Below are 72,089 nucleotides of genomic sequence, written 5' to 3' on the forward strand. Positions count from 1 at the left end.
TTTGTGCTGCAGAGGAGTTGCTGCTGGTGCCTCTCAATATATTATTGATAATGTGACGTACATGGTACATAAGTGAATTTTGCTAGAAACTGTCATAACCATAATGTTAATATCAGTAACAAATTGAAACTTATTATCATACTAGCCGTGACGTCGTCCGTGTGGACTTTCATCTCTTATTCCATCTCCAAATAGATGAATGTTTGCTTCTTATCAAATACCTAGTTTCATGGTTTATCTCCGAAAATGACAAATTTCTATAAAAACTGTTATCCATTATTTAAACCTCTTCAGGCCCTTTTTAAGAACAAAGGGTACCTTATGCGTCTATTTTTGAAAAAAATATAATCACAATTGAATTCGGAGTTAGGCGAGAAAGCATCACATTGTTTGGACTTCCATTCGAACTTTCATCCACACATATGTCGAAATTTCTAAAACGCTTGGAAAAATATTTATTTATATCTAATCATGTGCCTACTACAAAGTTACATTTCATTTTTCGTTTCACATGGATTTCATCTTCCATACAAACTTCCATCCCCTATTTCAACCCCTCCAAGCCCTTTTTTGCGATTAATATGTCCTTTCCCAAGCCCTCTATCTATGTATTGAATTTCATCAAAATTGGTTCATTGGAGTAGGCGTGAAAGCGTTACATACAAACTTACATTCACATTAATAGTATTAGAAGGGATGATGCCTACTACTCGGCTTAGTGGAGTTAGTATCTTTTTTGTCGGGCGAGTGGGGCTTTTACAACAAGACCCCAGAAAATGTTCAGAAAAAATGTATTACGAAATTCAAAAGAATTGTTAAAAAACGTTTCTGTGGTAAAGGTACTATAATTAACGATGAAATAAATTTTAATGTATGATGTTTTTTGAAATTTTTATAATTTATTTTTATTTAACTAACCGCACATTTCTGTTTGTAAATAATAATAATATGTTAGTTGATATTCATACAAACTACACTGGCCTGCAAAAGTAAGTATCACACATTTCAATTTTTTTTTTCTGAACTATAGAAGGTAGAGATTTAAGATTAAAAACGTTTTGTTGCAAATTTTATAGGCTTTAATTCTTAGAAACTAAAATTATACACTAGTAACATTTTTAACTTAAAAAAGATAAAACAATGAAAATAGACATTTTTAGTTTAGTGTAAAAAAATTCAAGTAAAATGTATTACATGTTATATAATTTTTAATAACTGGTATTGTCTCCTCGAGCTCTGATTACAGCTTCGAGCCGGTTTAGCATACTTAACACTAAGTTTCGGAGCCGATGTTGGGGAATATTCTCCCATTCTTCTACCAATGCCTGCTTTAGTGCCCTGAGGGTAGTAGGTGGTGGTCTGCGATTTCTGACTAGCCTCCCAAGCTCATCCCAGGCGTGTTCAATCGGGTTGAGATCAGGACTTCTTGATGGCCAAGCCATCACGCTGATACCGACCTCCTGAATATACTCTTGTACGATATGAGCCGTCCATTATCATGCATCAGCATCGATCCATCACCCATATTTGCTAAATACGGCCGTGCATACTCATTGAGAATCTCTTGAGCATCTTTGCCCAGTGAGGGTGCCATTTTCTATGGCTACTAGCTTAAAATCCTTGTTAAATTTGTAGGTCAAACTGTATTTTGTATTTAAATTAATGTCTTGCAATGAGAGTGGTGTATGCATCAGTAACTGGCATTTAAAACAGATTATAAACCTATAAGACCAAAATTATTTTTAATGTTTTGTATGTAATGCTGTTGGTGTGTCAATAAATAAATAAATAAATAAATAAATGTAAAAATAAATAAGAAGCTCTCTCAGTTTCTTGCGCCCATTCTGCTCAGGTCTGAGGCATACTTTTTCGAATGGGCGATTTTTTATTTTTTTTTTATTTTCAATAAGTGATTTCATATCCTATTTTGTAAAAAAATATTTGAATTCGAACGCAAATGGCCTCAACCACATAATAAGTGGCCCATACAAGGTATACTGAATGTGACCGGACAAGCCATATGTAATGCAATGGCTTTTTTATGGAAAAGGAGGACAAACGGGCGTACGGGTCATATAGTGTTCAGTGATCACCGCCGCCCACATTCTCTTGCAACACAGAGGAATCACAGGAGCGTTGGGGGCCTTTAAGGAAGGTATACGCGCTTTTTTTGAAGGGACCCATGTCGTATCTACAGGGAAACACCGCACAAGGAAGCTAATTCCATAGCTTTGTAGTACGTGGAAGAAAGCTTCTTGAAAACCGCACTGTGGAGGACCGCCACACATCCAGATGGTGGGGATGATATCCTAATTTGTGGCGTGTAGTGCGAAGGTGGAATTTGGCTGCAGGAATCAGGTAAAACAGCTCTTCGTAAGACTCCCCGTGATAAATGCTGTAGAAGACACACAATGAAGCAACATCTCTACGCAACGCCAAGTGATCCCGCCGTTCGATAACGAATAAGTTTTGGAGGCCTCAAATATAGAACTGATGACGCATCCGCCATATAGTCTGGACCTCGCACTATGTGATTTGATTTTACTACCGAAAAGTAAGCTAAGAGGTATACGAATTACAAGCCTTGAAGAAGTGATGAATGCGTTCCAGGAGGCCGTTAATGGCCTTCGGGAATATTGGACCAACTACTTGATACAGTCCAAAAAATGCAAATGTATCTAAATTCTGAAGGAAAATACTTTAACCAGCGTTAAGGGTAGGCTCCCATAATTATATGAGATTTTCACGAGATTTTACAACTAAACTGAATATCCTATTAAAGAGAAATTTTAATATATGTATTTTCAAACATTTTTCTTTCTGATGCCTTAACTGAAAACACGATTGGAAGATATTTGTTCGATACTCATTTGAATCGAAAACGATGCTTATTTTAAAAATTTGGTAATTTGCTTGAGAACTACATCTTCCATAAAAGCGAAAAATACTAGTACATAGAAAAGTTCTTTAGTATTGCCATAATTAATTGAATAAGTTTTGGGACTTACGCTGTTTAGTTCGGAACAAAAATATCGATGCCACGCGATACTCACTCTTATTATTGTGGATCCAAAACTATTAGTATGACCTAAGTGTGTAACAGACAAGAATATAGTCGTAATTAGATTTCTTTGATTTATGGTGATTGGAAAAAATGGGTTGCTTGGTGGTTTTACTTCTTACTTTTACCTGAAAGGTTATTGAGGTAAAATCGATCGAACCACGCAGTTGAGCCACGCGTAATAAACGCTTCGGCTTCAATTAAATCAATAAAAAACGTAGGCTTTTAATTAAAAAAAAATATTAAGTATAATACATCTGATATCACAAAAATATATTTAATATACAGCATATCCATACTATTCAACTTCATTTTACTATTATATATTAAAAGTCTTCGTTCAGTTTAAGTTACTTCCATTAGGGTGAAAGCTTATATTGTTGGGAGGTATTTCTTGACTTATATCTGATTCTAATGAACTCGTGTGACTTCTTTTTGGTATTTGCCTCGGTAATGCATAGTTTTTCCTCGTCACACCCTGGAACCTGAAATAATTAATAAATAGAGTTATTATAATATTCTACTATACAAATCACAAACAAAAATCAGTCTTCATGTAGGTCAGGTAAATGACACTTATGAATGTCAAAAAGATTCTTTTCTTTTTACACTTCGGAAAAGGTTGAGCTTTAATGAGAAGAAGTGGCTAAACTCATTGGAAGTTTTTTAAATCAACATTTACAGCTTCATCACCTTCCAACTCACTTCAATTACAATTAGTATTTGTGTAAAGTGGTGCAACAAAATACTCAATGCCTTACACGAGTAAGTAAAAAAAACGTAAATCAAATTACTAAGTAAATAGACTCGAGTTATTGAGTATCAATCCACACCGTAATATTATATTACTCATCGTAAATATATAAAGATATTTTGCGAGTATTTTACTAGAGGTTACAAAAAATATAATAACTTTAATTTTAAAAACATGAAGCAGTAGTGTCCGTTCAAGAGTATGACGCATGGACCAGCCTTCCCCTCCCTCGACCATATTTTAGGGTAGGGAACCCGCCCCACGTCACCGCCTCAAGCAGTATCATTTAAGCGAGCATGACGAAGCCTGTCACGAGAACTCAACCAAATAAGAAATAAGAATGATCATCACCATATTATGCAATACTCACTAAATACCTCTTCTTACAATTTGACCATTATGTCAAAATTTGCATAATGCAACAGATGCCTATCTAGGTATAGATATACAGTGTGTAATTAAATCATAAAATTCTGAATCTACATTAAAAATAAAAGGTTACTGGAGGGAGCGAGACCAAGTTAACACAACTTTAAAATAAATTTAATAGTGGGAGGCTCCATTGCACCGGATGCCGGCTACATTATGGGTACCACAACGGATCCTATTTGTGACGCGAAGCAGTAACGTGTAAGCATTACTGTGTTTCGGTCTGAACGGCGCCGTAGCTAGTGAAATTACTGGGTAAATCATAAAAAGGTAATCAGCTGAACGTCCTGCTCGTCTCGTCCCTTATTTTTATAAAAAAAATTTTTTTTTGTGTTTTTTTCGATTTGTAACTAACTGTTAAGAGAAACTTATTCGTATCTAGTCTCTATTGAATTCACGTTACGCATGATTTTATTTATTTATTTATTTATTAAGGAAACAAACAGATACATCACTATAGTACAAATAAAGTTAAATAAATATACAAATTACAATATTGGATATATCCTAGAATAGTTTCACTGAGAACACAAAATAATACAATTTTACATACATGACAACAGAACGATAAGATAAGTAAACAATAGAATATTTAGGCGAATACACAGTATTATATAAATCAAGACACAGACATATATATATAATAATATATATATAATAATGAATAAAGATACAAGGTGTAAGGTAAGGACAGTAATTGTTGTTTTAACTTAGTCTTAAATGCAGCAGTAGAGGAGTGCGAAAACAGGTCGACATTAATGTGAAAATCCAATGATGAACACATTCTGTGAAGAGGCTCGCGAAACCCAATATTGGTTCTAGGAGTCGGTAGGTTGAAAGTTCTGTGCGTGCGTAAAGACCTGGCAGGAACATGGAGAATACACGGAGCACTGTCAGCGGTTGTGGTTACAAAGTACGAAATTTCTGTTGTTTAAAATAAAAATTCCAAATTAATTGCTATAATAAGTTTATTAATCCAATAAATAACATATGTGTAATCAGTGACAGTGTTATAAACAATTTAGTGAACGTTTTACTTATTTAAAATACGTTTTTATAAAACCAACGGACAAACAGCTGATTTTGCGTAAGAGACATACCTACATATTTACAATATTTTAATCATCAATTTACTTAATTATATAGCATAACTATCATTATTAATATAACAACATACATTGAAAATGGCAAATAAATGCAATGTTTGCGGAAAGTTTTATTCATTGTCAGAAAGTGTAAAGTGTGCAAGATGTGCAAACTCGTCACATCGCACCTGCTCTGTCAATGTTAGCCTGGAGTCCAGGATTCCCAAGTGGGTTTGCAAGGGTTGTAAACCGAAAGCTTGCTCCCCTGTGGTTAATAAAGACACAGACGTGATCACACCACCTAACGTCAGCTCGGCACCTTCGTCAGGTAACGTTGCCGAGGACGAATGTTCCGCTACGTCACTTATTCAACATATTACACTCCTACGTCGGGATCTGGCTGCAGTGACCCAAGAAGTAGCAGTCTTTAGACAGGAGATGTCATCACTAAAAAGTTCACTTATGGATGTAGGTAAGCGCCTGGACACCGTGGAGGAGCGACTTGACACCATTGAAATTAAATTGACTGCTAGCACAGACAGTCATCTCTCAGATGAAATTGTACAATTAAAATCCGAATTAAACGATCGCGAACAGTCTAACTTGTTAAACGACATTGAGATCACTGGGATACCGGAACGAAATGGCGAAAGCGTCCGTCACATTGCAAGCGTGATTGCTACAAAGATCGGTGTAACACTCGAGGATCGCGATGTAGTACATATAGAACATGCGGGTCCGAGGGTTTTGAATACTGCAACCGGGAAAGAGCGAAGCCTCGATCAATTATAGTGCGTCTGGCGCGTCGCGCACCTCGCGATGAACTACTGAGGGCAGCGCGTACGCACCGAGGTGTCGATACCTCTGGCCTTGACCTACAAGTTGAGTCAACTCGTTTTTATATAAATGAAAGGCTGACGAGAACTAATAGACAGCTGTTTTTTAAGGCCAGAGAAGAAGGAAGGCGTCACAATTGGAGATATGTCTGGACCCGGGAAGGGAAGATCTATGCCCGGAAAGGGGCAGACTCAGTGGTGTACAGGTTGAAAGATGAAACCGATTTTCACAGGGTTTTTGGCTAGTTATAAATTTGTTTTTAATATGTAAAAACACTATTTTAAATATTTTTCTTTATTTTATATTATATAGTATCACTGTAAATATGTATTCCCATTGCAATAAGATTGTTTTAAATTTAGTGTATTGTGACGCGCCTTATTATTATTATATTTATGTTGTTTTTTATCTACCTAAACATCAAACTACAAATTATAGATGCGGTAATATTAATGTTTGGATAAAACATCAGTTTAAATTCGTGTCAAGGATCATAGATTACGTATTAAGAGTAAAATTAACAAATATAAATTTGATTATTGCTATTTTAAGATATACGATTTTAATATATATAAGTATAAGTTCATATCTTTTTTAAATGGCTACTCAAAGACGTCATTTAAAAATTGGTTTTATAAATCCAGGATCACTTGGCACAAACCATGAAGAACTTATCGTTGCAGTTGAAAGACATTGCATAGATATATTAGCTATGAATGAAACTTAGCTAAGACCAGGGGAGGAAGGCCGCGCCCCAAATATCTCTGGATATTCATTACGCCATATTCCGCGTCCAAGGGAGGTAAGGGAAAGAGGTGGTGGTGTAGGTTTCTACATTAAGCACGGATTGCCTGCAAGCACCCTTAAGCATCCCTATTCCCCAATTGTTGAGCAAATGTGGCTGTATATAAAAGCCAAGAAATATAAAATAGTAATAGGCACAGCCTACAGACCCCCATGGCTGAACGTGCAATGTTTTCTGGACGCTTTATGTGCTTCACTGATTTTATCGTATATACATCTGATTTTTTGACATCGTATAAATTGAAGCTATTTGTAAGCGAGCCGACTCATTTTACGAGCCATAGTCAAACTCTTTTAGATTTAATCTGCACAGATGCCAACATTCATAGTATATCAGTAGATTATATCAGTAACTTAAGTAATCATGCGTTTTTGTCTTGTATATTACATGTCGATAAAGTAAATATACACCCAAAAAACATATATATCCGAAATATCAAAAATATTGAACCAGCTGAATTAAGAAAAACCTTAGATATGTATAACTGGGAATATATGTACCAAAGAGAAAACTTAAATGATATGGTCAATATATTTGACAGTGAATTACTGCGCATTTTTGATAAATTGGCCCCACTTAAACGTGTATGCATTAAAGAAAGACGTTATCCTTGGATAACTTATAATATAAAATTAATGATGAAACTCCGAGATAAAGCATTTATTAGAGCCCAAAAGACCAACATTGAAGCCCACTTAGCTTATTATAAAAGTCTCCGAAACACGGTTTACACTGCTATAAAAAATGAAAAAAAGGCATACTATAACACACATATAAACAAAAACATACGTAATCCTCAATTCCTTTGGCAACACATAAAAAATAATTTAAACATTAATAGTAAAAAGAGTGATTTCATATTGCCTGATAATTTAATAGACCTAAATTTAATAAATAACCATTTTCTTACAGTGCCTGGTAATAAAAATGTTACTGAAAAATATATAAACTTTTACAAGAATCACAAATTTAGGGACTCCACCTTCAGCTTGAAAACTGCCACAGAGCTTGATATCCATAAGCACATTAAATCACTAACCTCAAACGCAACTGGACGTGATGGTATCTCACTTGAAATGGTCTTAGCTACACTAGATTACACCTTGCAAATAATAACCAAAATAGTGAACACGTCAATTTTAACTAGTACTTTTCCAAGCAAGTGGCGTCAGGCTATCATCAAGCCTATCCCAAAAACAAATAACCCGAATAACCTTAAGGACATACGGCCTATCAGCATATTACCATGCCTATCTAAAATATTAAAAAAAGTCGTTTCTGAACAACTGAGAACTTATCTGGAATTAAATAACATCTTACCAGATCTGCAGTCCGGGTTTAGGAAACAGAGAGGTACCGCGACTGCTCTCATTAACGTAGTTGATGATATTTTGACTGCTCAGGACAAAGGAGAGGGTTCTATGTTAGTGCTTCTAGACTATACTAGGGCATTCGACTGTTTAAATGTATCGTTGCTTCTGTCCAATCTATCATATTATGGTTTTTCTACAGCAACATTATTATGGTTCGAAAGTTATATGAAAGATCGCACTCAAGTAGTAGACGTAAGACATGAGAACGGCAACGTCGATCGGTCAGAGTGTAGTGAGGTTAAAAGAGGTATTCCGCAAGGATCTATATTAGGCCCTATCTTATTTATTATTTAAACTGCGGATATCATAAAGGAAATAAAACACTGCAATTATCATATATACGCAGATGATATACAATTATATATTTCATTTAAGCCAGAAAATACACGTTCAGCTATGGTAGAACTAAATAACGACTTAGAACGTATCGTACGATGGTCAGAATCGAATTGCCTAGTCTTAAATTCGAGTAAAACAAAATTCATGATACTTGGTACCGAACGACAAATAAAGGCAATATCACACTACGACCCTGACATGCAAATAAAGGGAGAGCGTATACAACGAGTTACCGAGGCGCGCAATCTGGGGGTTATAATGGATGAAAGGCTTCGTTTCGAAAAACACGTTCTAAATATTTCTCAGAATTGCTTTTACCGTTTAAAGATTCTTTATCGCATAAGAGATTTTATTTTACCGGTAGTGCGCATCAAGCTATGCGAAGCCCTGGTCTTATCCAAGTTTAATTATGCTGATACAGTAGTAGGGCCACGCTTACTTGCACATACTAAGAATTTAATACAACGTGTGCAAAACGCATGTGCACGCTACTGCTTCGACTTTCCACGGCGTGTTCACGTAACACCTTATTTAAATAAAAATAAAATTTTAAAAATGGATTATCGTATGCATTTACACTTTGTTTCGCTTCTTTTCAATATAATAAAGTATAAAGTGCCGCTATATCTTTATAGTAAATTACATTGGTTGAAAGATAATACTAGTGAATACGTCACAAGAGCATCTAAGTATAGATTACAAATGCCCTTACACAGGAGTGCAGCTTTCCGGGGTAGTTTCAAGTTTACAGCCACTAAATGTTGGAATGACTTGCCACCTCCTCTCTGTGACCTGAAAACAACTTCGAGTTTCAAATTAAAATACAAGACTCTTTTATTTCAGAAACAATTAAGCAATCAATAACCCATAAGTATTAGAAAAACAGTAACTTCAATTTATAATACATAAAGTAGCATTACTTGAAACACCCTGGATCTTTACAAATTGAAATTATAATATTTTTTCCCATGCAAACATATTGTACAAACCGACTATTATTATTTAAAATTATTCTGAAAATAAATTAATATTACCTTTTTGTTATGGCCAAATAACGTGTCTATTGCCAATTTATTTTTTCTTTTTTCTTTCTTCTTATTCTCTTTATACCCTGTGTCCGCGAAGTTTACATTTTTCAACAATAAACTATGACTGTAGTTGTGTTATAAAAATTTATTATTTATTTTGCTAATCTAGTTATAAAATTTTGCTTTTAGTGTAGAAATATGTATTTAAATTGTAATTTAAGATGTAGGAAGTATTTGTATACCGCAGTCGCTGTCCGTGCTGCGTAACACGGTGCCTACTGAAAATCAGTGTCGAGTCTCTGAAGGCTCGACGTATACTGAGTGGGCCTCCGATTGGCAATACTAAAGTGATTGCACTGCTCCTCAATCTAATTGTTTTATTTATTTTAATTTTACTAGGTCTGTTTTAATTATTTTTTAGTGGTTTTTATAGTTTAAGTTCATAATTTTGTTAACTTATAATTTTAATCTAATATTTTACGTTAAAATTACTTGTTTGTTAAAGTTATTATATTATAAACTATGACCTATTTTAGCACTGTAAATATGTTGCCAATAAAGTTTATTATTATTATTATTATTATTAACATTGAATGGCAAAAGCTCGAGAAGTTCAGGACACGCTAGTTCATTCACACATATTTTTCTTAAGGTGACACAGTCTATTAAGTGACGTCTTTGGCTAAGTGAAAGTAAATTGTATGTTTTTAAAAGTTCATTGTAGTTAGCCTAACCACAATTCATACGATAGTTTAAAATGCGTAAGAATTTCTTTTGTACAGCCTCCAGTTGCGTAACATATATAGCATAATGGGGCTTCCAGATTGGAAAAGCATATTCCAACTGAGACTGTACAAGCGTTTTATAAAGGTAAATATATGTGGCTTTATCTTTGAAAGGTCTGGTGACACGGGTTATGAAGCCTAACATTCGGTAAGCTTTATTAATAATTATTCCCAGATGCTTTTCCAAGGTTAGTTTAGGGTCAAGAAGGACCCCAAGATCCCTGACAGAGTGAACAGATTCAAGGACATGGTCTCCAAGGGTGAGGTTGGACGTGATTATATTATGGGTGTTTCTAGTAAAGATGATATGCTGACACTTATTATAATTTAGAAATAATTTGTTTCTTTTGCTATAGTCGTCGAGCCTATCAAGATCTTCCTGTATCAGTGACACATCAGAAGGTGTAAGTATCTTTTTATATAACTTTAGATCATCTGCATAGAGTACATAATTATTGCAATGTAGAAAGCACTTCGATATGTCGTTGATAAATAAGGGGAAAAGCAACGGCCCAAGGATTGAGCCCCGGGGTACGCCGGATGTCACTAATACTTGAGATGAAGTATACCCATTTATAATCACCTATTGAACACGATTATGTAGGTAAGCTGTAAACCATCGCAAAAGATTTCCTTTAATACCATTAAAAGACAACTTTTGTAAAAGCATTATATGGTCAACTTTGTCAAATGCCTTCTGAAAATCTGTATACATTGTGTCTATCTGATGTTTACTATCCAAACCGCTAAAAACATAATTAGTAAAAACAAGGAGATTAGTTAGAGTAGATTTGCCCGTTGAAAAACCATGCTGTTGGTCTATAACAACATGCTTTAATAAATGCTTCGGTGCACTAATCTTTTTTCTTGAGAATGTCTATAATATGTAGAATGTTGGTAATTTAACAACAAAAACACAAATAATGCTGGTACCGGATGGGCTCGGAAAGAGGTCTAGCCAAGAAAGCCAGCAGCCTCATGATTCATCTGTGCGTTGATGTCTGTCTGTAGTAATCGTTTAGTAAGCTAAAAGTATGCTGAGGACCTCATAGAGGCAAAAGATACCCCAATTAATAATTTCATTTATTTATTACTGCTATTCATTACTGACTTAGTAATGTTACTCTATATAATAATCACTATGATTAGAAATAACTATAATAGCATGTTATATTGACTTCTTTAGTTAACTTGATTCGTGTGTGTTAGTTGGTACTACTGACTACAGATGGTACCATTATCACGGCCGATGGACGTGCCCTATACGTGGGTAACACTGAAAATGTTTAGAATTGGCCAGTTAGAAACATTACTAATAAAAACATTTTTTTTTATTTAAATTTTAGAAGTCTTTGGTAACCTAATGTACTATATTGAATTAATTTGTGATTTGTTTTTGTGAATTGGCGGCAAATCTAAAACTCTTGTTACACGTGAAAATGAACTTGTTACACGTGTTTCCTTTCGAGGATTGGCCAACTAAGGTAAAGAAAAGAAGAAGTCAAGGAAAAAAGATGATTGCCTCATTCTTTGGTCGGAAAGGTCATTTCGCGCCAGTTGTGCTAGAAGATGGAAGGACTGTTACTGCAGACTGGTATGTCAATCGCTATTTGCCTGTTGTCTTGGAAAAAATTCGACAGCAGCACCCTCGAAGCAGAATCCTCCTTCACCACCACTATGCTTCAGCGCACTCCGCAAAACGGACTGTTGAATATTTGACTATGGCAGGTGTCGAGATAATGAGTCATCCGCCATACAGTCCTGACCTGGGGGCCTACTCCTAAAATCGATATTCGATATATCGTGGCATTAGTCGTGTCGAATCCTACTCTAAGTTACATCGTATTCAATGTCGAAACGATGAGTGAACGAACGAACTATTTCGATATTATCGGTCCTACTCTCTGACATTTTTAACTAAGAGTAGAGACGAATATTCGAATTTGACAAAATATAAACGTCACTTTTACGATAATCTCAACGACACCTTCTAGGCTGTCGTTGCTATTATCGTTTCAAGTTGTAAAGATATATTTGCCATACAATATATATTAATTCATATTTCACAAATATTATTAAAATAATCATATGTGATTTACTATTCAACAGGATTTTTTTACTACCAAGTAATATAAGTCATTTTGTTGGTAAAGGTTAAGGTATAACATAAATGACTTTCTTAATGATACCACAGATTGGGAATGGAGCGACCGCCCTCAGGCTATTAAATAATAAGTATCATTGTACAATGTTACTTTGTAAATGTTACTTTAATTGTAAAACATATTTTGATGAAAAAAAAAAGCCCGCTGAGTTTGTTGCGCCCATTCTTCTCAAGCCTGAGGCATTCATTTTGGAATGGGTGGTAGTTTTTTTTTTTACTTTCAATAAGTGATTTCACATCCTATTTTGAATAAAAATATTTGAATTTGTTGATCGTTTATGCGTAGAGATTAATGCAAATGGCCGCCTGAGAAATAGGAAGTCGACGAGAAGGGTTGAGGAACTTTTTTTTACATTTTATTCTTCGCAAGTTTTGTATTACTTATTCAATTTTAAATGGTCATATTATATTCATTACATAATTTTTGAATATTTTGTGTAATGATACCAAATTGTTGATGCAGAGTCTGGCATGGTCCTTAACGCCTAAACTTTGTTTTGACTTTTGACACTTTTCAGCGACAAGCACAGATAATATTTAGTTTTTCGTAACGTTTTAACATCGTAAATAATCAAAATGTTAGTCTATGGTTACGACAAACGATATTGAATGGGAATATTTGTTAGAGTAGGGTAGGTGCGATATATTCGGAGTATTATCGTATCGCTCCGAGTATATCGTGGTCGATTTTGAGAGTAGACCTCCTGGCGCCCTGCGACTTTTATTATTCCCAAGAACTAAAGATAAAATTTGAGTTATTTCACTTTAATAGATATATTTTTTCGATTCTATGAATATCGAATATTAAATTATAATGTTGCAAGAATTCAGAATCTTACAAAATATACTTAATTTTATTAAATCTTATAATATTTTATAACATTTATAAGGAGATTTAAGTATATAGATCTATTTGTTTTAGTAACAGTGGGAGACTCCTTTGCACAGGATGCCGGCTAGATTATGGGTACCACAATGGCGCCAATTTCTGCCGTGAAGCAGTAATGTGTAAGCATTACTGTGTTTCGGTCTGAAGGGCGCCGCTAGTGAAATTACTGGGCAAATGAGACTTAACATCTTATGTCTCAAGACCAACCTGTCAAGAAGCAAGCGAAACGTGGTACTGATGGCTGAATAATCCACGGAGCGTGGCTAAGATCCGCAGCGTTCATAAAATAAAGTATTAGCGCCATAAGTAACGGCACTCCCCAAGCGTATAGACTATACATTAGAAATTTAAACATTTCACCACGACGGTGAATTTGCCTTGCTTTGGCGTAACCTCTAAAAATAAAAGGTAAAAGAATTTGATTTATAATAACAATAATAATATATTTATTTGCAAAAAACATAGTATACAATAGTGTTAAACGATAAAATGAGAGAAAAAGATTTACAAGGACATCTCAAGTCAATTTCCTAATATGCAAAATTAATGGGGTTGAGCAGGTTATCAACTGTAAAATAGATCCTGTAGATGAAGCCACAACCTGAGAGTTGAAAAAAGCATACAAGATTTTATGACGAAACGTCACTAGAACGGTTAGCTCAGTTGGCGAGAGCACCGGCACGGAACGCCGGAGGTCGTGGGATCGAGCCCCGCATCGTTCATAAAATTTTGTTTTTCAAATTTTATTTGTGTATTAATCCTAGAAGTTAGGGTTATCACTTTAAAAACATAACAAATTGTTTAGATTTACAAGAGTGACATCTCAAGTAAATTTCCTAATATGCAAATATTATGGTTGAGCAGGTTATCAACTGTAAAGTAGATCCTGTAGATGAAGCCATAAGCTGAAAGTTGAACAAAGCATTTTTATATATATATATAAGAGTGGACAAACGGGCAAGAGGCTCACGGGATGGGGAGAGGTGAAGCAACCGCCCATGGTCATCCGCAACAACAGGTGTGTCAAGAAATGCGTTGCCGGCCTTTAAGGTGGGGTGGCCCCATGATAAATGCGGTAAAAGAGAGAACCCACATTTCTACGCAATGCCAAAGAATCAAGCCGATCGGAGATGCCTTGATCGTCGATGATTCTAACCGCTCTTCGTTGTATGCGGTCAAATGGAAGAAGCTGGTACTGGGGGGCATCCGCCCAGAGGTGAGAACAGTACTCCATGTGAGGCCGAATTTGCGCTTTATAAAGTTGCTGGCGGTGGCTTTTAGTGAATTACTGTCTCGCTTTACTGAGTACACCAAGCTTTTTAGGGGCCAGTTTGGCCTTCCCTTCCAAGTAACCACTGAACTGAACGTCGCTCGATATATCGACGCCAAGTATTCCATTACAGGCTGTGGCAGTTAGAGTATAAGTTAGTGTAAGTGATCTCGAATCGAGGGGATACGACAAAGTGAGACTTTTTTGTGGTGAACGCACAAACTTGTGTCTTCTTGGGGTTGAATTGGACTAAATTCTGTCGGCCCCATTCCGAGACTTTGCAAAGCATAGTCTTCTATATAAATCGTCGTCGTGTTTCGTCGACGCTATCCCGGGACATGTTGTAGGAAGCATACCCTGTGATGTCGTCTGCATAGCAATGAATACTGATGATTTGCAGCATATAAATGATATACAGATAAAACAGTGTAGGGGATAGCACACAGCCTTGCGGGACACCAGCGTTTATGGGTTTTAAGTCGGAGCATGCACCTTTAATAACAACCTTGATGCTCCGATCGGCCAAAAAGCTTGAGACCCATTTGCACAACTTCTCGGGAAGCCTATAGGATGGTAGTTTCGCTATAAGCGCTTTATGCCACACCCGATCGAAGGCCTTCGCTATGTCCAAACCCACCGCCAACGCCTCTCCTTTCGACTCAACCGCTTGCGCCCATTTATGGGTGAGGTATGCAAGAAGATCACCAGCTGAGCGACCCTGACGGAAACCGTACTGGCAGTCGCTGATCAGCTGGTGCTCCTCTAGGTATCCCATTAGCTGGCGGTTGATGATCGACTCCATTACTTTAGAGAAAAAGGAGCTAATAAATAAATAAAGTAAACTAACTAAACAAAGCGTAGTTGGACGGATCTGAGCGTACACCTTTCTTAGGGATCGGGTGCACTAAAGCCTCCTTCCTTGGTCATCTAGAGTCGAGTAGGACGCGAAGAGGGAGCCCAGGAGATCAGCTTTCTCTTTCACGTCATGGGCCAGCGAGTCATCGTCCCTGTGCAGTGGCGGAATGGCTGGCTGGTAGAAGTTTCCTTGGACAGCCTTGGCGAGCGACCAGAACGCATGAGTTCCAGAGGGAAGGCGTGCAAGTCTCTCGCCAATTCTGCCAATGTGCTTCGACTTCGCGTCAGCAATAACTCTTTTGAAGGACCTGGAGGCATGATTGAACTGTTTTTTAAGTTCGCTGGAATTCACATCTTTATATACCACCGAATCGGCCCAAGCCTGATAGCACTCCTGCTTTCGGCGAGAAGCCATTTTGCAGGAGCGGTCAAACCATGGTTAGGACCTGCCACCCATAGGCATAGAGGAGGACGGAATGAAGAGTTCCATACGTTGCAGTACCACATCAGCGTCAGCAGCGGCATCTGGATCACCCAGCGAAAAAGAGATCTGCCTCCACGGGTAGGATGCAAGCAATACCACATCTCGTCCCACTCTGCTAACCTATAGTGCCACACGCGGCGACAGCCTAAGAAGCGGGATCGTGTTAGGCGCGTGATCGGCACGGTGCTCCGGATCAGGCAGTGGTCAGACGATCCCAGAGGAGGGTCAACGGAAACTAGGTAGCCGTCCAGATGTGAGGTCAACAGAAGGTCCAACAGTGAAGGTGTATGATCTTCCACATCTGGGATTCGCGTTGGCGCAATAACCAGTTGCGTCAGACCATATGCTAAGGCGAAGATCATCATGTAATCATGATGCATCTTTCCTTGTATATATGAAAAAATATTCAAAATTATTTAAGAAAGTATGTACTATTGCTCAGTCAACGCATATTAGAGAAATAATTAAAAATGCTTCAAATAAAATACAAATGACTTGGAAAGTTAATAACTGGGAATCTGGAAGACGGAAAGACTGCAAGTTTGAATATAATCTAATAATAAACAATACAAAAATCCACTCTGAGCAGGAAGTAGCTTCTGCTTTTGAGAAATTTTTTTCTGACATTCCAGTTTCCATCTCAAGCACCCTTGTGTCCTCCACCAGTGTTGCCGAGTCACTTCTTTTGGAAAATGTTAAGGAATGTAAACAAAATTTCAATTTTTTGTTGTTAGCCCAGCAGAAATAATTAAAACTTTCAGATCCTTAGAAATGAAAAAAACTGCTGATATATGGGGCATATCTGTAAAAATAATAAGTTCTGTTATTGACGTCATAGCACCATATCTAGCACTAGTTTTTAATAGCTGTATTGAACATGGCGTGTTTCCTTACCTTCTGAAGTATAGTAAAATTACACCAATATTTAAATCGGGACTCACTTCTGACCCGAATAACTATCGCCCTGTTTCGGTGGTGCCAACCCTTAGTAAAATTTTTGAAAAAATTATTTTAAGCCAAATGCTTACTCACTTTAAAACTTATAAGTTACTTCATATAAAACAATTTGGCTTTACTAGGGGCTCCCGACTACGGATGCCGGTGTTGAACTCATCACGAATATTTTTGAGGCCTGGGAGGAATCACAGAATGCACTTGGTATCTTCTGTGATTTATCTAAGGCTTTTGATTGTGTTCAACATTCAACGCTGGTCAAGAAGCTATGCCACTATGGTATAAGAGGATCTGCACTCGATCTTCTGATCTAAATAATAGGATTCAGAGGGTCGAGGTGAATGGCAGGAGATCTCCTGGGACTCCTCTCGGTATGGGGGTACCACAAGGGTCTATTCTTGGACCCTTCCTCTTCCTAATTTATATAAATGATCTACCTAACCTTGTAGAAAAAAAAACACGAGGTGGTATTGTTTGCGGATGACACTTCACTTATATTCAAAGTGAAACGAAGTCAAGTTTTATATGACGAAGTAAACAATGCTCTATCTGACATCGTGTACTGGCTTAGCGCCAATAACTTATTGTTAAATAATCATAAAACCAAATATATTAAATTCACCGCGCCAAATGTCAAAAATGTAGATGCGAATATTTTATTAAATGGAGAGGTGGTAAAACCTTCCTTCCATTACTCCTTGGCATTACTCTTGATTCCAAATTGCAGTGGGGCCCCCACTATTAAGAAAATCAGACGGTTAACTGACATAGATACGGCGAGATTAGTATACTTTAGTTATTTTCATAGTATTATTATTAGTATTAGTATTATCCTATGGTATATTGTTATGGGGCAGTGCGGCCGATATTAATACTATCTTTGTGCTGCAGAAGAGGGCTATTCGCGCGATTTATAACCTAGGTCCTAAAGAATCATTAAGAGAAAAATTTAAAGAAATAAACATTTTGACTGGTGCTTCTCAATACATTTTTGATAATGTTTTGTATGTTCATAAGCACATTGAGGAATTTTCTAGAAACTGTGACATTCATAACGTTAACACTAGGAACAAACATAATCTTGTTATGCCTACTACTCGGTTGGGTCGAGTTAGTAAGTCTTTTGTTGGGCGATGTATATGCTTCTACAATATGATCCCAGAAAATGTACAAAACAAATGTGTTACGAAATTTAACAGAATTGTTAAAAAACGTTTGTGTGGGAAAGGTTATTATAGCATAAACGATTTTCTTAATGACACCACGGACTGGGATTAAAGCGAACACCCTCAGGCTCTTTCATTATAAATGTTTATTGTACGATATATCATTTTAATCCATATTTGATATAAAAAAAAAAGCCCGCTGAGTTTCTTGCGCCCATTCTTCTCAGGTCTGAGGCAGTCTCTTTTGAATGGGTGGTAGATTTTGACGTTCAATAAGTGATTATAAATCCTATTTTGAATAAAAATATTTGAATTTGAATTTTGAATTTGAAGTCGTGAACAGATCTCCCTACATGATCGGTGGTACGCGAGACTAGCCATTCGGCGTGGTGGGCGTTAAAATCGCCAAGACATACGATCTCTGCAATAGGGATCTGCTCCAACACGGAATCTGTAGCTGTGTCTCTGCGTTACCGCTTTGTGACCTATACAGGCATGCGTAGATTCGCGGATGGTCATCGCAGTCTACACGCAGCCAGATGATGGATAGGTCCTGTCCTGCAAGAAAACTCAGGCGTCGAGAACAGACATCCTCCCTGACGTAAACGCACACGCCAGCCCGCGGTACAAAGGAGTGTTCCAAATTATACCCCGGGTATATTGACCACTATTAGGTACAAGCCTTAATTGTGGACGCCCAGCGATGGATTCTCCAGGACTGCATAGCCTGGTACCGTCCTGGAGTAATCTATTTTTAGTCCGTGCTGCCATTTGTATTTGGGAGGGGGGTGTAGGCCTCCAGATACCCCACTCACCGGACGAAACACAGCGGCATAGCCGCTATTTCACGCCGGTTTCGAGTAGGGGAGTGGTATTTCTCCGGGCGTACCCAATTCGGTTGTGTCCGTGAGAACCCAACATGGCACTACCACTCCTAAATACAAGATTTTATGACGATACGTCACTCGAACGGTTAGCTCAGTTGGTTAGAGCACGATGATATATGAGATAGTAGAAATGTTTTACTTTCCTTATTTTTAAGTGGAATAGTACCTACTCATTTTATCCTTATTCTTTTATAATTATGCTGAAATTACAGACAACCCATGTAAACTGCAGGTCATGCTCAAAGAACTGGAATCAGAAAACGAAAAGGTGGGCCTGCAGAGGAATACAAAGAAGACCAAGCTGATGACGAATAGTTTAAGATCACCGATTGAAGTAAACAGCGTAACAATAGACTACGTCGACGAATATACTTACCTCAGCCAGATAATCTCCCCTACGAATACTACTTCAAAGGAAATACATAACAGAATAAATATAGCATGGAAACGTTACTCCCTAAAGGAGATTATGAAAAACCCGTCAATACCACTAAAACTTAAAAGTATTGTTTACAACACCTGCATACTCCCAGCCATGACGTATGGATGTCAAACATGGGCACCATAAAATAAAATAAAATAAAAAAGCCTTTTAGTCCCATACTAAATTACATAATTACATAATTAAGTTAAGCTAAATTTAAAAATTAAAACAAACTTATAATTATTGTTAGTAAACTTAACTTAAGCCTAATATTATAAGAACTTAAAAAGATAATAGTTTTATGTTAGTTTTTCTTTTTTTTCTATTTCTTAATAATAAATGTTTAATTAGTAGTATGGGCCCCTCTTTGGGTGAAGGCCTCCTCCATTTTTTTCCACACTATTCGGTCTTTGCCCAATATTAGCCTGTATTTTCCAGCGTATTCAATCACATCATCAGCCCACCTCTTACACGGTCTTCCAACTTTTGTAATGCCCACCGGCCCTTTCCATTTCGTTGTCTTTATCGTCCATCTGTTGTCTGTGAGTCTTGATATACGACCGGCCCATTGCCATTTTAGTTTCAATGCGTGGGTCAGTGCATCTTTTATTTTTGTTCTTTATCTAATTAGAACATTTCTTATCTTTTGAATTTTTCTTATTTTCAATATACTTCTTTCTATTGCTCTCTGTGTCGTTCTAATTTTTTGTTTTACTTTATTCGTGAAAGTCCATGTTTGACATCCATATAGAAGACAAGGTAATAAGCATGTCTCAACTACAGTTTTCTTCAGCTTCAGATTGAAATCTCCCTTTAGAATTTCTTTCAAAGACCAAAATTTTTTCCAGGTTAGATTCCTTCTTCTTTCGACTTCTTCTTCGTTGGAATTTTTATCAAATGATATTTGTTTGCCTAGATATATATATTTTTCAACGTATTCAATTTCATTGCCGCTAGTGGAGATGGGTATTTGAAAACTGTTGGTCATCACTTTGATTTTATTGAAATTCATTTTTAATCCAATTTTTAAACTTTCTTTGTCTAGTGAATTGATCATATTTTCTAGGTCTTTGCGAGTTTCTGCTAGTACTACGATGTCATCAGCGAACCTTAGATGACTCAAGAAACAGCGATTAACTATTATGCCTTTGTGTACCCAGTCAATTTGTCGAAATACATAATCCAGTACCAAAATGAAAATTTTTGGGGACAGAGGGCCTCCTTGTTTTATTCCGCGTTCGATTTTTATTGACTCTCCTCTTGTTTCCAATTTAACATTACTGGTACTATTAGAGTAGATGTGTTTTATTATGTTCTGACATTTTTGAGGTACATTAAGGGATTTAAGTGCTTTCCAAATTGAATCATGACTAATACTATCGAATGCTTTGTTATAATAATCAATGAAAGCTGCGTAAAGTGTTCTATTGTACTCTTTATATTTTTCGAAAACTTGTTCTAAGGTGATCCATTGTACTGAAACCTGAGCGACAGCCAGCTTGTTCTACATGTTGTTCGTTATCAATTTGTTGTGTTATCCTTTTGAAGATTATTGAGGAAAATAATTTATATATGTTTGCCGGTAAATTAATAGGCCTGTAGTTCGCTATATTGTTAGGATCGCCTTTTTTATATAATAATATGATATCTGATGCATTCCATTGTTTCGGTACTACTTCTGTCTCAATTATCATATTAAATAGCTTTGTCAGATGAGGAACAAGAATGGGTGCATAAAATTTAAGTATCTAATGAGATAATGACTTATGTTGTCCGGGCCTGGGCTTTTATTTGTTTTTAGGTTTTTAATATTGTCATATACTTCTGTTTCTTGTATTATAATATTGTAGCTGTACCTACAACCAATAATATCAATTAATACAAATGTCTAATACCTAACTTGTAACGTAGCATTATAGATCGTAGAAATAGTAATCGTGCATAATAACTGTAATAAGCGTATGCCGAAAGATTCGTTCTAACAAGAACATTTTATTTTATATAACGTAATATTAGCTCTGACAAGAACATTTTATTTTGATAGTCGAAAGAAAGTACGATGCTTGAAACTTCACTGAGATGACTACTGGTGATCTGTATGATTCTATGAGTTGATGTACAGCATTATGAAATGGTTCTTATCAGAGCTAATATTACGTTATATAAAATAAAATGTTCTTGTCAAAGCTAATATTACGTTATACAAAATAAAATGTTCTTGTCAGAACGAATCTTTCGGCAATAATATTGTTTTTTCCACTGATGTGTCGAATATCGGTTGTGAATTCACTGATGAATAATAATTGGCGCGTTCGGCGTGGCGTTTCGTTTGCAGTATGTGTTTTATTCATAGCGAATGTGAGGGGTTTGTGGTCTGTGAATATAATTATTTCACGTCCTTCAAACATCTTACGGAAATGTTTCACTGACTTATAGACGGCTGAGAGTTCTCTGTCATACGCTGAGTATTTCTTATCCGCCTCTGAGAATTTCTTTGAGAAGTAACCGAGTGGTTGCCAATTATTTTCGATGTATTGTTGTAGGACTGCACCTACTGCATTGTCAGACGCATCGCAGAATATTGCGATAGGGGCATCATGTGATGGGTAAGCGAGTAAGGTAGCTTTGGATATACTATTCTTGCACTCTTCGAATGATTGTGATGCTTCGTCGGTCCATTCAATTATTGTTTTATCACGTTTCTTGACATGGTGTAGGTAAGCGTTTAGCGGAGCTTGTATTGATGCGGCATTCGGTATGTGGTCACGATAGAAATTTAACATGCCTAGAAGTCGTCTTAAACCTTCTATAGTTTTCGGTTTTGAATATTCGGTAATGGCTTTAATCTTCTCTTCTGGTGCCTGTATACCGTTTTTTGATACGATGTATCCAAGAAATTTTACTTCCGTTTGGCCTAAGTTACACTTCGCGGGGTTGATAGTAATACCGTTTTCTTCCAATCTTCTAAGAGCTGTTCTTAGGTGATCGCGATGCTCAGTCTCGTTTGCTGAGGCTATGAGCAAATCGTCGATGAATGGGAAAACGTAGTCTAATCCACGGAGCACTTCGTGAATAAATCGCTGAAATGTTTGTCCCGCATTCTTTAGACCAGGACACATGCGAGGAAATTCGAATAAACCCATTGGTGTGATGATAGCTCCTGTTCCCTGGTCTTCAATTGGAATGGGATGAGCACGGCAATGTAATGGAGGTCCTTGTGTTTCAATATAATGTTCCACGTTAATTTTTGGCGATAATTACATCGATGTTAATCTCGTGGTACCGGGGAATTTGGCGAGTATCGCGTGGTACGGGGCCTGTATATCGATACTTCGTATTGTGGGTGAGGTCGTTGACATTATTGGCGCGTTGACTTTAAGATTTGTAACGGAATCAATTTATCTTCGATTTTTTAAGTCTACGATAAGTTGATGGTGGTTGAGAAAATCGGCACCTAATATTGGTTTCGTGACGTCAGCTACAATAAACTTACACTTGTATGGTCGACGGAGGTTGAGATCGAGTTCTAATGTTTTCTCACCATAAGTTGAAATTGTTGTGTTGTTTGCAGCGTACAATTTAAATGGTAGAGGCGTTGCTTTCAGGCCTAGTTTTCTTGGTAGGACGGATATATTAGCACCGGTATCTACTAAGAATGACATCTTTGTTTTCTTGTCTGTGACAAAAAGGCGGTATGAAGTGTGAAGGACGCCGGGTTCCACCGCAGCTAACGTCCGTTCTAGTTTCCCGATGGCTCATTCTTGAAGCTGCAGGGCGTAGTACAACGTCGTGCTTCACTACCAAATCGGCGATGTTAATAACAGTAAAGTGTTGATGAGCTATTGAGTGTGCGGGAACGGTGTTGTGACGAAGTTCTATTGCGAGATGACGAGCGAAATCGGTGGCGATGATAGTGTTGAGATGGCCTTGACTTGAGTTCGGCGACTTCTAGTGATAGTTTTCGTATCTCGTTAATAAGGAATTGTGTGTGATCTACCTGATTTGACGTCGATGTTTCTGGACCTGATGCTGGTGGCTGGCTGGAGACGGCTGGTGGCTGGCTGGAGACGGCTGCTACCTCCTGGATTTGCTCCATCATCGTGTCAGCAAGCAACGCTAGTTCCTCCAGCGTGGACTTCGCGCTGAATGACTCGCTGACGGCGAGCACGGAGCGGACGTGGGCTGGCAGCAGCTTACTCCACATCATGCGGAGGGTGGAGTCGGTAACCTTGTCCCTCGCAAGGTTTCGCATGCGTCGCAGTAGCTGTGAAGGCTTCTGGTCTCCGAGCTCCATCTCGGCGAGTAGATTCTGGAACTTGCGGCTGTCGGATTCTTCATATACCGATATGAGACGTTCCTTGATTGCTGAATATTGTTTGTCTCTCGGTATGTTAAATAGGATGTTGGAGATTTGTTCGATGTCAGCCTTTTCTAATTGGACGAGCACCATCTGTGTCAGTTGGGCTTGAGATCATCGGTGGCGGCTTCAAAGCTGTGATACCACAATCGCGGATTTTTCCGCCAAAATGGTGGTATGCGCATCGACAGTAAAATGGTGGAGATTTCTGTCGTGGTGGGCGCTGGGAGTGGCTGAGCCTGGTTTGTGTCTTCCATTTCTTCGTCGGGTTAATATTCCTCAAGCAGAGATTAGTCGAACAGGAATTCGTCGTTTCGGCGAGCTGATGAAGCTGTTCTTCGATGTGTAGCCGGGCAGAGGTTCGGTGTTCTTCTGTTCTGGCTTCCTTCCGTCGGTGTTCTTGTTCGGGGTCCTTCCGTCGGTGTTCTTGTTGGGGTTCCTTCCGTCGGTGTTCTTGTTCGGGTTCCTTACGTCGGTGTTCTTGTTCGGGGTCACCACTTTAGAGACTGAGCGCTTGGCGATTAAATAAAACAACTGCTTGACTGTGAGGAATATGTGGAAGATATATGGAAGATATATGATTTATTTGAAAGTTACACAATATATATACAAAATCCTTAAACTAGTTACCCAATCACAATTGTTACTTAAAAATATTTACAAGTTCATAAAATACACACCAATACTGCTTGCATTTGCATTTGCAATGCTTACATTTTAACCAATAGTAAAACGTTTCATTCAATAAGAATTGAGAATAATATTGTGTGTGCTATCTCGCTCTAAAACTAATGCTATCGCAGTTTGTGTAAACTCGAGTCGAAGCTCGATCATACGATGTCAATGAGCATTCCGCACCTACGCTATTGCTCATTGATTAAAATTGCATGAATAGCGATCGACCCCCGACGCTTCACTCGTCAGTCGAGTCAGCTCGGCCTTGCTGTGCGGTTGTATAACGCGGAGCATATGACTGATCACGTGAGTATAACTGCGATAGTCGAGAGAAAGTACGATGCTTGAAACTTCACTGAGATGACTACTGGTGATCTGTATGATTCTATGAGTTGATGTACAGCATTATGAAATGGTTCTTATCAGAGCTAATATTACGTTATATAAAATAAAATGTTCTTGTCAGAACGAATCTTTCGGCATACGCTTATTACAGTTATTATGCACGATTTCTATTTCTACGATCTATAATGCTACGTTACAAGTTAGGTATTAGACATTTGTATTAATTGATATTATTGGTTGTAGGTACAGCTACAATATCATTTGTCTGTGTACATTTATTATTTGTATGTTTTGTTATTTCAGACCTCAGTTCCTCTTCCTCTGTTTTGCGATATAATTCTTTATAAAAATTTGATGCTTGATCCATTATATCTTTTCTAGTATTTGCTATGATTCTTTTATTTTCAATTTTGGGGATCCATGTTTTATGAGTACACAATTCTTTGAAAGCTCTTTTTACGCTTCTGTTCTTTTCTAAATTTTTTGTGATAATATTTTTCCTATGAGTACTGTAATCTTTTTTTATCGATTTTTTAGTTTCTTTATAAATTTTACTCAATTCTTCTTTAAGTTCTTTATTCTTATTTTTAGTATTTATCAATTCTGTTCTTTTTTTAATTAGATTGTCTGTTTTTTCACTAAATATTCTGACCCGGTTTTTCTTTTTCTGCACTTTTTGTGGTGTAGGTCTTTGTAATATAGCCTCTACTACAAAATTGTAATAAGTTTGTACATCAATTTCTTTTTCCCATTCTCCTTGTTTCTTTTCCATGTAACATTTACAGTGTTCTAAGTAATTCTTTGTTTCTTCTTCTGTTTTAGGGATGGGAAGCTTTGTTCTGTATGACCTCCTACCCTTCTTGATACAACTTAATATAAAAGTTAGTCGTAACAGTCTATGATCCGACGGAAAATTTAGTTTACTTAAGATCTCAAAGTTTGTGACAGATTTTGGTGAATTCGTCAGGACAAAATCGATTTCATTTTTGACTTTTTGATCTGGCGACATCCACGTCCATTTATTTTTTAATTTTTTATTAAAAAACGTATTAGTTATTGACATTTTGTGTTCAAGAGCATATTCTATTAATCTTTCTCCTCTTTCGTTTCTTTGTCCAATGAATCATATTTTCCCATGACCATACTTTCTCTTGTTTTAGGTTGACCTATTTTTGCATTGAAGTCTCCTTTAACTACAACCTTGCTGTCTGCTAAATCATGCGCTTTTTGAAGGTCATCATGGAATTTATCAATATCTGTATCACTTGCTTTTTCTGTAGGTGCGTATACCTGTATTATTGAAATTTTTATATCGTAAAAAGACATTTGTAACAGTGCTACTCTTTCTGATATTCCTGTGAAATTTGATATATTTTCTTTAAATCTCTTCTTCACCAAGAATCCTACTCCATGCTTGCCTTTAGTTTCTCCCATGTAACAAAATATATATTCTTGATATTCTTCTATACTGCAGCCTAGTCTTCTTACTTCAGCAAGTCCTATTAATTGTAGTGCGTTAGTTAATTCTAAAAGTCTTTCTACCGAGGACAATGATCTCACGTTGTATGTACAAATTTTTAATAATTCTTTTTCTTTGGATGGAGGGTTTTGGTCTAAATCCTCACAATGACCAATCGGATTGAGGATTGGTTTCTTAATTTCCTTATAATTATTGTGTTTTTACTTGTTTTTTCTTTGCGGTTTATTGCGGTGGCTGATGATTATTTCCTGTGCTGTGTTTTTATCTCTGGTCATGATTGGCGTTAACGATGATAAAGTGCTGCTTCTTTCTCTCATCACATCAAATGCATTTTTTCTATTCTTTTTGTTTGAGCTATTAGTCTGTTTGCGTATTTGGCTTAGAGGTGAAGATGGCTTTCTTTAATGTCGTTGGGTAGTTTCTGAGGAAGTACTATCTTTAACTATGAGTTTATCAATTTGATAATTGTAAAGTTTCCTTTGCTTCTTTCTTCCATCATCTTTATTTTTAGTGCTTTTCTCTTTTCAATAACTTCCTCAGAGTAATCATCGGTGATATAAATGTCTTTAAGTTTCTTCTTGTTTTTTATTATTTCGTATTTCATCCATCTGTTCGTTAGTGAAATGAGTACTGGCCTTATTTTTCTGTGTTCTTCTACCTCTTTCTTTCCTATTCTGTAAATGTAGTCAATATCACTGTTACTCAAGTTTATATTTAATTCGTTTTTTAGTTTTTCTACTGCTATTTCCATAAGGTTAACAGTTGATCGTTCATTCTCTTTTAGTCCGTGTAAAATAATATGGTTTTTTCTATTTTGGTTCTCCATATTTTTTCTTTTTTCTTTTAGGTTTTGATTTTCTGACTTTAACTCTCCAATATGAACCATTAAAGAGGCCAATTTTGTATCCATTTGCGATACTATCCGTTCAGTTGGATATTGCATTTCATTTTTTATTTGTTCGAATAAATACTGCAGGTCTTTCATTTGTAATTGTTTTTGCGGTTAAAATTTTTACAGGGGTTATAAATGAATGAAGTGGTATGATATTACTTATATTTTGCTTTAGAGTATACTAAAGGAAATGGTAATAATATATTTTTTAACGTAGTAAAATGAAAATAAATAAAATAATAATTAGAACAGGAATCGCCGATGTTCAAGTCCGTTCTCATTACCACTTGGCTATACTGTATTTTAGAAATAAATCGAAATATATGAAGTGATGCCGTTCAAATATCAAACATCATGAGCACGATTGCACTTAAGTTTGTTCAGTTTAAAAGTATCTTCACAACTGAATTTATTTTTCACGAACACATATTCACTTAGTTAATTATTATAGCAGAAATTACGATTTTATTTAGTTAATCCTTAAAATCCGTGAATTGTAGTTCCGTGTTATGGTGTATAAGTGTTGGTTTTGCTTTGATTTGTCACTAACCTATGACACTTAATGGTGACGCTGGAACCACTAGAAGTTTTGATTTCACAGTATTAATTCAAGATTCACTTTAAATTTGTGTAATTTGCTGCTTGTTATTGAAGTACGGACACTTATCTACTTTTTAAGACTAAGGTAATATAGATTTAACAACTAGGATAATTTTAAATTTTAACATTAACAGAGAGTTACGTTTACTGGACACCGAACACACGGCAGTATATAGATACTTAATTAAATAATCCTATTAATATTATAAATGTGAAAGTTTGTATGTCTTGATGTATGTTTGAACTTCTTTAACGCAAAAACTACTGAATGGATTTTGATGAAACTTTATAATAATATAGCTTACACACCAGAATAGACATTGGCTATTATTTATAAATCTATCGCGTGAATTATACTTTATATTTCTAAACAACGTTTGCCGGGTCAGCTAGTATATTATATTGTTTTTATTACAAAAAACAAAATACTTCTCTTATAATCTCCTTCAATCAGCTGTCGGCAATGTAACTTTAGGTAGTTATATTAGTAAAGTAGCTCAGCGTTTTAAGGATGACGCAATAGCTCCGAGCACAACAACACTAAACTTTAATTTCACTTTTTACTTTATTTACCAATTATCAAGTTTTTCTAGCAATATATATATTTTATTGGGGTAGAAACTATACTTTTAAACCTAATTTACTCATACGCCGGTTTCGAGTGGGGGAGTGGTATTTCTCCGGGCGCAACCAATTCGGTTGTGTCCGTGAGAACCCAACATGGCACTACCACTCCTAAATACAAGATTTTATGACGATATGTCACTCGAACGGTTAGCTCAGTTGGTTAGAGCACGATGATATATGAGATAGTAGAAATGTTTTACTTTCCTTATTTTTAAGTGGAATAGTACCTACTCATTTTACCCTTATTATTTTTATAATGATGCTGAACCACCTCCGATTTTCCGATGATCTGATAATAATTACAGACAACCCATGTAAACTGCAGGTCATGCACAAAGAACTGGAATCAGAAAGCGAAAAGGTGGGCCTGCAGATGAATACAAAGAAGACCAAGCTGATGACGAATAGTTTAAGATCACCGATTGAAGTAAACAGTAGACTCCGTTGACGAATATACTTACCTCGGCCAGATAATCTCCCCTACGAATACTACCTCAAAGGAAATACATAACAGAATAAATATAGCATGGAAACGTTACTGGTCCCTAAAGGAGATTACGAAAAACCCGTCAATACCACTAAAACTCAAAAGTATTGTTTATAACACCTGCATACTCCCAGCCATGACGTATGGATCTCAAACATGGGCACTAACCAACGATAATCTCAATAAACTTAAAACATGTCAACATAACATAGAAAGAAGTATACTAAGGATTAAGAAAATCGATAGAATAAACTTAAACTCAAATGGCAATGGGCAGGACACCTAATACGAGGCCAACAAGAAAAATGGGCCAAACTGGGAGACCGAGTCGTAGATGGAGCGACTATTTAAAAGATGCCGCTGGTGTGATAGAAATCGAAAACAATGTAAAGATTGTTATTAAAGGCTATTATTATTATTATTATTATTATTATTATTATTATTATTATTATTATTATTATTATTATTATTATTATTATTATTATTATTATTATTATTATTATTATTATTATTATTATTATTATTATTATTATTATTATTATTATTATTATTATTATTATTATTATTATTATTATTATTATTATTATTATTATTATTATTATTATTATTATTATTATTATTATTATTATTATTATTATTATTATTATTATTATTATTATTATTATTATTATTATTATTATTATTATTATTATTATTATTATTATTATTATTATTATTATTATTATTATTATTATTATTATTATTATTATTATTATTATTATTATTATTATTATTATTATTATTATTATTATTATTATTATTATTATTATTATTATTATTATTATTATTATTATTATTATTATTATTATTATTATTATTATTATTATTATTATTATTATTATTATTATTATTATTATTATTATTATTATTATTATTATTATTATTATTATTATTATTATTATTATTATTATTATTATTATTATTATTATTATTATTATTATTATTATTATTATTATTATTATTATTATTATTATTATTATTATTATTATTATTATTATTATTATTATTATTATTATTATTATTATTATTATTATTATTATTATTATTATTATTATTATTATTATTATTATTATTATTATTATTATTATTATTATTATTATTATTATTATTATTATTATTATTATTATTATTATTAATAATAATAATAATAATAATATCATCATCAGAGCTCGTCATTGTATAATACAAAATTTTGTACTTACTAAGAAATAAAATGTATGCGAGTGTTTAATGTATTTTTTTTATATTTCTCGTTTTATTTTTAAAAAGTTATTATTGTCATTTTACTCATTAGGTAAATTGCTTTCGATATCAGTTTTAAGTTTTTTGATATCTGTTACAGTTACGGAATAATCGCCTGTGCACACATAACGATCTTCTACACCCTGTATATTGAGTTTATAATAAAATTGTACAAAATAAGTTGCGTCTTACCGAAATGTCCACCATATGTCGTAGCTCATGACATTCATCCAACAAAACGTAGCCATGAAAAAGTAATATATAGCACATGCTGAAACAAAATAAACGCCCTGTTGTACACGTTAAATTTATGCCAGCTATTAAGCTCTACCGTTGCTCTAAGTTTGTATATACTTTGTATGGTTCTGATAATATATTATTTTTATTTATTTATTTATATGTATAATGAAACTTACAGCTATTAATATTACATAAAGGTATGATAAACGATAAATATTACACAAGCCAATATAGTTCCCAGCTTATTACTATGTTGTTTGTTGTATGAAGTTTTAAGACTTATTAAAAATAATTACAAGAAAAGTACAAAAATTTAAAGAGCCAATTAACTCACTGATACAAATATAAACTTTAGGTACCAATTTTTTTAACAAAAGATACAAAATCGTACATATTACATCGAAATATGTCTATTTGGCTATAACAGTCATTCTGCTTTCTGCAAGCTCTGATCAGAAATATACATAGGCTGCACTAAAAGTATCGGGAATGGAATATTTCCACTGTTCCCGTCATATTAAATTATTTTTAATTGAAAACTCCTTGGTTTTAAAAATCAAATACCATTCAAACAAAAAAGGTTCTCGGTCTTGTCACAAGGTCTTTTCAAACTTGTTTAGCCGTTGAGAAAATGGAATTGACTCGAGAAAATTCTAGAGCGATGATTTATTATGACTTTCGAAGTGGTTTAACACAAAAACAGTGTGTTGACCGGATGATTTCTGCATTTGGTGATGAAGCCCCATCCAAACACACAATTTATCGCTGGTTTGCTGAATTTCAACGTGGACGTGTCAAGCTCAGTGATGATCCCCGTCAAGGTCGTCCAAAAACTGCGGTCACCAAAGAAAACGTTGATGCTGTGCGTAAGCTGATTGAGGAAGATCGACATATGACATACCGCGAAATTCAGACAACTTTAGACATTGGCATGAGTCAAATACAAATAATCTTGCATGGACAATAAGGTATAAAAAAGTTGTTTTCCCGATGGATGCCGCATTTGCTCTGTGAAGAGCAAAAAGCGGCTCGCGTTACTTGGTGCGTCAGAACTCTCGAAAGATTCCACGCAGGATCCTCAAATGCTGTATACAACAGCGTATCAGGTGACGAATCCTGGATATACGCTTATGAACCCGAAACAAAAAACCAGTCACGAGTTTGGGTATTCGAAATTGAGTTAAAGCCACCAAAAAAATGGTGGCCACGTTTGTCTCCAAAACCGGCCATGTTGCGACTATTCCTCTTGAGGGACAAAGAATGGTTAATGCAGAATGGTATGCTAGCATTTGTTTACCACAGGTTGTTTCTGAACTCCGTAAAGAGAACTGCAACCGCCGCATCATCCTCCATCACGACAATGCGAGTTCTCACACCGCGTACAGAATGAAAGAGTTTTTAGAGCAAGAAAACATAGAACTATTCGACCATCCGCCGTACAGCTCCGACCTAAGCCCTAATGATTTTTATACTTTCCCTAAAATAAAGAATAAATTGCGTGGTCAGAGATTTTCATCACCTGAAGAAGCTGTGGACGCCCACAAAACGGCCATTTTGGAGACCCCAACTTCCGAATGGAATGGTTGCTTCAATGATTGGTTCCATCGTATGGAAAAATGTGTCAAATTTCGCGGAGAATACTTCGAAAAGCGATAAATACATTTTTAAATAGTAATGTTGTGTCACTTCCTTGATTCCCGAAACTTTCAGTGCCGCCCTCGTATTCTTACAATAATTAGTTCTAAAGAATGGCACTAAAAACTTTTAGGTACATACTGAAAATTATACACATCTGATCCAGGATTGATCCATATTTCATTATCGCCAGCAGAACATATACGACCATCATGCTACCCACGCATGACATCAATATTTTACCACCAAGACTCTGCAATTCTGGTAATAAGAAGTACACGAGCAGAATCAATCCAAGGAATACTGCAGACAAGATGATACCTGAAAATATTGACATGATGACACTGAAATCTATTATATTTATTCGTGCTTATCTCGCTAATGTTATGAAGGGATTAGATTGGCATTTGATTATTTTGGATGAAACATATTATCAGCCAAATAAAAAATAATAATCACCAAATACGATATTGGTCTCTTTATTACATACTAGCTGTGCCCCATACCTTGTTAGCGTGTACTTAAATCTATCAATTTTACTATTGAGTCTATGTCGGTAGTTCTATGTAGTTCTATGTCTACAATTATTATCATCAAATCATGCATCACCAAATTCAAAATATTTAATAATACATGTGCTTCGTTTTCTAATATGGAAATAAGGGACGAGTTGAGCAAGATGTTCAGCTGATGGTAATTGATACGAACTGCCCTTTACAATGCAGTGCCGCTCAGGATTCTTGAAAAACTAAAAATTCAGAGCGCACGTCACCTTGAGACATTAGATGTTAAGTCTTATTTGTGCAGTAATTTCACTAGCTACGGCGCTCTTCAGACCGAAAAATAATAATGTTTACACATTACTGTTTCACGGCAGATATAGGCTCCGCTGTGGTACCCATAATCTAGCCGTAGCCGGCATCCTGTGCAAAAGGGCCTCCCACTGGTTTGTTTATTTGTGTGGGTCTCGTGCCATAACTACACAGCTAATCATGAAATTTTACACACAGATTGGAAAGATATAAGGACATTTATTTATTTATTTATTGCACCAACAAAGTATACACTAATACATGCAAAAAATTAATATATAGACAAAAATACAAATTGAGTGCTACTTACGCGCAAATAACATTCTGATATAAAAAGCAAGTACATTAAAAAGTAAAAAATTCTATGTTTTAAAAATTAAATCACGATTATGTCATAAATTAAAAATTAAATCACAATTACATTGAATTAAATTAAATTACAATACATACATAGTTAAATTATTAATTTTATAGTAATAATATAATAATTAAATGATTCTACAGTTTTTACTTATAACAGGTGAAAAAAAAAACAATTTACCAACAATAGAATAAATAAAATTAATTTCATACATTAATTACAGCAAATTATAATTAAAATTAATACAACAAGCAAAAACAAATAATTATTAAAAATTAAATAATTGTATTAAATTCAATTTTACATTACTTCAATTAACTATCTACTAACTAAGATGATATTTTATTGTCTCATACGGCAATTTCTTAAATTGTGTTATCGAATTCGAGAAAATGTCTATCTCTAAGCTTTCCTTAGTGTTGTCTTTTTTTGGTCGCTATACCAACAGGGACTATGTAATGAATCGAATTATAACTTTTCATGCATCGGTATAGTGGAGCGTTTTGACCCAAATTCGATTTAGTTCCGTTTATATTGAAAGGAGGTTTCTTTAATCCTTGTACTTTCCTAGGAATATTAATATTTATTTTAGATAAGAGATCGGGGCTATCTATAATTCCATTAATAAGTTTGTACAGAAACATGGTGTCAAGCATTTCTCTACGATGTCAAAGTGATTTGGGACGAAAATGTAGCAGACGATATTTATAACTTAGAAGGTGCCTAGACAAGTTGCAACTGTAGGATAAGTGCCATAAAAACTGCTTTTGTACAGTTTCTAACCGCTTTACATATATCTCGTAGTGCGGATTCCACACAGAACTGCAATATTATAGGATACTACGTACGAGACATGTATAAACTACTACGTTAGTCCTGGGCCTCTTAAATTCTTTACAGTTGCCTTTACGAAGCCCAACATTCTAAATCTCTTGTTGTCAATATCGTCGATATGTAGGTTAAAACGGAATTTGCTGTCTAGAATGACTCCCAAGTCTCTAGTGTGGTTGACTTCATTCAGGGTTACCTGATTAATCTGATAAAGTTTCTTTGGTGTGTGATTTTTCCTACTAAATCGAATTATGTGACGTATTTCTGGATTTAAGCTCATTGCATTCTCAGACATAGAGTACATAGTTTGATTTGTCATGTCTTTTGTCATTTAACCTAAATACACACCACATTTTTAGAATTATAGGAGGAAACATAATAACACACACAAAACGACAGACAAAAATTTCAAAAATATTTGAATTGGAGTCAGACGTATATTTATCACAAAAAAATGCAAATACAGCCAGAGCCAAGAGATATACCGTACTGTTATACCCCAGCTATGTAGGTATTAATGCTGACTTAATTGCTATTCCATCTCAACCAGCATTATTGAATCAGTTATATAAGCCCTAGCTGCGCGCGGGCAGCCAGTTCGTGCTCGCTTCTCATAAGTTACGGTTCTGCCCAAGGGTCTCTAAAACTATTATTGTATAATCAAGTCTTCATATTCCTTATAATATATTATATTTCTTTGTGTTAAATCAATGTTTTTTTTAAAAAGCGAACTTAAAAGAGACCCATAACATTTTTGGTGGCAGCGGTGGGATACGGAAATCCCCAGTGACCTTAAATTATTCATAAATCAAAAATCACTATTCATAAAACCGTGAACCTGTGATCGTGAAAAGTGTTATTCATCGTGTAATCAAAATCTCCAGTGATCTTAAATCATATACAATCCAATAAATCAAAAAGTCTCTATTCACAAAATCGTGAACCTGTGATCGTGCAAAGTGTCGTTCATCGTGCAACTTGCAACACAATCGTCGTGAAGGACTGAAGAGTCAGCATTTCGGGAATCACGTCTTATCGCATCAATGCTCGAGGCATTCGCCGTATTAGCCGCCTTATCGTAAGTCTTTTGTCATTGTTTTGTCTAGAGCTGTTTATTAGGGTCCCTCCAGACTATTTGTTAAAATTATTATAATCAATTAGTTTGTTAATTATTTTACAAGATCTTATACATTTTATGTCAAGCATCATTACACCTGCGACGTGTCGCGTGACGTAATATGCCCAAAGTCTCCAAGGTCGAAGATACTAAATTAAATATTAACATCCCCGAAGTGGACGAGGCCTCCACCGATCTAACTAAATCACCAATACATTCGCCAAGAATCACTAGAGCCACTCTCGCAGCAACAGTCATGGCTGAATTAGACCTAAATACCCTATTTAAATTTATTAAACCTTACGACGGCAGCTGAGAACCAGTCAATTCATTTATAATTAATTCTAATAACGCATATGAGCTAGCTTCCGACTCACAAAGACCAGTTCTTTTTAAATATATTCTTAGCCAGTTGCATTGAAAGGCAGAAATTGCTTGCTCTATAAAGGAATTCACATCCTGGGATCAACTCAGAGAATTTCTTAAAACCCAGTTTTGTGAACGCAAACATTATTCACATCTTCTTACGGACTTACAAGAAAGTAGGCAAAACCCACAGGAAAACGTTAGCCAGTATTCGCTTCGAGTGGAAACTTGCCTCTCACAATTATTAACCGAAATTTCCTTGTCTAACACTAAAGCTAAAGAGTTACCTGGTCGTACAGCCGCCATGGAGGATCTTGCCCTCCACCATTTACTTATGGGCCTTCAACCACGGGTCTCGAACATTGTGAGATGCAGGTCGCCTAAGAATCTTAACGAGGCCATAAACCTCGCGATATCTGAAGAGAGAATTCAACAAAGTATTTTCAAGAGAAATCCTAATAATGAGCACAAACCAAAACCTTTGAATCAGTATCGGCAACCACAAAGGTCACCAAATCCAAACAATTCACAGCCTTCAACTTCTAATTTTCAGGGATCAACAATCCCATTATCAAGTATCATTTGCCGATACTGTAAAATACCGGGTCACGATATATCAGTGTGTCGGAAACGCGACTATAACAATCGTTTCCGTAACCAACAAAATACCTTTCAGAAAGAAGGGCCTCTCAGACCACCCCCACGTGTCAATTTCCTTCAAAACACATCTAGTGAAGCCTATGGCCAAGATGAGGTTGATGATGCTCAACCCGGTCAAGGTCAGGATTTAAACTAAGGCCTGGCCCGCGCTTGTGCCGTCCGGGCCGGAGATCTTCCAAAATCGACACAACACTCAAAAATCACAAATTCCTACCATGTACTAACCGACAGGGCAGCCAGCCCCAAACCGACAGTACTATTCACCTTAAATCCAACACTAACCGACAGGGTAACCAGCCCCAAACTGACAGTGTTACTACCATCTTACCATGTACTAACCGACAGGGTAGCCAGCCCCAAACTGACAGTACTACTCACCTTAAATCCAACACTAACCGACAGGGTAACCAGCCCCAAACTGACAGTGTTACTACTATCTTACCATGTACTAACCGACAGGGTAACCAGCCCCAAACTGACAGTACTATTCACCCTAAAACCAACATCAACCGACAGGGTAGCCGGCTGGCCGGCTACGAACCGACGATGTCTCCAATTTCATGTCTAGCCCAAATCAAGGAAACACTCACAATCAAAATATTTACGAAGTAAATATAGACACAACTAAAAGGTTGTTTCCACACGTTCTTTTAAACACGCAAGTTTCACATGTTCCCCTTACGCTCTTTGTTGACTCAGGATCAGCTATATCACTAATAAAACAGTCCAGTATATTATATAAACAACATATAAAAAGGGAATCGATTAATATTAAAGGAATTGATCCAGGTGAAGAAACTACACCAACACTTGGCCATTTTGGTCTAAAATTACAGCTGACCGAAAAGAAAACGATTTGTCATAGGTTTCATGTCATATCGAATATAAATTTACCATATGACGGCATCATAGGTACCGACCTCCTTACATCATTCAGCTGTAACATCGACTATGACACAGACATTTTGAAAATAGGTAATTTTAAAATACCACTTCATTTTTATGATCCATACTATGTAATTCCACCTCGTACAGAGACTGTGATCGAGTGTTCAATTCAATACACTGACCTTAAAGAAGGCCTAATCCTGGATCAACATCTTTCCCATAACCTACTTCTATCCAACTGCATAGTAAGAGTCAAAGATAACAAACGTGTTAGCGTAACGGTCGCAAACATATCGGAATCCCCTATAACCATTAATCCAAACTTGAAACTTAATCTTGAACCCCTATATCCCTCAGCTTTGCAAATTAACAGTACCTTCACCGAGCTCGTTGCCCGAACTACAGAAGTAATAAACTCTTTAAGGACTGGTCATTTAAATCATGAGGAATCCCAAGCTCTAATTGAACTCTGCTCACAGTACTCCGACATATTCCATCTACCCAATGATCAGCTCACTTATACTACTGCACTTAATCATCGAATCAAAACCAGCTCCGATGTTCCAGTTCACACAAAATCATATAGGTTCCCTGAATGTCATAAGAAGGAAGTCGAAACCCAAATTGATAAAATGCTTAACCAAAATATTAACCAACCATCATCATCACCCTGGAGTTCACCGATCTGGATCGTACCTAAAAAGGCCGATTCCCAGGGGCAACGCAAATGGAGAATTGTAATTGATTATAGAAAACTAAACGACATCACAATTGGGGAAACATATCCAATTCCCCAAATTCCAGAAATCCTGGACCAGTTAGGAAAGAGTAAGTACTTTACTACTCTCGACTTGGCTTCGGGCTTTCATCAGATCCTCATTTCCCCAGAAGACGCACCCAAAACAGCCTTTTCAGTGCCTCAGGGCCATTTTCAATTTACTAGGATGCCATTCGGCCTTAAAAATGCGCCTTCAACTTTCCAAAAATTGATGAATAATTGTCTCTCTGGTCTCCAAGGTACTAGATGCTTCGTATACCTGGATGATATAGTTATCTACTCTTATGATCTAGCTTCACATATAAAAAACCTCACATCTGTTTTTGATAGACTCCGAAATTTCAATTTAAAATTACAACCTGAAAAATGTGAGTTTCTCCGTAAAGAAGTTGCCTATTTGGGGCACATCATTAGTGAAGAAGGCGTTAAACCGAATCCCGAAAAGACTAGATCAGTCTCCGAATTCCCAACTCCAAAATCCCCCAAGGATATAAAATCCTATCTTGGGTTAGTATCGTATTACCGAAGGTTCATTCCCGATTTCGCTAAATTAGCCAAACCACTAACTTCTCTCCTAAAAAAGGACACTTCTTTCAGCTGGAATATTGAACAGCAATTGGCTTTTGAGTCACTCAAAAACAAATTGATTACTGCACCGATACTAGCTTACCCGGATTTCACAGAGCCATTTCTTTTAACTTGCGACGCCTCAAAACTTTGCTATCTCTGCTATCCTATCCCAAGGTAACGTAGGACAGGACCGTCCAATTGCCTATGCATCTCGTACACTTAATAAAGCAGAGTGTAATTATAGTGTCACCGAGAAGGAGTGTCTAGCCATAATTTTTGGCACAAAAGTCTTTAGACCGTATCTTTATGGTCATCGTTTCAAAATTTTAACCGACCATTAACCACTACAATGGCTATTTAATTGTAAAGATCCGGGATCTAGACTCATCCGTTGGCGACTAAAACTCGAAGAATTCGAGTACGATATTCAGTATAAAAAAGGCAGAACCAATTCCAATGCAGACGCTCTCTCTCGTTTTCCTGTGAATCCAATTCAATCGACAAACCCCACAACAACTAACCCGAACGCCGAACAAAGATCACAAAATCTCGATAGAGATTTAATGGACCTACTCATCTCTCCACCCTCATTTAATCCTGAGGAAGATTTATTAAATCCACCTTCCAATATTCCTGACACCTTAAGGGATGAAATTGAACACGAACTACTTGACTTACCTCTTCAAAACTTAACTGACTTACCTCGACAAGAATCAGCTGACTTACCCCAGTTAAACTTAGACGATCTACCCGACTGTTTAATAGAACAAAGTACACCTGAAGTCCAGGTACACGATCCTATACCATCCACTAGTACATCCTCGGATGTGCCAATTGACGATTACTCAACTTTCCTAAAATCAATATCAAATAAGGATAAGACCTTCGACACTTGTATCGAAGAACGCAATGAAAGTTTGTTGAAAAGCCCATCAAAAATAATCCTAATCCCCACTTCAATTGACTTGGATGAATCAAACCCGTACATCCCAGAAACCCTAGGCAACTCAGAAAATTCCGATACTATTACTAGCAGTGAAAAGGAACTATTCAAATTTATAAAAATAAATAACGGCAACAAAATTTATTACCTCTTATTCACCAGAGTTCATCACTTTGATAATGCTATATATCCTGAAATCTATGAAACATTTAAACATATTAGAAACGAATTACTAGTAATTGAAAATATCTCCGAAATTAGCATTTCTGATTTGAAAAACCTATTTGAAAAACATTCTTTTATTAAAATCTATAATATGTTGAGTTATTTATTCCATAAAACAAACATAAAAATAGTTATCTATCATAATAATATTATATATCCTTCCCCATCCGAAATAAAGAAAATTATGTATGAAAACCACGACATCCCCGCGGCAGGTCATTTGGGATCCGTCCGTATGCACTATAGGATTAAAGAAACGTACTATTGGAAAGGTATGCGTAGTGACATCGAAACATATGTCAAGCAATGTAAATCATGTCAGGAAAATAAAGCTTTAAGGAAAATAAATAGAGCCCCAATGCAGATTACAAGCACTTCAACTGCTCCATTCCAACGCATATCTCTCAATGTCGTAGGTCTTTGCCTGAGGCTGGCACTGCAAGGTTAAAGTATATCCTCACTGTCCAAGATGACCTCACGAAGTTCTCTTCTGCATATCCCATGCGGAGTACCACAGCCGAAGAAACAAGCGAATGTTTGTTACACTTCATATCCATATTTGGTATACCCAAGATGATTCTCACTGATCAGGGTACCAATTTCACGTCAGACCTATTCAAAAAGACATGTGAGTTCCTTAAAATAAAAAATTTATGGTCTTCACCTTACCACCCTCAGACTCAAGGTGCTCTTGAACGAAGTCACTCAACCTTAAAAGAATACCTAAAATCATACATAAATAACGAACAGACAAATTGGCCCCGATACGTTTATACAGCCATGCTCGCGTACAACACATCCGTACACTCCACGACGCATTATTCACCATTTGAGTTAATGTTTGGCTGTAAGCCATTCATCCCTAACTCAATTTAATACTAGTAGCCCCGGACTTTATTTCGACTATCTTGGTTACCTGAAAATCAACAGCGGACAACTAAACGTCATAATGCCGTTTGACTTATCCCATTTCAACTCACATATTGAAAACATAAACTCAGCCCTGACCATAGCTCAAGATTTATGTAAAAAGACTGGACTGGCTCAAGTCGAAATAAGCTGTCATAATATGATAAGTCCTTTGGTTGCGCGATATTCAGATATGTATAAGGAATTTACGTCCATTTCACATTTATTAGAGAAAAGATCAAAACGAGCTTTGATAGGTGGAGCAGGAACAATAATTAAACAAATATTCGGAAACTTAGATGAAACCGACGGTCTCCGGTTTAATGATGCCATTACTTCTCTACATGAAAATCAAATTAAATTGGTTTCACTGATGAAAAACAATATTTTATTAACTACATCAACAATCTCATCATATAATGATACAGTAAACAAAATAAGGGTCAATGAAATCAATTTAAATAAGGCTATCGACAAACTCTCAATAAAACTAGCAAACGTCACTAATGCAACAAATCAAATGTTGTTACATTTTAATATGTATCAAATTCTTAATAATTTAGAAACCTCAATCTTAACTTTGTCATTCCAACTGGAAGATTTAACAAATGCAGTTATATTTGGCAACCAAAATATTCTGCATCCATCAGTTATTACCCCCCAACAATTATTTAAAGAGCTCGTCGATAACCATCAATATTTGCCTAGCGATCTGAAATTACCTGTAAAATTAGATATAAGTTCCATTAATGTTATTGTAAATGTATCTAGGCTAATTTATCACTATACTAACAATAAGATATTTTTTATATTACAGATACCTTTAGTCTCTATCACTGAATATGTTTTATTTCACAGTGTTGCTCTACCAACGCCACATAATTTAGATAAGCCCAATACTTTTAGTCTCATATTACCCAGCTCTAAATACATAGCAATGACAAAAGACAAAACACATTATTGTACCTTAAATAATCTAGATATTTGTAAGAATATTGTCCCTGGAAACTTTATTTGTGATATAACAAACATTTACTCCTCAGAAATGAAACCCATTTGTGAAAGTGAATTTATGACGAAAGTGATAAGTGAAACACCCAAAAATTGTGAATACCAATTTATTTACGGTCATTTAGATATTTGGAAATCCATAGAGAACAACAAATGGTTATTCATACAATCAGCATCGAACAAAGTTTCCATAGATTGTCGAAACTCAAAAATTTTCGAATTTGACATTTTAGGTACCGGCATACTCACGCTACCCAGTAATTGTATTGGATATTGTAAAAGTACTACTTTCATTCCTAAGTATAACTCGTTAAATGTTTCTGTACCCATTGGTTATCCAAGTTTTAATTTGTTAAGTGATAACTGTTGTAACATAACTAAATTTAATCAACTCAGTTATAATGTATCCCCTATTGAACTACAGAACATAGATTTAGATGATTTTAAATTAAATAAACACATTTTCTTAAACCAACTTCAGAACATAGACAAAATTATAGAAAGTCCACACATTATTAAATACGGGATTAGTGTAATAATATTATTTTATGTTTCGTATAAATTTTATAAATGTGTAAGACCTGGCAGCAGACTGGAGCAGAAATCAGAAGATATAGAAAGTAATAATTCCGGACTTCACGAAATTCCATCACCTTCTATTAGAACGAAAATTTAAGATGATGTTACTTCGAATTCTCCCCGAAGTTCCTTCTAAGGGGGGAGGTGTTATACCCCAGCTATGTAGGTATTAATGCTGACTTAATTGCTATTCCATCTCAACCAGCATTATTGAATCAGTTATATAAGCCCTAGCTGCGCGCGGGCAGCCAGTTCGTGCTCGCTTTTCATAAGTTACGGTTCTGCCCAAGGGTCTCTAAAACTATTATTGTATAATCAAGTCTTCATATTCCTTATAATATATTATATTTCTTTGTGTTAAATAAATGTATTTTTTAAAAAGCGAACTCAAAAGATACCCATAACAGTACGTACTACCTATTGATCTTCCTGAAAGAGGATACCCCAATACTTATTGAGGAAGGAGGTGTTTCAAAAGTTTTTTTTTAATAAAAGGATGTGATCACTTGAGCAGGAGATCACCAACATTCCGATAAAGTTCATTTTAATAAATTTTGATGTTATTCAGTCTCCCTTTGGGTAGTGACACAAAGATGCAAGAATCCGATAAAGCATTTGAATCATACCTCCACTGCTATAAGGATGTAGATCCGACGTTATACTTACCATAAATTTCATAATCTTCCCGCGTATCGTCGTCATCATCATCAGTCGGTTCTACAATGCTCAGTCGAAGTTTCACTGATTGGCCAAATTCAGAACCAACAAAATAGTCTATGCAGAAATCTGTTGTTGGTATATTTCGCCATCGGCAGTACGTATTAGGCACTTCTGTGTATACCAAGCCTTCCTAAATAAAAACATATGAATGTAGCTAACATATAATAAAAGTTATTAAAATTCAAATAAGTTTCGAATTTAACACATGCCGAGACTGAGAAATGCCGTAGTTTAAATATGTTTACATATCAATGTATATATTTATTAAGATGTTTTATTGTAATAATTTCTCGGTCTCGTGGAAATTCAGCTCAAGGAGCAAGTTTTTGGTTGTTTTCTTGCATTTTTTTAAAGTCTGTGGATATACATGTTTAGTTTTGCGTTGACTGCATTATATATCTGGTTACTGTAATTATAGAATTGTCGTCTAGCCAGATTTGTTTGATAAGTTTTTGGAGGCCTCAATAATAAATCTGATTTTGGACTATATAGCTAGTTAGTCTTATTGGATATAATTTAATTACAATAATATCAAAAAAAAAATGCTTAATTTTTAATTTTTAAAAATTAATCCGTTGAATAAAATCGAGCTGATAAAGAAATACTAATAAATCCCGAATAAACTATAAAACCCCCGAAAGTACAAATATTATAAATATTACCTCGTTTAAATAAGTAGGTAATCCATCACTGTCATAAAAAAATTGTGAATTGAGAAATGTATCATTCGAAAATTTTCCTGGTAGTAACATAAACATATCGCCCAAGGTTTTATTCGTGAGCTTATCATGTTCGTGCCTGTCGTAGAGATATACAGTTGAGTAGTTCGTCTTGAAATCTATGTCAGTGCAAATAAAGTTGTTCTCACCAACAATCGCATATTGGTTCTTAGCGCAACACTTATTTATACATTTTTTGTAAGAACATGTCGTGTTATCATCGTCATTAAGCACTATATCTTTTTTGGACGCAAAACAATAAATCCGCACAGTAGCTAAGTATAATAATATTAGTAATAACATATTGGTAGTAACGTGCTAGTCCTCACATTTCGTAAAATGTATTGGTGCTTCACAACAGGAAACAATTATCATTGCTATAAATAGTATATTTCATTGTGGTTTCCAGTGATATTTGTAACGGCTTACGTTTCAAAATTGTTAAATAAATTAAATTCTTTTGGAGTAATACTTTTAGCAACTAAATTACAATTGCTAGTTCTGTTAAACTACAGTTAATAACCTACTCGCTTTGCTTATTATTTACTATAAACTTAGTGTTATGTAAAGGGTCATTATATTTTAAAAAAATATATAAATAGATAAAAATATGGATAACATACCTAATTATTGTCTTTGTAGGAAGGATTACTTTATAAAATAATTAAAAAGTTTGGGAATGGCTAATAATATAGCAACATTATATTATTATTTCTAAGAGGGCTGACCAGAATAAATTGAAGCAAAAAATGTAAGCAAGAATTAATTTATTTAATAGTTATCTTAGCCACTTTAGAATGTTTGCTGAAAACGAACAAAATAAATGTAGGTACATATTCATCTACAAGCTCTTGTCAAAGTGGTTGCCAAGCCCAGGCCTGTCTCACTCCCCGTGTAGGTATCAAAATCTGCAGAGTAGGCCAGCCAGTAGGGACTCACGTGCGAGTGACACTCGCGCGAACTTTGTTGTCACCAACTTAACCGATCCGACTGATATTTTAACAATAGAGAAACATAAATAAAACAAAGCATATTAAAGGTCATTGAGATCCAAATTTAAATTTTCTAAGTGTCCTTAAGACTAATAATCATTTTTGTGACACGGATAAAATCGATATTTTTAGCTCCGGTATTAATTGAATTAGAGCCCATTTGGTAAAACAATTTAGCAGTGATTATCAAATTAACATTAGGCGTGAAATTATTCCTTTTTTACCAGGCTTTCAACTGGCGATGGGAGTGCGAGAAGTTTTATTTAATAATTTTATGAAATTCTATTTAATAATTTTTAATTATACTTGTGTTAAATTATTAAAACTTTCGTGTGTCATTATTATGATGCGCAAGAAAGTACCTGTAACGGAAGCTGAATGCCTGAGGCAGGATATATCGGCCATTATGCGAAAACATAAAAGTCCGTAACCGAATATCCCTAGACAGGAGTTCCAGGCACTATAATTGTCCTCACGCAAAAATCCTGATATCCTCGTATTAATAGCAGATAAGGGTAACGCTATTGCAATTAAAGATACGGAGGAGTACGAACAGAAAATTACACAGCTAGCCAGTGATACCAGCACTTATAAAAAGGTAAACCCCACAGCTCGTGTAACTTCCAAATTTAACAAGTTCCTATCCTCGTTATCAGATGAAGAAAGTAAGCGATTGCGTCCCACAACACCCCCAAAAATATATGGTCTGCCGAAAATCCATTAACCGAACTGGCCTTTACGTCCCATTGTGAGTCAAATTAACGCGCCTACATATAAAAGTTCACGTCACATGGCAAGTTTTAAGGTGGGAGTATGCTTTTTTCTTGAAGGTCCCTAAGTCGTATCTGTTCGGTAAGACTGCTGCCGGTAGTTGGTTCCACAATGTGGCTGTGCGAGGCAAGAAATTTCGAACAAAACGCGCGGTTGTGGAATGCCAGACGTCTACGTGATGCAGATGGTACTTTGCACGTAATGTCCGGTGGTGGAATTCGGCCGCTGGAATCAACCCGAACAGCTCCTCTGAGTTCTCCCCGTGATAAATGCGGTAGAAGATGCAGAGAGAACCCACATCTCTACGCAATGCTAGAGAATCAAATCAATCAAATCAAAGAGATGACTTGATCGTCGATGATTCGAGCCGCTCTTCGTTGTATGCGGTCAAATGGAAGAAGCTAGCTGGTACTGGGGAGCACCCACCCAGAGGTGAGAACAGTACTCCATGTGAGGCCGAATTTGCGCATTATAAAGTTGCAGGCGGTGGCTTTTAGTGAAGTAGTGTCTCGCCTTACTGAGTACACCAAGCTTTTTTAAGGCGTCAACCACGGAACTGAACGTCGCTCGGTATATCGACGCCAAGTATGCCAATACAGGCTGTGGCAGTTAGAGGAGTGATCTCGAATCGAGGGGATACGACGAAGGGAGACTTTTTAGTCGTGAACGCACAAACTTGTGTCTTCCTGGGGTTGAATTGGACTAAATTTTGCCGGCCCCATTCCGAGACTTTGCAAAGCATAGTCTGGATTTCAGACACAAGTTTGATCCGGTTCTCGTCGACTTTTTTTTTTTTTTGAGAGGAGGAAATACTTTTTCGTATTTACGCCCCGAAACGGGGCGTAATATGTCGGACTCGAGTGTCCGCGTAAGCGGACGCCCCATACCGACTAAAACCTCCTCTGTGCTGTTAGCAGCCCTGGCTTTCACAGCGAAGTAGGACGTGGGCCGTGGAGGCCGCAAAGACTACGCAACAACAGTCGCGGGGCGTCTCCTAAGGAGACTCGAACCTCAGACCGGCTGTGTGCTTGTGGGAAGGAGAGAGAATGAAAATGAAAATGAAGATGAAATGAAGATGAAACGATGAGAAGAACACACTCGCCGGCGAGTGTGGTGATGTTTAGTGTAATGTATGTAAGTGTGTGTGTGTGTGTTTATGATTGTATGTATGTATGTTTGTATGTGTGTAAGTAGTGTAAATGTTAGTGTGCATGTATGTTTGTGTCTGTTTGTGGAGTGTGTTTGTGATTGTGTAAGTGGTGTATGTCAGTCCGTCAGTCAGTCCGTGTGTGAGTGAGTGTAGTGAAACGATTACAGGACGAGGACTAACGTCTCGTCGGGTATCAAAAGAATGTGTGGTGTATCTAGGGTGCGGGCCGCTGGCCATCGTCAGAGTGACGAGTGCCAGTGGTTTGCGGTAGTTGACCGCGCCTACGCCTGCGAAGGCGGTGTGTGCGTGTCTGTGTCGGTGTTTGTGTGGGTGTCGTGTTCGCGATGGTGATGTTGTCATCCGGGTCTACCGTTACGTGTCTGGGACGTCTTATTGGGTTGAGACTATGGTGAAGGGGGGTGTACCCGCATGCCTTCCTAACCAAGATGTTGGGATGGTTAGGCGCCTTGTCAAAGAAGCGTCGCGAGATCTCTTTAAAGTGTTGAGCTATCGTCGGAAGCTCTAGGTCGCGGTGAAGGTCAACGTTTCGGATGAACCACGGGGCTCCGGTTGCCATGCGCGTGAATTTATTTTGAGCTACTTGCAAACGACGTAAGTAGCTCGGTCGGGTGTGTGCAAAAACGACGCTTGCGTATGACAGTATGGGCCGTACGATGGTTTTGTACAGCGTCACTTTGTGTTTGAGCGGAAGTTTGCTTCGCCCACACACAAGTGGATAAAGGCGACTGAGGACAAATCGGGCTCTATTGCATACCGTATCAATATGTTTCTTGAAGTTCATATTGCTGTTGAACATGACTCCTAAGTATTTGTAATCCTTCACCCACGGTATGGGTGTTTCATACAATTTAATGACGTCGGTCGGTCGTTTTTTAGCGCGGATGCTATTCGCGTTACCGAAGAGTACCGCTGCACTCTTGGTGGGGTTCACTTCAATCCGCCATTTTCTGAACCAGTTCCCTAGTTCATCGACGGCGGCTTGAAGCACTTTAATGTTCCTGCTCAAGGTTTAGCGGTTCAATAGAGCGGAGCCAAAGTAGAGTGCCGTATCGTCAGCGTACTGAGTGAGCTGGACACTCGGAAACTTGGGAATGTCGCTCGTGAAGAGCGAGAAAAGAGTGGGAGAGAGGACTGAACCCTGTGGCACGCCAGACCTGATGGGTCTGGGTGAGGATAGGGTGCCCTCTACTCGATATCGGAAGGAGCGATCAGTAAGGTAGGCTCGTATGATGCGCACGAGCCTGTCTGGCACTCCCTGTTGATACAGCTTGAATACTAAGCCGTTGTGCCATACCTTGTCAAATGCCTTCGCGACATCGAAAAACACGGCTGCCGTGGTAGCGTGAAGTTGACGCCGTACGAGAATGTACTCGGTGAGTCGTTGAGCCTGCTGGGGACACGAGTGAGCGGTTCTGAATCCGAACTGTATGTCGGGTATCAGGTTGAGCTCCGCGATGTAACGATTAAGACGCGCGAGAATTAATCTTTCGTAAAGTTTCCCGATCGAGTTAATTAAGCTAATAGGCCTATAGCTACTCGGATTAGCTTTAGGTTTATTGGGTTTTGGGATACCGATAACAATGGAATCCTTCCATTGTTCGGGGAACGCGCTATTAGACAATAGAATATTAAAAATGGTAACCAATAAAGTAATAAGAGTCGAGGGTAGGATTTTAAGAACCCTATTGTATATAGTGTCGGGCCCCGGGGCCTTCTTGAAGTGAAGCTCCTTAATGATTAGCTTCACCTCTTCGTAAGAGGTGGGTTTTATTACATCGCCTTAATTTTTACATCGGCTTAAAAGTTATCTTTCAAACCGTACTCAATACGTTGAAATTGCTAAATTAAATAATAAACAAGAAGTAATACCTTTTCGATCAGAACTTAGACTTAAAACAAAAGGTGTACCACAAGGAAGTATATTGGGTCCACTTCTATTCATAATCTACATGAACGACTTACCTAGCATTACTACTAATAACTGTACTCTTTTTGCTGATGACATCTCTATTGTAATTAAATGAACAATGACATATGATATAGAAATTAATAAAACAATAAAGGACACAATTGAATGGCTTACTGAAAATAACCTGACTGTAAATATAAAAAAACAATGTATATGCAGTATTATAATAAGAATGGGAAAGGAAAAGATATTAATGTTAATTATCATAATGAGAATATTAAAGAAGCACAACTTGTTAATTTTCTTGGTATTTCTTTAGACAGCAACTTGTCCTTCAAGTCACATGTTGACAAAATTAGCAAAAAAATTAACCAACATGTATTTGTCCTCAAACGCGTATCAAAAACAATAGGTGAAAAAACAGCGCTAATGGCATATCATGCATTGGTGGTTTCAGCTTTAAGATATGGATTGGTCATATGGGGCAACTCGGTGAGCATAGGGCATTTATTTATTGGACAGAAGAAGTGTATCAGGGCGGTTTGTGGAGCCGGCCCCCTAGATTCTTGTCGACCGCTATTTAAAAAATTGAAAATTCTATCGCTGCCATGCCTATACATTTATGAAATAAGCCTATTTGTTCAAAAACATATGTGTGATTTTTATACAAAAAAAAGCCAGAAGGTTTTAAATACAAGGTATCCAAATAAACTCATAATGCCCTTCTGTAGAACTGCATCTTTTAGTAGAAATTGTTTCAGCATGTCTGTGAAAATATATAATAAATTGCCCAATGAATTGAAAGATTTACCGTTCAAAATTTTTAAAAGAAGACTGCATCAGTGGTTAACAAATAAGTGCTTCTATAGTTTAAATGAATTTTTCAATACAAAATGAATTAGTCTATTTGATAATAATATATGTAAATTAATATACTTTTATGACATTGAATTTGTTAATATTATACATAGGTACTAAATGAATTATTAAGTTATTTACGTCTCATATTATAATATTATATAAGTATTAAAATTTCATTTTATAAATATTATTGATATCATTGTGAAATCCGACATGTTTCAATATAACAGTACGATTAGTGTTTAGACAATTTTGTAACATATTTTGCATGTCAATTGACGAAACATATTGGATTATCCATTATATTGTTAACACCTTAAGTACAATGTTTCCTGCAAATAAATTTCATTTCATTTCATTTCATTTCATTTCATCGCCTGAAGGGCTCAGAGCGGAGCGACGTTCAACTTCGTCAACGTGTGTCGGGTCGGCTGCTGCATTTGGAGAGCACTGACTCTCGAGACTATCGGCGAGGAATTCAGCCTTCTCATCGTCATCGAGCGCCGGCTGCAGTCCCGGTCTGTCCAAAGGAGGCATGACAGTGGGCGGCTCCTGTTTGAACGCGCGAGGCAGCTTCCAGAAAGCCACATGTGATGGCTTAAGGTTGCCGAGCAAGCGGTCCCAACGTTCGCCGCGGAGTTCCGCGATACGTTCCCGTACCACCCGCTGTAGGTAGCGGAGGGGGCGCCTATTCTCGACCGACGGATACCTATCGTAAAGTCTAGTGGCTCTGTGCTTCTGTGTGAGTAAGTTCCTGACCTCTGGAGGCAGGTTTAGGCGATGCGGTTGCATCGTCGGAACTTGCCTGGAGCAGGCCTTGATCCTATTCTGTATATGTGACGTCACATGAGAGATAGCACTGTGAGCCGTGTCGACCGAGTCAATGACGTCCGGTATAAGGTCAAGGTCGTCGGACTTGATAGACTCGAGATCCTTTTCCAGCCGTTGCCAGTCGATCACTGTTTTCGTCGGTGGTTGAAAGTTAACCGGTGGGCCTACATTTAGGACGACAGGCCGGTGGTCTGACTCTGATTCGTGAAAAACCTCGATTGAATTTACATTGAGCGTTACGTTCTTAAGTAACGCAACGTCTAGAATGTCGGGTCGATGCGCGACGTTATCCGGATAACGTGTTGGTTCGTCGGGTGCTATAACTGAAAAGTTCAGCTTGTCTGTCAGCGAATCTAATAAGATTCCGTTTCTATTTGTGGCTCTACTATTCCAGCTAGAGTGTTTGGCGTTAAGATCGCCGCCCACTATGACTGCGGCCCCGTGGCCGAGTAATGCTTCTATATCTGTGTCTAATACTTGTTTGTTGGGCGGAAGATATGCTGAAATAACAGTCATCGGCTGGTGATTCGCCATACTGACTCGGATGGCAGAGGCCTCGATGTTAGTGAGGACCGGAGGATCTATAGGTATACAGTGTAGAGACCTTTTAAAATAAATGAGGGTACCGCCCATGCGGATGGTGCGATCATTTCTGACTAAGTTGTAATTAGCGATACGCGGATCGCGTATACGTGGTTTTAGAAATGTCTCTTGCACTAAGAATAGGTCTAACTGATATTCGTGAGCAAACTCCTTCACCAAGTCTAGTTGAGGCTTAAGGCCTTGAGCGTTAAAATACGCTATAAGGCGCGTATGTGGTTTAACCCGTCCGCTTACGTAATTAGGCATCGCGAATGTTTTTATACTTTCGCCCTATATCGGTGAGGGCACGGAATATTTTGGCGTTGCCTGCCATAACTTGCAGGAGCGACGGCGGATCGTCCCGGACAGCCTCGAGCCTGCTGGCCAGGGCTGTGATTTCATCTATGTCGAACAGCTCTGACAGCTCGAACATGAAGGCAAAGGCGCTGCCGCCTTGGTTGCCTGTTGCCGCGGACGCGGGCGCTGGTGGCCTCGGTCGCGGGACCGACGCCGCCGGGCGGGACGCTAGCGGTGGCCGGAGGGGCGCGGGGGCCGCGAGAGTGGCCTCTGTGGCAGCGTTGGCAGCCGGAGGAGACCTCGCCCAGGCGTTTACCTTAGGAGGCGGCGCAGGTTTGAAGGTCGGAGTGAACTCCACCTTCTCTTTTCTGCCTTGCGGCTGGCGGTGCCCTGAGTGACGCTTGTGTTTGGGTGCCTTGGGACACCCGCTATAGCTCGCGGGGTGCCCCTTCTCCCCTCACAAGACGCAGGCCGGGGGCTCCGCGCATTGCGCTGGTCGAGGGCACTCCGGCGTGCCATGTTTACCGAGGCACTTCACACACCTCGGGGTGTGTTCACAGTTGCGTGCCGAATGCCCGTATAACTGGCATCTGTGACACTGACCGGGCCCCCCGCGGTTGCGAGGAGCTTCGGCCCGGATGCCCTGAAGGGAGCAAACCGATTTAATATTGAAAATTTCCTTTCCCTCTTGCGTGAGGTCGAGGACGACGAGAACCATGTTAAATGGTTGTTTGTTGTTGGTGCCGCGCATACGGTGCACCTCGTGTGCAGGGTAACCCTGCTCTTTGAGGTCCGACAAAATGTCGGCCTCGTCTATCTCTCTCGGGACGTTCCTAATAACGACCCTCAGACGCTTCTCCTCAGGCAGGGCGTACGTGTGGAAACCCACACTCAGCTCTCTAAGAAGAGATGTCAAGGCGCGGTGGTCCGCTACCTCCTTCGTCTCTAATTTGATAAGAGATTGGTACGCCCTCGCATGGAAGGAGAGCGTCTTTGGGATCCTATTTTTGATCACCAACCAGCGGCCTCGGTCTCCTATAAAAATAGGGGGCGGGCGCTTGGTCGGAGGCGGTACGCGGGCTTTAGCGGGCGCGGGCGCGGGAGTGGAGATAGTCGTGGCCGCGGCTTTCTTGGCGGGCGTGCCATCGACAGAAGGACCGCGCTTCTTTTTACGGCTCACGGTGGTGAAGCCGTCCGTGTCCGATGCGACACTCTCCGCTCTCGACGGTAGAGCGGTTTCCGGCTGGGCCGGTGAAGCACTGGAAGCCTGAGGGGCTTCCGTGCTGTCAGGAGTGACCGCGGGGACCTTAAGGGTCGCCTGCGCGTCAAAGTAAGCCTGAAGGACAGGCGGGCGGGCTGATCGGGTGATCACTTTTCTCGGTTTGACCGAGGCTACGGAACTAACATCGTATATGTTGCCTAATTCCATTTCGGATTCCCCGTCGGAACCCGAAACGTCAGACGACGAGTTATAGTTTTTGGATTTCGCTTTGATAGCGGCATCCACTGTCTTATTTATTGTCTCAGTCATTAGCGGAGCGATCTTCTCCGTAAGGAACCTATCAAGTAAAGCGCTGAAAAAGCCCTCGTCGACAACCATTGGTGAAGCCATGGTTGTAATATTTAGCTAAGTTGAGCGGGTGACAACCCCCGCTGCCCGAGTCAGGCAGAGGGGGAGTATAATAATTAAGTGGACAACTATAGTAAAGTTGTACACTTGAACATTTATAAAATACTATTAATAATAATGAAATATACAAAAATTAAAAAAAAATAATAATAATAATTAAGCCTAAGACTTAGCTTTACTGGATGTAGACTGGCTGGGCCGGAACCCCGATGCACGCTGTGCAGGCCCCCGCGGAGAAGACACACACGGCACGAACTGCAACTCACAAACACACACGATTAGCGTGCAGAATCGCGAAACACAGCACGGGTGCTAACTAACACGATCGTAAAACCGGCTAATTAACACTGACAATAACTAAGCTACGTTCCGCGAAGGAACGTAACAGGTGCGAGACTCAGAGTCCCGAACAATAGCGCGCGATAACAATAGCTAGCCCAGGTGGCCTGAGCAGATAGTGCGATAACGCAGGTAATAAAAATATTCGAAGGAGGACAGATAACGCGGCACGTGTGCTCGCGTTGCCTGCCTGAATCGAACTGTCAAAATCAGTGGAAGATACTGGTACGTGTAATTTAAGCATATCATATGCTGCTTTTGGCGAAGAGTTAAGGTCTTTGGTCGTGACAATCGGGATTTTGGAGAAGTATTTATCAAATTCATTTGCAATTTCTATTTCCGAATTTATAACGCGATTATTAATATTTGAACAGATAGAGGTGTTACGGCAATTCGATCTACCAGTTTCATTGTTAATCACACTCCAAGTCGCTTTTACTTTATTATTACTGTTTTTAATTTTATCTGCAATGAAACGTGTTTTCACTTCATGACAAACTACTTTAAAGAGCTTGGAGTATTTTTTTACATATATTTTTAATTCTTCTATATTATTGTAATGTTTCTCATAATAAAGGTCATATAAGCGTTTACGACTTTTGTGGATACCCATTGTTGCCCAATCATTAAAACTATGTTTGTTGTTTACTGTCACCGTTACTGAAGTAAAAATCCTGTCAAATTCCTCACAGAAGGAATTGATGACGAAGTTATAGTGAAAATTAGCAGTTTCGCCACAGTGTAAAAATTGTGTCGTATTTACCAAATTATTTTTAAACCTATCAAGACGGCTAGTAACTGCTATAATCGTCACCTTTTTTGGTCTGACATTGTCCAATCTTGTATTTACTTTTATAAGTTGCCCACTATGGTCGGACTGAAGATTATTAATTATGAGTTTACTAGTAATAGTAACATCTGTAAAAATATTATCTAAACAGGTTGCTGTTGTAGAAGTGATTCTAGTAGGTTCCTAAAATACATTGAACACATTAAAACTTTGAAATAAATTTTTAAGGCTAGTACAATTGGCCGAAGGTTCAAGCAAGTTTATATTAAAATCTCCACACACTATAATTGACTTGCTAGTTTTGCTCAATTTTGATAGTACCTCCTCCATTCTATGTTGGAATTGTTCATATGATGCAGTGGGGGGGCGGTATACACTTACAATAATAAATTGCTCTAGTTCTATACAAGCTATCTCAATTAGTTGTTCCATAGAGAGATTAATAATATCTCTTCTATTTTTTCATTTTAGTCTGTTATTAATAATAATTAGGGAACCTCCATATATAGCCCTACGTCTACCAAACAAACTGACTACTTTATGTTCTCTTAAACTAAACTGGAGCTGATGACTCTTACGCCAATATTCTGTAATACATTATATATCTATATTACAGCAGCTCAAAAACAGTTCAATTTTTAATTCCTTACTTGAGATACCTTGTATATTCTGGTGAACAATATTTATGAGCTTTATATTATGATTATCTACAGCAGTAACATTTGTATTTGGTGAATGTTGCCTATTTTGTATGATATTGCAAGAGTTGTCCTCCCTTGTCAAATAACTTAATTTAAATTAATTGAAGAAAAATCTTCATTGTTATATTTTTGTACATTAGTACTGTTTAGGCCAAATATGCCTAAAGGGTTTTTATAAATAGTGAAACAGTCACCGCATTAATTAATTAATTTACTAATGAATTAAATATTGTGGGTGCACAAAGAGTTGCACTTATTCCTTCTCTTTCCTACCTGTACCCTATCCCTCCCACTTACGGAGTAGCGCGAGCGCAGCGGATCGATGCGTTCCGCGAGGAGTAATGACTTAGTTGGTATTGATCAAGTATTGAACTTGTCAACGCGCGCCGTGATAACTCATTAATCGTCTCCTTACGTGTAATCTCGTGATCAAGTGTCTTGTGATCCCTTGTTTCATTATTATCGAATTCGGGAAGAAAGAGTGGCCACTCAAAGAAAACGTCTACAAAATAAAGAGGGAAATTCGCGACCCGGCACGTGGTGGAAGAATCGCTGCTGTAAGTCCTCCTGTCTTATTTTCTTACACTGGCTTCCTAATTAAAATTTTCACCTAGATCCAGCGCATACACATTTTTTGGTCACTTCGGCCAGGGATATCTAACTTAATTAAATTTGTTAATTCTGTTAGCCGGCCGCCATATTAAATTGTTAATACTTAATACGTTGGCTGTTTCACTGTTACTTACTTAACATTACATCAATCAGTAGATATCTAATTAACGATGGCCACTTCTAAATCACAAGAACAAATATTTGACCGTAATTTACGTAGGTTAGAAATTAAAGTAAAGGCCTACTTTACACGTATGCAGGATATGTACGATAGTATTGCGAAGTTGGATACTGCCGATAAAATAGACACATTTTTGTCTAAGGCTAGTACGATCGACATTATTCGATCGGACTTTGTACGTACATTAGACGAACGTAATGAGTTGTTAGCTTCAGAAGTGAACGCTGGTGAGCCAAATTATGCAGCCATGCTCGCTTTTGAAGACCTATATGCGTCTGTTAGATTCAAATACTCGCAGTTGTCATCGCGTCCCAATACGCACAATACCTGTGAAACCAAAATGGCGTTTCACAAGTCAAGCCCAAAATTACCGAGGCTTGAATTAATGTCTTTTAATGGCGAATTAGAAAATTGGCCTATATTTTATGAAACATTCAAGTCAAGTATTCACGAAAATATAGAACTAAATGATAGTGAGAAAATTCAATATTTAATGGGTAAATTAACGGGAAAGGCATTAACTATTTGTCAGGGTTTTATGCCAACGGCTGAAAACTATTCGGTTCTCTGGCAGACATTAATTAATAAATATAACGACAAACGCGTACTGGCTGCATCGTACTTCGATAAGCTGTTAAACTTACCTTCCCTTAACGAAGATTGTTCTAATAGTCTAGATAACTTCATAGATAAATATTCATCTCCAATTAGTTCGTTAAAACAATTAAATTTAGATAATTTGGAAGATTTTATTTTTATTCATTTAGGTTCAAAAAAGGTTGGCTTAAATATTTTGAAATCGTTTGAAATGCATCGCGGTACTTCAGTTAAACTTCCATCATGTTCGCAATTTATAGACTTTATTCGTAATCAGTCACATATTTTACAACGAGCTAATAATATTGTAGGTACGAGGCAGTCTAGTAACAAGTCGGTAAAGAATAGTACGTCCTTTTCAACTTCTCGTCCCAATAGTAATAATTATAATAAAATTAGTAAGACTTTTGTTATTAAAGATCAAAACAAATGCTATTGCTGTGGTAATACCGAACATTTTCAGTCGCGGTTTTGTAAGAAATTTAATGCATTATCGCCCACGGAGCGTTTTGATTTTATTTAATTAAATAAAGGCTGTGTCAATTGTCTAAGTAAAGAACACACAGTTCGTCACTGTACTTCTAAATCGACGTGTACGCAATGTTCACGGAGTCATCATTCACTTCTTCATTTTACGTCTGAATTAAATCGCGAACCTCACTCGAAAATACTGAGTGAACGGATAACAAATGCCAGCTTTGCCACTAATGTTAGTTCATCGCAAGCTGCGCATGCGACGGCCGCATCGCCACAATCTATTTCTTTGTGTGCCATTAATCCGAGCGCCGACGTACCGCGCGCACTATCGCCTGGTCATGCTATTCTACTCGGTACCGCGCAATGTAACATTATTGATTGCGCGGGAAATAAAAACACCGTTCGGATTTTAGTGGACAGCGCGTCGCAAAGGGATTTAATTACACTTAATTGTTGTAAGAAATTAAATTTACAACTATTGCCCTCTCCCACAAAATATGTTTATGGAGTAGGTGACTTAACGAATCCTATTGAAGGATATACTAATATTACTTTACGTTCACGTTTGGACGATTCCATTTCTTTTACTATTAAGCCTTTAGTGACTCATCGTATTACCGGCGAGTTACCGTCCGCTACAATTGATTGCGAACGTCTAGAATATTTAAAAGGCATTCAATTAGCCGATTGTTCTTATTCAGAACCTAGTGATATCGACTTATTAGTTGGGTCCGATTTCTTCGCTCGTATAATACGACCAAATATTATTGCCCGTGGTATGAACGAACCCGTGGCTATCGAAACCTTATTTGGGTTTATTATTTACGGTCAGGCTCCGGTTTTATACCCCGAGACTGATATTCACACTTATTGCACATTAGATTACAATAATTCTTTTGAAAAATCCGTTGGTCGTTTTTTCGAATTGGAAGACGTACCTAAAGCGAATATACTTTCGTCGGAAGAACAAGAATGTGAGAATTTTTATTCCGAGACCACCGCGCGTGATCATTGCGGTCGCTACATTCCGTTCAAGGATGATCCGAGTAAATTAGGGAACTCGTTACAGGCAGCTACGCGTCGGTATTTATCTTTAGAGCGTAAATTATTATCGAACGTAGATATTCATTTAGAATATCATAGAGTATTTAGTGAATATTTAGAAAAGGGCTATTTAGCACCCATCACAAATAATAATTCGTTTAATTCTCATTATGTCATACCACATCACGTTGTCTTGCGACCTGATAAAAGTACTACAAAATTACGTGTGGTACTCGATGCAAGTATGAAGACATCATCAGGGCTGTCACTCAATGATATGTTGCATGTTGGACCAAATCTTCAAAATGATTTGTTTAAAATTATATTGAATTTTAGACTGTTTCCAATAGCGATCAATGCTGACATTAAACAAATGTTTTTAAGGATTTTAGTGAAAAATGAAGATAGACCGTATCAAATGGTTTTATACCGAGAAAACAATAATCAGCCGCTTCGCTTGTTTCAAGTAACGAGGGGACCATTCGGTTTATGTTGTAGCCCGTACCTCGCAATACGAACGGTTCGTCAATTGATAACCGACGAAGGCTCGCTTTTTCCGGCCGCGGCTCCCGTTGCTGAGCGTGACATATTTATGGATGACCTTGCCACCTCTTGCGGAACCCCTCGCGAAGGCATCGAGTTATCTCAACAATTAGTTGAGTTGTTCCATGCTGGCGGGTTCGATTTAGTTAAATTTTCTAGTAATTCGGTTGAAGTTATGGAACGCATACCATCCTCCGCTCGGGTCTCGTCTGATGTCGAGTTCAGCCCTGACGATTCGATAAAAATATTAGGCCTACGGTGGCTACCGTCTGAAGATGTTTTTGCGTTCACAGTAAACATTCGTGAATGTGAATGCACGAAACGTAATATTTTATCCACTATTGCCCGAATATGGGACTTAATGGGATTGGTGGCCCCAGTCACTCTACTGGGAAAATTAATTATTCAATCATTGTGGAGTGAACACATTGATTGGGATGAAAAGCCACCACAAAAAATAGTTTCTTTGTGGTGCCAAATTGAGTCGGAATTACATGTTCTGGAAACCGTTAAAATTCCGCGTTTTGTAGGATACGACCCACAGTGCGTTGTTAGTGTCTTAGGCTTCGCGGACGCTTCCGAGAAAGCCTATGGTGGAGTCATTTATCTTCATATTTAATTTCCAAATGAAAATAAATTCTTAACTAATTTAATTTGTGCTAAATCTAGAGTAGCTCCTATACGTACCGTTTCATTGGCTAGATTAGAACTTTGCGGTAATTTAATTTTAGCTAAATTAATGCGTTCAGTTATCGAGACATATTCGCAGCGTATAAAAATTAATAATATTTATGCATTCACGGATAGCATGGTAGCTTTAGCATGGATCAATGCACCAGCATCTCGTTGGCATACGTTTGTGGCGAATAGGGTTGCTAAAATTCAAACCCTGTTGTTGCCTAGTAACTTCTATTTTATATCAGGTAAAGAAAATCCTGCCGACTGTTTGTCGCGTGGCCTTACTCCAGCACAACTGGCTGCTCATCCACTGTGGTACCATGGTCCGCGCTTTGCCGATCTGCCTATGTCCCAGTGGCCTATTAGCGAATATAATCAGACTACTGATATTGATGTCCCTGAAAGAAAGCCTACTGTTTTAGTTTCAGTAGATAAGATTGAGCTTCCTCTTATACTTTCTCTTGCATTAAAAGTTTCGTCTTGGAATAAATTAATTAGAATTGTAGTTTATATATTACGGTTTTAGAATAAATTACTCAAAACCTTTCAAGTTACCCATTTAGATTACGCGGAATTAACAATTATAAAGGAATTGCAACGTTATTACTTTCATGATGAATTCAGTAAAATACAGTGTAATAAAACATTGTCACCTGCCTTTCAAAAATTGAAAGCGTTTGTGCATAATGGTATTTTCCGCGTCGACGGACGTTTGAGTAATGCCGATTTGCCCTACGATAGTCAACATCCTATAATACTTCCCCCACGTGATCATATTGTAAATTTAATAATAGATCATTATCACCAAAAATATTTGCATACTGGACCTCAATTATTAATGTCAATATTACGTCAAAAATATTGGATATTGTCTGCTCGAAATATTGTTCGTAAACGAGTACAATTATGTAATATTTGTTTTAAATTTAAACCTAAAAATGAATTTCCTGCAATGGCAGATTTGCCTGCAGCCAGAGTACAGGAAGCTAAGGCATTCTTTCACACCGGAGTCGAATATGCGGGTCCCTTACGCGTTATTCCTTATCGTAAGCGTAGTGTTCGTAGTCAGAAGGCCTACATTTGCCTTTTTGTGTGCCTCGTCACTAAAGCGGTGCATATAGAATTGTCGAGCGACTTAAGTACAGAATCATTTTTAAATTCTTTTAAACGTTTTATAGCACGACGTGGCCCCATTAAATTCGTTTATAGTGATTGCGGTACTAATTTTATTGGCGCCAAGTCATAATTGAACGAAATATACAAATTAACGTCATCACAAGAATATAATAATAAGCTAACATCAGAGCTTTCAGGCAATGCAATTGAGTGGAAACTTAATCCACCTGCATCTCCACACTTTGGTGGTATATGGGAAGGTAATATTGGGAGTGTAAAAATGCATTTGCAAAAGGTAGTTGGTCTTCAGCTACTTACTGTAGAAGAAATGAATACCCTCTTAACGCAGATCGAGGCGGTGCTGAATACCAGGCCTCTGTCTGTCCTTAGTTCAGACCCTTCTGAGCCGTTGCCATTAACCCTGGCTCATTTTCTAACTTTAACGCCCTTAAAGTCGTTTCCTTCTGAATCGATTCCTAGAGATGTGAATATTATAGACAGGAAGCGTATGATTGACAGTCTATTGCAGTCATTCTGGAGACGATGGAAGTTAGAGTACTTAAATACATTGCAGTGTCGTAATAAATGGTTGAGCAATACGTCACAAATTAAAGAAGGTACCATTGTATTGTTGTACTCAGATAATAGTCCACCTTTAGATTGGCCTCTGGGTATAATTGAAAAGATATTTCCTGGTAAAGACGGGGTTGTGAGGGTTGTCGATGTACGTACTAAGTCCGGTGTATATCACCGACCGGTAGTCAAATTATATCCACTTCCATCTCAATAATTACATACAGTCCACTTAGTATAAACATAAAATAATAGTAGCTTAAAATAAAAATTAGATTATTATATTAAATAAGTCAATAGTTATAAGTAACATTGTTGTACAATTAACTTTAATTACCTTTTAACTTAATTAGGTTGGTTGAAAGAACTGGGTTCCATCAAACTGGGGGGCATGTTTAGGCCAAATATGCCTAAAGGGTTTTTATAAATAGTGAAACAGTCACCGCATTAATTAATTAATTTACTAATGAATTAAATATTGTGGGTGCACAAAGAGTTGCACTTATTCCTTCTCTTTCCTACCTGCACCCTATCCCTCCCACTTACGGAGTAGCGCAGCGCAGCGGATCGATGCGTTCCGCGAGGAGTAATGACTTAGTTGGTATTGATCAAGTATTGAACTTGTCAACGCGCGCCGTGATAACTCATTAATCGTCTCCTTACGTGTAATCTCGTGATCAAGTGTCTTGTGATCCCTTGTTTCATCATTATCGAATTCGGGAAGAAAGAGTGGCCACTCAAAGAAAACGTCTACAAAATAAAGAGGGAAATTCGCGACCCGGCACGTGGTGGAAGAATCGCTATATATGATATTTTACAATTTTGCCCAATAGAGGCATGTTTATTAAATAATACTACAGAGGAAGTAGTTTGTTGACTAAGACTATAAAAGCTACTAAAGTAGCCAGGTGTCGCTTAACTCTAAATGGTAGGTGTAGGTTACCATTGGTTATTTTCAGGTTATAATTAATGAATTATTTATTTGTGTCAAATAAAATTAAATTTTCATTGTTGTGGAATGTCGCATTATACAAAGTTGTATTTAATTTAAATATTTTTCTATTTTGCTCCTGTGTCAAATCCGAGGAGTATGGAAATGTACACATCATCACTTTAGATTTTGTGTTAAATATTAATTAATTTTTCTATATTTTTAATTAGGTCCTTATTTCTAATATTATGAGAGTTATTACCAAACATTATACCTATGATCGTTTTTTCTTTTAGATTTATTTTTGGTATGGAATTTATGAGGTTGTTGAAAGTTATATTGGGTTTACATATATTTATCAACTCACAATTAGTTGCAAATGCATTATTTAATAAAGGTCCAAACCCTTGGCCAATTTTGTCTGAAAATAATATAAACCTACTTGATGCACTTGTATCCATACTTTGACTAGTTTTTAATGGGGATAAACTTAGGTCTTGATAATTTTCTAATGAATGTTTATTAGTTGTGCTGGAGCAGTGGCACATATTATTATTATTATTATTATTCTTTATAAAGGATTCAAAGCGTTAAGACTGCGGAATCGTATTACCAATCAACATACTTCTAATTTTGATAAAAATAATTGGCAGAAATGGATAGAAACCATAAAGTTTTATTACAAAACATATAAAATTAATACAATTCTGCAGCGGGAACCAGTTAATGATTCTAGGCCTTATGCCTCTATAAAAATTAATAAATTAAAATTATTCGGTCTCTTAGATTCAGGATCCGCTGTTACTGTCCTTGGTAACAATAGTTATAAAATGTTGAAAAAAGAGGGTCTTAAATTACATACAGATCGCTTTATTTCGATAAAAGCTGCTGGTGGTCAAACAATGCCTAGCATTGGATATATGGACCTACCTATTTCCTTCGAAAATGAAATCAACATAATTACTACTTTTGTGCTACCAGACGTTAATATTGATGTCATACTAGGGGTTGACTTCTGGCGCAATTTTAATATTTTCCCGAAACATTTTAAAAGCATAACTTTTTCCAATACCCTTATTTCAAACGCAAGTCTTGATTCTGACCTTTCATCCTTCATACAAGCATACGATCATCTGTCGCAGACTGAAAAATCTATAGCAGACAATATTATTGCAAAATTTAATGACATCTCTACTGAATCTAAAGGTTTAGGCGAGACAAAGTTGATCACTCACCGCATTGACACTGGTGATGCACAGCCCATTCGACAACGCTATTATCGGCTCTCTCCCGAAAAACAGCGCATTCTTGTCGAATAGGTTCATCAAATGCTAGGTCTTGACGTTATCGAGCCCTGCGAAAGCGCTTGGTCATCTCCTGTCCTTATAGTTACCAAAAAGAATGGCCAACCTCGTTTCTGTCTCGATAGCCGTAAACTAAACTCTGTGACCAAACGCGACGCGTATAATTTACCTTACGTAGAGATTTTAGATAATCTTCGGGAACCTCGTTATTTATCAAGTCTTGACTTATCCAAAGCATTCTGGCAAATCCCAATAGCTACCGAAGATCGGGACAAAACGGCGTTCTACGTGCCAGGCCGTGGTACTTTCCGTTTTAAACGTACAGCATTCGGACTGACAAATGCACCTGCCACTCATCAGAGTTTAGTTGATATGCTGTTCAGGGAGTTTGACCTCAAAGTCTTCGCTTATTTAGATGACATTATTATCGTCTCAAATGATTTCAAATCCCACGTTTCTCTTTTACTGCGTGTGGTAGAAAAGTTAAAGCAGGCAAACCTTACGATTAACTTGGAAAAATGCCAGTTCTTTCGGAGTCAACTTAGATATCTTGGATACGTTGTTGGTAGTTGTGGATTACGTACTGATCCAGAGAACGTACAAGTTATCCTCAATTACCCGACACCTTCTTGTCGGAAAGATATTAAGCGCTTTCTCGGAACAGCCACATGGTATCGGCGTTTTGTTCCCAACTTTAGCACAATAGCAGGTCCTCTTAATAAGTTGACTTCAGAATTTTCATGGAAAGAGGTAGTTCCGAGTGAGTTAAGAGAAGAGGTAATCAACGAAAACCACTCTGACCCTAAAGCTGGACATCTTGGTGTCTTCAAAACGTACCGTCGACTTGCGTTACGCTATTTCTGGCCAGGCATGCATCAGGATGTAGTGAAATTCGTTGGTTCCAGTACTAAGTGCCTCTCGTACAAAGCTCAGAACCATTTAACATTAGGAGAAATGGGTCGCCCTAAGCAATGTAGCCGACCATTTCAAATGATTTCTATTGACCTAATGGGTCCTCTGCCTGTCAGTAGAAAACAACATAATTATATTTTAGTAGTCACGTGTTGTTTTTCAAAATTTTGTTTAATCTTCCCTTTAAGGGCTGAAACATCTACTGCTGTCACTAAGATTCTAGAAGACTCAGTTATTTTAGTTCACGGAGTGCCTCAAACCATCTTCTTGGACAATGGCAGTCAGTTTATCAGTAAAATCACCGAATCCCTTTTTAAACAATATAACATTCCCAATATATTTTATACCCCTAAATACACACCTCAAATGAACAGTGTCGAACGTTACAACCGGACAATTCGATGACTCCTACGTAAATAATCGTATCCCACAAAACTGCCATTTTTACTTTTTTATATTTTCTTAATGAACTAAATGAGTACTAAAAACTGTGTAAATTTCAAAATCAAATAATAAAGAATAAGGCTTTTATGTTTTAGTCTTCTATCGTATGTTGTTTCTCCATTGTAACTGATTGTATTTACTCTGGCTATACTTTACGCGGGAGGAGTGTGCGGATGAGGTGAAGCGCTGCGTATCGTATGTATCACATACCGGTTAATACGTTGAACTTGCACATGCTCTTATCACAAATTTTTATTTAATTTGATTTGATAATTATTGATTGGTTTTACATTGAGCATTTAGCATTGAGAAAGTCAAATATTATAAAATATTCCCGTGCATAAAAACCCTATTATATTGCTTGTGGATCGGTCTGAAATGCCTTGAACGTTTGTGACGTTGTACATAAAACTGAAGAGGATCACTGCATTTCAAACAATAACACTGGAAACAGACTATTGGATAAGTATTTTTAACGTTTTTTATGATTTTTACTCGCAGATTACAAAAATACCGTTTTTAGTAATACTTATCAATCAAATCAAGTAAGACTATGGTTAGTATCACTTACGATTATGTACGTTGTTTTTATCTTCTAAAATTATATCGTATGTAACTCAAACAACTTTTTACGTCGTTCATTATAAAAAGTTATTTATAGTATCTAATACTTACACTTTTTTAATTTGTTCGCATAAGAGTGTGAACTATCGTAACTTTAAAATTATGGTGTCGTAAGTCAGATTTTCTTTTGTTTCAGACTCTCCATTTCCAACCTAGGCCGACCTTATTGAACTTACAGTACTTTCTGAACTTTTGGGTGAAAATTTAGCATGCTGTACTCCACCATTATTGACGTGTCTAACTATTTATGATAATGGTTAATATGATGTTACTCTTAATTTAGGTATTAATTTATTTTTTATTTTTAGTAAATATTGTGTGGTGATTGTTATACTCTGATTTAAGATGAAGAATTATTCGACGTTATTACATCGTCTACGAATAGGTAGCACCTAGAAAGTACATCAACAGAAAATAATACGGCTGTAAAGAATAGCGTGACACCTTCTTCTTCTCCTAGCTGCTCTATTAATCATTACTGATTGCACTAACGAATTTTTGTCTGTACTTTATCGAAGCTATTGCTTTAAAAGAACCGCTGTCCCAGCATTCCGTTTTTTCCTGCTATTCAGCACCTCAATCAAATGTATTTGATTGATGTGCTGTAGCACTGTGTCAACTTAAGTCAAAATCTTAAGAGGAGAGTTTATATCCATATTGAATTTCGTCGTAAATACACAATTCAATGTAAATTACCTTTTCCTGATTGTGAAAAGAATACCATAGTCAATATATATAATATGTGTAAAAAGCAGTTTCTAGTGACACTTGGGATTAATGAGCAATTTGTGTATACCACAATAAGTAAAACCAACTTATGAAGTGGAACTTTAGAAAATGATGTATTATGATCGAAGTAAGAACGAAAACCACCCCCGCATAGTTATAGATGACGTTAAGAAAAGTGTTATCATTCATTAAATAACTCACTGTATAAGAAAAGACACATCAAAAATGTATTTAGATGGTGATTGAAACTTTCGAAAGTTATTCGTTATTTATAAGGAATGGTTGAATCCTTTGTTTGAAATTGAGTTTCTTTATCTCAAAAAATTACTAATGTGACATATGCCATAAACCCACGCTTATAATTACCACAAATAAATAACGTGAGGTCATAAAATTCATATTTCTAATAAATCATACGACGGGCGCTAAAAACAGCAGACAAAAAAGAGGCAATATCATCTGAAGGCAAAATTATAGCAGCCACGTTTGATTTTCAAAAAGTTTCAATCTCGCCCTGTGGGTTAATTAGTGTCTTTTATTATAAACAAAAGTTAGGGACTACTAATTTTACCGTAATTGATCTTGTGGGTGAAGGAAAAAGAGGAGCAAACGAAGTGGCTAGTTGTTAAACGGATTTTGTAGCAAATGATATGCAAGGTGGGTCAGTGGAGTTTCGGTTTTTCTCACACAACTGTAATGGCCAAAATTGGAACCGCATGATCGCTGCATAATATGTTTTTGGCAGAAAAGTATAATATAACGATCAAACATACCTTTCAAGAGAAAGACACAATCAGCAAGAAGGAGACAGCGTGCATTCATTAGAGGAGAATATAAAAAATAAATGAATGTATAAACTCCTTTTGAATGGTTTACATTTGTCCGGTGGGATAAAACAGATGAAAGACCCTACAAGGTAAAAATAAGGGAAATAATTTACAGGGTGATACTGTTCGGTAGACTAAGATTACGAGATTGAAAATACTTGCTGGAGAACCTAATTATATTATGTATAAATATGATTTGAATGAACAATTGAAGGAGTATATGGTACTTGTGAGAAAAATTAATACCCGGCGCCGACAGCAAATCAACATTCCAGTAAAGCCACTTTACAATAATGTATTTCCGATAGCTCTAGCAAAAAACTGGTTTGATTAGTGCTAGCGGTGTTATTCCGGCCTTCCATTAAAAACTTCAACCTTTAGAAATACTTATGAAATGGATTTAGACTGAGATATTTATATGTTTTCTTAGGTTTATAGAAAATACCTACGCGATAATAATTACGCGATCTCTTTTAGTCTTGATTATCCTAAGTACAAGAAATCCTTAAATTATGTTTTCCATTATTGTGTGATAGTTAATGAGCATACATGTGCTCTTCTATAGTTTTTGCTACTTTTGCAGACACCTACAAACTAAATGTAACTCAATTTAACTACTAGATTTCTCATATAAAATAAATATAAAATAATAGTAAAAAACTTATAATAAATGCTTAATATAAAGACTATTATATAAAAATGTGATGCTAAATTGTAAGACTAGCACTCTATTGGTAGAATATCTAGTATTAACATTAAGCTTTTATACTATATTATCACTGTGATTAAAGAAAACTAATAGTAATTATATAAAAATAAAAGAAATTTTTATTAGTTTGTTAAAGATGACAATTACACAAAAAATATTTGTTTTCGTTTTGACCTATAATTGTTTTTATTCTAGTTATATTCATAGAAAACAAAATGATCGAAAGTTAATTTTGGTCACTAACTATTATTGTATAAGAAACGTTCTCTTCAAAATAAATATTACAAAGTAAACTTGACTGTTTTTTAATGAAAATAAAGGACGAAGGAGCAGTACGTTCAGCTGATGATAATTGATACGCCCGACCCATTACTATGTAGTGCCGCTTGCAGGATTCTTGAAAAACCCAAATATTTTGAGCGGCTACTAATTACTACTACAATTGCGCCTTGAGACATAAGATGTTTTAATTCTCATTTGCCCGGTAATATCATACTACTAGCTACGGCGCCCCACAGATCGAAACACAGTACTGTTTACAAATTACTGCTTCACGCCAGAAATAGGCGCCGTTGTGGTACCCATAACTAGCTGGCGTCCTGTGCAAAGGAGCCTCCCACTGTTTTTTACAATCTTATTTTAACTATTGAATTATGATACTTAATATCCAGCTGACAAATTTTAAGATTATTATAATTATAAATACAATTTTAAAAGCTAATCATCACTTACAAAATAAAATACTATGTACGAAGTAAATCATAGCATGTGTATGTTATCTAAATTTATTTAAAGAAGATCATTGTAAACTACCGCAAGTTTTATATACGATATTCCAATAAAATTTCAACCAGGCGTAAAAAATCGTAAGTATGACATACTATTCCTTTACCATATGAATATCCGATGTAAACTGTGGTAACTGCAATATTTAAAAAACTACAAATAATTAGTATTTCATTCCCACTTCATATTGTGAATTCCTATGTTATCTATGCATATTGTAAATTTCAAAACAAAAGATATAAATTCAACGGTACGATGCAAGATAACATCTTTAAAGCTCTGTCCTGAAAAGTTTGCATATCAAACATACGACTATATACGTAGGAGCCATCGAAATATAACTTGTATTTCTACATTTGTGGAGGATGATCATCGCACCTGGGACACTTTTATTCCCAAGGTACAGTTCGCTATTAACAATTCGGTGAATGAAGCAACTGGTTTTACCCCTTCATTTTTAGTATTCGGAAGAGAGTTAGTCACCTGTGGTATACACTACGTTGATAACGACCTGGGAGACGAAGTTTTATTTTTACCCAGGGATTTGTATGCTGACAATTTGGGTTGCCTTTCCAACTTATTTGGAGTCGTTCAGGCAAAACTCTGGCATGCACACCTCAAAAACTCGTCATATTATAATCTTCGTAGAAAAGCCTCTGAATTTAACGGAGGGGATATAGTTATGAAACGAGCTTACGTTTTAAGTGACAAGGACAAATATTTTAGTAAAAAGTTAGCACCAAAATTTATTAAATGTCGTGTTTTAGAAAAAAATCTCCCTTGGTATATGTTTTAGCAGATATGTCAGAAAAAGAATCTAGGTACCTGGCATATCAAAGATTTAAAATTAAAAGGATTAATAAATAATTTAGTACTTTTTACTCAAAAGGATTTTATTTTTTTTAATAATAAAATCCTTTCGTAGCGAGGGGGGTATTGTAACGTTGTATCTACATTACATATGTTATTTTATATAAAATAATGAAATAAAAATAACCTAATGACATAAAATAATAAAACTTATAAATAATAAAACGTTAACACTTTTGTGCGCGAGCGTAGGCGAGTTTTTTTGCTGTTCATAAAAAGGCTCGCTCGCGTCACCCGTCTCCCGGCTATCGCCATACCACGGCTGCGCTCGGTAATAGCAACACGTCATTATATTATGTGCAGTGACTTATCACGTTTGCCGTAAAATACCTAAGTTATATTATTTTTTTGATCACCTGTAGTCTTAACATAATATAAAAATAAGTTTCAAAGATTATCGTCACCCCGATAGGGTAAGTGTTGGACACGTGTTAATATTATTTGAGTAATTGTAAAATTTAGTTGTAGTTATTTTAAAATGTAATATTTTAGCAAACATTTAATTTTCTTTTCAAAATTAATTATTCTTTCTTTGCTTTCGCTTTCTTTTCTTTTTTATTATTGTAACTCCTTTCTGATTGTGAACAACTACACCTCCTGCTTACGGCTTCACCCTTAATGATAGACACGGACGCACGTGGTTCACAATCAGCGGAGACATAAGAATGTGGTCTTAACTGTGGACATCATTCACAGGGTTCCAGGATGAGATTTTTGAACGTTAAAGGATATAATTCCACCAAGTTCCGGTGATTAGTTACCCGGACACCGAGAATCCGAAATCACCTGTGACACGTCGAGTCATAACCTCCAGCTGAGGGGCCTGCACCGGCGTCTTCAACGTCAGGGGAGTACCGAGCAACAAAGGGCGAACTAGATCAACCAACAATACACCCTACGACCCTTGCTCAAATTTTATTTTAATTATTGTTAATAAACATCATTTAAAGGCCGGTACGGGTAGTTTCATTTAAACCCCCCGTAACCGTAGCAAGATCCAGATGCCGCTGCTGACGCTGTTGCTGATGTGGTACTGCAAGGTATGAAACTCTTCATTCCATCCTCCTCTGTGCCTATCAGTGGCAGGTCCCAACCATGGTTTGACCGCTCCTGCAAAATGGCCTCTCGCCGAAAGCAGGCTTGGGTCAATGCGGTGGTATCTAAGGATATGAATTCCAGCGAACTTAAAAAACACTTAAATCATGCCTCCAGGTCCTTCAAAAGAGTTATTGCTGACGCGAAGTCGAAGCACATTGGCAGAATTGACGAGAGACTTGCACGCCTTCCCTCGGGCACTCGTGTGTTCTGGTCGCTCGCCAAGGCTGTCCAAGGAAACTTCAGCCAGCCAGCCATTCCACCACTGCACAGGGATGATGACTCGCTGGCCCATGACGCGAAAGAGAAAGCTAATCTCCTGGGCTCCCTCTTCACGTCCAACTCGACTCTGGATGACAAAGGTGCACCACCACTGCATAGTCCGTGGTGCGAGTCATACATGTCGGAGGTAAAAATCCCGCATGGCGCCGTGCTTAAGGCGCTTCTCACCTTGGACATTCACAAATCGAGCGGGCCCGATGGCATTCCACCGATAGTGCTGCGGACATGTGCTCCGGAACTGGCGCCGGTCCTTACCCGTCTTGTCTGGCTCTCCTACTCAATTCAACCTCCTAAGGTAAACGCCTGGGCGAGGTCTACTCCGGCTGCCAACGCTGCCACAGAGGCCACTCTTGCGGCCCCCGCGCCCCTCCGGCCACCGCTAGCGTCCCGCCCGGCGGCGTCAGTCCCGCGACCGAGGCCACCGGCGCCCGCGTCCGCGGTAACAGGCAACCAAGGCGGCAGCGCCTTTGCCTTCATGTTCGAGCTGTCAGAGCTTTTCGACATAGATGAAATCACAGCCCTGGCCAGCAGGCTCGAGGCTGTCCGGGACGACCCGCCGTCACTCCTGCAAGTTATGGCAGACAACGCCAAAATATTCCGTGCCCTCACCGATATAGGGCGAAAGTATAAAAACATTCGCGATGCCTAATTACGTCAGCGGACGGGTTTAACCACATACGCTCCGTATAGCGTATTTTAACGCTCAAGGCCTTAAGCCTCAACTAGACTTGGTGAAGGAGTTTGCTCACGAATATCAGTTAGACCTATTCTTAGTGCAAGAGACATTTCTAAAACCACGTATACGCGATCGGCGTATCGCTAATTACAACTTAGTCAGAAATGATCGCACCACCCGCATGGGCGGTACCCTCATTTATTTTAAAAGGTCTCTACACTGTATACCTATAGATCCTCCGGTCCTCACTAACATCGAGGCCTCTGCCATCCGAGTCAGTATGGCGAATCACCAGCCGATCACTATTATTTCAGCTTATCTTCCGCCCAACAAACAAGTATTAGACACAGATATAGAAGCATTACTCGGCCACGGGGCCGCAGTCATAGTGGGCGGCGATCTTAACGCCAAACACTCCAGCTGGAACAGTAGAGCCACAAATAGAAACGGAATCTTATTAGATTCGCTGACACACAAGCTGAACTTTTCAGTTATAGCACCCGACGAACCAACACGTTATCCGGATAACGTCGCGCATCGACCCGACATTCTAGACGTTGCGTTACTTAAGAACGTAACGCTCAATGTAAATTTAATCGAGGTTTTTCACGAATTAGAGTCAGACCACCGGCCCGTCGTCCTAAATCTAGGCCCACCGGTTAACTTTCAACCACCGACGAAAACAGTGATCGACTGGCAACGGCTGGAAAAGGATCTCGAGTCTATCAAGTCCGACGACCTTGACCTTATACCAGACGCCATCGACTCGGTCGGCACGGCTCACAGTGCTATCTCTCATGTGACGTCACATATACAGAATAGGAACAAGGCCTGCTCCAGGCAGGTTCCGACGATGCAACCGCATCGCCTAAACCTGCCTCCAGAGGTCAGGAACTTACCCACACAGAAGCACAGAGCCACTAGACTTTACGATAGGTATCCGTCGGTCGAGAATAGGCGCCACCTCCGCTACCTACAGCGGGTGGTACGGGAACGTATCGCGGAACTCCGCGGCGAACGTTGGGACCGCTTGCTCGACAACCTAAAGCCATCACATGTGGCTTTCTGGAAGCTGCCTCGCGCGTTCAAACAGGAGCCGCCCACTGTCATGCCTCCTTTGGACAGACCGGGACTGCAGCCGGCGCTCGATGACGATGAGAAGGCTGAATTCCTCGCCGATATGAAGGATTCCATTGTTATCGGTATCCCAAAACCCAATAAACCTAAAGCTAATCCGAGTAGCTATAGGCCTATTAGCTTAATTAACTCGATCGGGAAACTTTACGAAAGATTAATTCTCGCGCGTCTTAATCGTTACATCGCGGAGCTCAACCTGATACCCGACATACAGGTCGGATTCAGAACCGCTCACTCGTGTCCCCAGCAGGCTCACCGACTCACCGAGTACATTCTCGTACGGCGTCAACTTCACGCTACCACGGCAGCCGTGTTTTTCGATGTCGCGAAGGCATTCGACAAGGTATGGCACAACGGCTTAGTATTCAAGC

General features: G+C 37.4%; 1 protein-coding gene and 1 long non-coding RNA gene across 3 annotated transcripts; one reads left to right on the forward strand and one right to left on the reverse strand.

Annotated features, from left to right (window-relative positions):
* Positions 1-3,317: 3,317 nt before the first annotated feature.
* LOC126970097 (G-protein coupled receptor Mth2-like) lies at positions 3,318-44,029 on the reverse strand. Of its 2 annotated transcripts, XM_050815823.1 has the most exons (5): positions 43,641-44,029; positions 42,925-43,108; positions 32,350-32,529; positions 30,526-30,604; positions 3,318-3,546 (listed from the first exon to the last, which is right to left on the reverse strand). In XM_050815823.1, the coding sequence occupies exons 1-5, from the start codon at positions 43,998-44,000 to the stop codon at positions 3,402-3,404; spliced, it is 948 nt and encodes a 315-aa protein (XP_050671780.1). In that variant the 5' UTR covers positions 44,001-44,029; the 3' UTR covers positions 3,318-3,401. The 2 variants fall into 2 exon arrangements, 1 of the variants encoding a protein (XP_050671780.1); XR_007730536.1 differs by lacking the exon at positions 30,526-30,604.
* Positions 44,030-68,782: 24,753 nt separating this feature from the next.
* On the forward strand, positions 68,783-69,482 carry LOC126970100 (uncharacterized). Its single transcript, XR_007730538.1, has 2 exons — positions 68,783-68,941; positions 69,225-69,482. It is a non-coding gene; the product is annotated as an uncharacterized LOC126970100 (long non-coding RNA).
* Positions 69,483-72,089: the final 2,607 nt, after the last annotated feature.

This window comes from Leptidea sinapis, chromosome 20 (assembly GCF_905404315.1).
Source record: "Leptidea sinapis chromosome 20, ilLepSina1.1, whole genome shotgun sequence".
NCBI lineage: Eukaryota > Metazoa > Arthropoda > Insecta > Lepidoptera > Pieridae > Leptidea > Leptidea sinapis.

Bases quoted from the DNA above. Each gene is read 5' to 3' on its own strand.
- LOC126970097 (XM_050815823.1), bottom strand. From the start codon at position 44,000: ATGTTATTACTAATATTATTATACTTAGCTACTGTGCGGATTTATTGT. The intron at 43,109-43,640 runs GTAATATTTATA...GTTTTTATTTAG, and splicing joins TACCTACTTATTTAAACGAG to GAAGGCTTGGTATACACAGA. The intron at 30,605-32,349 runs GTATGTACCTAA...ATTTTGTTTCAG, and splicing joins TCAGATGTGTATAATTTTCA to CATGTGCTATATATTACTTT.